The sequence below is a fragment of the Miscanthus floridulus genome, chromosome 7 (assembly GCF_019320115.1).
Source record: "Miscanthus floridulus cultivar M001 chromosome 7, ASM1932011v1, whole genome shotgun sequence".
NCBI classification, from domain to species: Eukaryota; Viridiplantae; Streptophyta; class Magnoliopsida; order Poales; family Poaceae; genus Miscanthus; species Miscanthus floridulus.
In genome coordinates, this window is record NC_089586.1 from 14,096,693 (window position 1) to 14,168,781 (window position 72,089).

At 44.3% G+C, this 72,089-nt stretch overlaps 2 protein-coding genes across 3 annotated transcripts; both read left to right on the forward strand.

Annotated features, from left to right (window-relative positions):
* The first annotated feature begins 25,741 nt into the window (after positions 1-25,741).
* On the forward strand, positions 25,742-36,129 carry LOC136466567 (ATP-dependent helicase BRM-like). 2 transcript variants are annotated; one of them, XM_066465013.1, is made up of 15 exons: positions 25,743-26,166; positions 26,774-28,021; positions 28,154-29,479; positions 29,685-29,797; positions 30,021-30,108; positions 30,210-30,296; positions 30,434-30,526; positions 30,636-30,719; positions 31,344-31,547; positions 31,746-31,988; positions 32,070-33,608; positions 33,709-33,922; positions 34,007-34,227; positions 34,785-35,033; positions 35,169-36,129. In XM_066465013.1, the coding sequence occupies exons 1-15, from the start codon at positions 26,032-26,034 to the stop codon at positions 35,829-35,831; spliced, it is 6,507 nt and encodes a 2,168-aa protein (XP_066321110.1). In that variant the 5' UTR covers positions 25,743-26,031; the 3' UTR covers positions 35,832-36,129. The 2 variants fall into 2 exon arrangements, with proteins under 2 accessions (XP_066321109.1, XP_066321110.1); XM_066465012.1 differs by having other exon boundaries at positions 25,742-26,166; positions 33,709-34,227.
* A 32,998-nt stretch (positions 36,130-69,127) lies between these two features.
* LOC136462626 (high-affinity nitrate transporter 2.1) lies at positions 69,128-70,708 on the forward strand. The gene has a single exon (XM_066461699.1). It carries the CDS (start codon positions 69,128-69,130, stop codon positions 70,706-70,708), a length of 1,581 nt encoding a protein of 526 aa, XP_066317796.1.
* Positions 70,709-72,089: the final 1,381 nt, after the last annotated feature.

Consider the following 72,089-nt stretch of genomic DNA (forward strand, 5'->3'; position numbering starts at 1 on the left):
GTAGGCTTTTCTTATGTGTTGGATGAAGAGAATCTAACTCAAGCACAAGAGAAATGCCTAGATCTCGACATCCAAGCTACTAACATCATGTATAGATCTTTGGATGATTGCATATTTGGTGAGATCATAAACATAAAGACCGCCCATGCGAGTTGGATTCATCTCAATGAAAAGTATGGGACGGTCTCCGATGATGATAATGAGCCCAAAGAGGAGGCACATGAGGATGTTGAGCATAGCCACAATTTGGTGATTGTGAAATATTGCTCCACCTCATGGTCAAGTGATGATGATGATCATACCACAAGATCACTTGACAAGATTGATGATGATGCCACAAGTGATGCCAATGATGATGCCACTCCATGCACACTTGATGGTGATGATGATGGATCATGCTCGGACTATGAGAGTGATGTATCTATAAGCTCATCCACTACATCACATTGCTTCATGTCATAAGGTGACACCAAGGTATCTAATGCAAATGTAATTGATCTTGATTCATATGAGGAGCTTCTAAATAGATATGTTTGCATGATCAAAGCTTTAGAAAAAGAGATGGCTAAAACCAAGAAATTGAAAATTGAAAACTCTTTTCTAAAGAACACATGTGAACAACAAAAGTATCTACTTTATGTTACTACTTGTTCACATGAGGAGCTAAAATTGGCTCATGAGGAACTTAGTGTTGCTCGTGATAACTTGGTACAAGACCATGCTTTTCTCACTAAAGAGCTTTCCAGTGAAAAGATTAAAACTAGTGAGAGTTCATCACATGGGTCAATTGACCAATAACATATTGTTGCTAACCCTTGTGATGTAGGTAAGAAGCATGTACCACCTCTTATGATGATTTATTAGCTATGCCATGTTCTTCACATATAGATGCTTGTTCTACTTTTATGTCTTGTGAGACTAACATTTTGAAGGAGAACATTGAGCTCAAAAGTAAAGTGAAGAATTTGAGCAACAAATTAGAGAGGTGCTACAACTCTAAAGTCACCTTTGAGCACATGATAAAGACTCAAAGAAGCTACGTGACATGAGTGGCATTGGCTTCAACAAGAGCAAGATCAAAGGCAAGAGATGGGGCAAGAGAAGATATAAAAGAGAGATAAAGAAGCAAGAACAAGAGATGTTCTATCATTTTATTTGCTTCAAGTGCTATAAAGTGGGACATCTTGTAAATGGGTGCTCCAATGAAGAAAAGTTCAAGTTGAAGAAAGAAGAAGAGAGACTAAAGCATGTCAAGTGCTTCAAGTGCCGCACATGGGGCCATCTCACCTCTATGGGCCCAACCAAACAAGTGGTGAAGCAACAAGTGAAGCCTCAACTAAAGACACAAGATGAGCAAGAAAAGACACCTCAAGAGCAAATCAAGATCAACCATGAAGATGGTGGTGACTTGATGATGAAGAAGAAAAAAACAAGAAGGAGTGGAAGAGCAAGGCATCCAATACATATTCAAGATGCCAAGATGATAAGCAAGAATGAAGATGAGAAGAAGGTGTATGCTCACATCAAGTGCTTCAAGTGTGAAGACATGGGACACTTTGCCTTGAGGTGTCCTACCAAGCTTGAGAAGAAGGCTCAAGCAACTCATGAGAGGTAAGGCAATAAGAAGCACCACATGAGCAAGGAAGAGAAGGCTCAATCAAAGAGAAAGTGCTACTCATGACGGGAAAGGGGACACATGACACATTCATGTCCCCTAGGTAACTCTCCTAAGCCTATTTCAATTGATGATGATTCTATGCTTAGGAAGGATGGCAATGGTACCTCATTGGTTGCAATTACAAAACATCTCGCTATTCATACTAAGACAATGCCCAAGTATGTTGCTTCTAACTTGAGAGGACCCAAACTTGTTTGGGTACCATCAAAACGTGGATGAATGTATGTAGGTACTATGGCATTGGAGGCTTGATTCAATAGGTTTCTTATTGTTCATCATATGTTGATTCAAGTATCGAAGCTTAATGCAATCATATCCCAATAACAAGCCAAGAATTAGTGAAGTCCAAATGCGCTACAACATACAAGTACAACATTAATATTGTGGATGATTTATTGATATATTTGATAGCTTGCAAAGATATGAGTTGAAGCTTGCTAATTGGATGATCATGAGCTAACCAAGGTATATCTCTTGTTGATCATTTCATTTGGGTGCATATGAGTTGGTTGAATTGGAAATATATGCATATGTTGCTTGCTATAAGATGATTGAATGGATGAATGCTTAGTAATCAAGTTTGGATTGATTTATGTTGGATAAATTCATAAGATGACCTTTAGTAAGTGGATTGGATGAATTTATGTCTTGTGAAAGTATTCAAACAAGTTAGTTTCAAGTTTGATTTAATTTGAAGAGGTGTAGCTCAATTGGTTGAAATCTGTCCAAAATTAAAAAACTGAGCTAGCTGAGATCAAGTCTAAGTTTGAGTGATCAAATCTATTTTTATTGGCTTGAAATTTGGTATGCATGATCTAGACTTATGGTATAGAATTATGTACAAATTTCATGAGAATTGGATAAGAGATGCTTCGATTTTGGAGTAGATCTTGTCAGCTATAGTGCAGCAGTTTTTAGCATGTAGCAGTGGTGGAAGAATTGAAATCTGGTAGTAATCTAGAAGTCAAATGAAGCTCAAATTTTTACAGATGCTAGATAACTTATTGAATCACATATCCACTAAATTTAGTGACATTTTGGTCTGTAAATTGGGAGATATGTATTTTTCTTTAAAGGGTACAGAATCTGTCAGAAAAGTGACAATTATTGGATTGATCAAGAGTCACTTTGATTGAAAGGTCCTCAAGTTGGAAACATGTTTATAAGTGATTGAGGCACCTAAGTTTGGTTTTGAGATGATCTAGAAGCATGACAAGAAAAGAGTACAAGGCCATTTGATTATGGAGTGTACTTGGCACACATTTAGTACTCAAATGGAAGATCAAGACCAAACTCAAGATGAAGATGAAGTTTAAGTTCTAATAACAATTGGAAATCATTTGATAGAAATAAAATGACTTAAACAAATAGAAAGAAAAGGACTTAAAAAAGGTTTCATGATTACTCATCAAGTTAAGTCTATCACTTGGATCAATCAAACAAAGTCAATTCAAGTGAGTATCTAGAATGGTTCTTTGGAGAGAGGTCACTTCTCCCTAGTGTAGGGGCTTGCCGCCTATGTATAGGTAAACCAAGTGTGGTACTTGGAAGGCTAATATGGAAGTGGTGATCCGATGAACATTTGAGATGCTTAGTTGAAGCAATCAAAAGGGTTGATCAAGAAAAGAAAGCAACACCCAAAAGGGAGCTAGTCATGATATTTCAAGTAGTATTTTCACATTGATGCTCTCATGCAAGCATTGATCAAGAAAAGAAGCAAGCCAATCACAACAAGATAGTGCACTTGATCATTAGTGTCTTCAATTCATATGGGTAAAGAATGTACTTCATATCGATGATTGGTCTTCACCATGCTAATAATTGGACTTCACATTGCTATTGGAGAAATGAATTGGAATCTATGTGACTATTCTCTACTCCAATATAGCAAAGGTATCATTGTAATGTGCATGATCATTTCATCCCTTACTAGTATGCGGTTAGTGCATATAGTATATGCTCATTAGGATCATGCATGGCAAATGAAAATCTTTGAAATTCATAGCCTACCACTATTGCTTAATGATTAATTGATCTAGTAGTTAGTGTATGAGTTTGTTCATGAGCTAGTGAACATAATTACTTGATTTATTTTGGATTGCTAACAAGTAACAAGTACAATATTGGCAAGATAACCCTTGAAAGAGGTGTGAAGAAGCTTGTCACTGGATCAAACCGGACTTGAAAGCTTAGACAAATCAATTTAGTTCAAGTCCACTTAGAAGCTCATGATAGCAACAAGAGTACAAGCACAAGACAACAATGCAAATGGATATCTAGTTTGGTTATTTCAAGTGGTATCTAGACTCAATTGATTTATCAAGCGGTATTCACAAGTGGTGTCTAGATCAACAAATAAATGATATCCTACAAGTGGTACTCATAAAGATAGAAAATGTTTAAGAAATGGTTTTTATTGACAAATCCATCAAGTGGTTCCATGTTAGTAAATTCTTTCACGTGGTATCACATTTCTACACGTGATATCAATCATACAAGACGGTGGTTCCACAAGAGATCCTCAACTTTAAGTGATCATCAAATGAAGAATGCATCCCTCACATACAAGAGCTCAAGTTTAGCAAATGGATGACCCATGCAATGACTTAGGGGGAGATGTCCCACCGAGTGGTATCAAGGTTAAAGATCCTATGTGTGGTACCTCAAGAGCTATACAAGTGGTGTCATTCCAACAAATGTAGTGGTGTCCATAAAAAATGCAAGATTCAAGCCTCAACCATCTACCCCAATGCAAGCCTTTGCATCAATGAGAAGCATACCTTTTATGAAAATTAATGACAAAGGGGGAGAGATTGTACAAATATATGAAAGCTTTGAGAGAGATTGAGACAAACAAGTAGAGGTTGGACATGGACATGGACAAAGAGGGAGCAACATTGAGGAATTGAGAAGGATCAAAATTCTTAGACAAGAGATGCACACAAGTAGGGGGGTCAAGCTTATGAACTTTGATTGTTTGCATTTGATATGTGCATATTCATGTGCTTACTTGCATTGTATAAGTTTTTAAATTTGATATGCATGCTTGTGTGTTGTATGCTAGTTATAGAACTTGAATGATGATTTGATAACTAGCATGCATAGATGGTAGCTAGACTTGTGTTTTTACAAGTGGTACTAGAACCTTGCTTATAATGTTGATCTCACAGGGTTTCTAGTGTTTTTGTTGTCTAGCTACTCATGATGCTAATGATGGTGTTAAAAGTGCAACTCCGATTGGTATCACGCTTCAAAGGTTATTCTATATACCTTAGCATCACTTAGTAGTGGTAACACTCCCACAAATTTCATATTTATGCATGTGTGCAAATATGAAACCAAATCATTTGAGCACACATGTAGGAGGAGTTATCACTACTGTCGGTGTTTGACCACCAATAGCCTGCCACGAGGGTCCCCGAGGCAGTATGTTTGGGCTTCAGCGTATGCAGAACTTGATGGTGAACGCAAGAGACAAACGACTTATCTTGGTTCGGACCCTCGATCGTTGATCGAGTAACAGCCCTACGTCTAGCCGGCGTTAGCCTCTACGTTGGATTGATTGTGTTGTGTCGTACAATTGTTGTTCGATTGTTTTTCCCCAGGAGCCCTGTCCTCCTTTATATAGTCAGGAGGCCAGAGTCCTAGTCGGTTTACTATGAGAGTTCCTAGTAGGATTACTAAATAGTACTACTACTAAGATTACATGGAAAGAATCCTAGTTGGACTAGATCTTCTCTCTCCCTTGCGGGGTATCCTATGGGTCCCGCATCGACAAGCCCTCGAGCACTTCATGGTTGAGCTCTGAAAGTCTCGTTTTGCTCCTTCAAGTCTTGTTGAGTAGGAACAAACGTCATCCGAGTGCTTTCTAGAGTGAAACCTTGTAGCGCTTCTTGGGACCTTTGAGTGGTGAGTGCTTTTTGAAGAAAAAGTACATCCATCTGGTTGTAGCCCTCGAGCCTCTTGCTATTTGGAACAAGGAGCTGGTGGATCTTGTCTTGAAGTTCCTCTGATTGTTCATTGAAGTTTTATAAAAAAGAACTTGAATATGGCTCGTTCTGGGTTCTTTTTGTCGTAATGTCTTGAAGTGGTCTGCGTCGAGGAAGTCTTTTGGTGACGTGCGCTTTTTCGAAGAAAAAGGGCACTCACTGAGTGTAGCCCCCGAGCCTCTTGCTATTTGGAACAAAAAGTTGGAGGGTCTTGAATCTTTATGTTGTTTGAAAATTTGTGTTCTGAAGTAGTCCCCGAGACTTGGATTATGTCATCATCCGAGTAGTTTTGCGGCATCTTTCCGAAGCAGCCCTTTAGTCTTGGATTAAACCATCATCTGAGTAGTTTCACAGCTTGCAGCCTCCGAGCGTATATCCGTGTTGTTTTGTTCAGGAAGAACTCGGATGTGAGGTCTTGGCGTATTCTTTGATAGTCTGCTGTTGTTAGATGTAGTTGTATGGTGGTGGTTGAGTGTAAATGCCTTTTGTTCATGGGTTGGACTGTGCTGGTATATTCTTCCGAATATGCTCGTCTTTGAGTACTGTTTCCTCTCGCCTGAGTCTTCTATTATTGAGGCCTGTCTTTTCACTGTGTCCTTTGTTAGGCTTATTTCGTTGGTACTCCTAGTCCATGTGTGCCGCTCCTTTGATCTATAAATACTGTCCCGGAGTGCTTGTTTTCATCCATTGGACATTCTGTTGAAACCTTCGTGGTCATGAACATGGTAGTTTGTGAAGTAGAGCAGCCCCCGGGCATATTTTGTAGTTCCTGTGTGTCTTGTCGTAGCTGGAGGAAGTCTTGTGATAGGGATTAGAGGTAGGCTAATCCCGCGACAGCATTGTACCAGGATGTACGTGGCGGTAGTTGGAGGAAGTCTTGTGATGTAGGCTTCGTTCCTTCATCTGGCAGTTCTAGGTTGATCCTCGTCGCCTGTCCTGAGACTGTCCGGTGCAGATCAACACCATATCCAACATCACATCGGTCTTGGGTAGACAGATGCCCGCCGGCCTTCTCTGCTCCATGTTGTCCTGCCGTGCTGCTGATTTCTGCCTTGGATGCACTGCATCCGTCCTTTGAAGAAAACAGTGTAGCTGATAGCGGTTTGTCCTTCCGAGTAGCAATTTGGGACACGTAGTCGTTCCAGAGACTAGCCGTGTCCGTGTTCCTCTTTGCTACTTTGCTTTTCGTGGTACCGAGTTCGTTGGGTCTTGTAAGATTTGTAATCTTCTATTTTTGAAGTCGCTTGTAATGGAACGAATCTTGTCTTCTGAGTTGTCTTTCACTTCTCTGCTGTGATCCCTATCGTTCATGAGATTACCGATTTCTTTCTTAAATAACCGGGTTCTTTTGTTCCTTGAGAGGTAGCCCTTTGTTTCTTCTTGGTTGACGGGTTGTTCTTGTAGTGATCTGATAACCCTGCCGTGGTGCTGGACGGATAAGTCTGAAATCTGCCCATTGGATTGTACCGTTGTGTGGATTTGTGCCCTCCGTCGTTTTAGCTGCGTCGGTAAATGGACCGTTGCGTTCTCACACGGTGTTTTAACGGGCCTGGTGGGCCGTTTCTAACGCTGTAAAATTTATTTATAGACCCTTCGTCCTCTTTTTCTTTACTGCCTTTCTTTTGCCTTCAAACCCTAGCTCTTAATCATCGCCATCGCCATTGCCGCCGCCGTCCTTAGCGCCGCCATCTAGCTTCATCTTCCCTAGTACCTTTTTGCTTCCGCTAGTTCATGGGTAAGAAGAAAACCGCGAGCAAGTCCCAGGCGACTTTCGTGGATGAGGAGTCATCCCTTTCTTTGATCGAGAACCAAGAGTTCGTGGCCATGAGGGCTACTCAGAAGGTTTGGCTGGCTCCAACAACAAGCGAAGATCAGCTGCGCGAGCTTGTCAGCGACGGCTTGATCCAAAGCAAAGTCATCGCTGAATGGAGAGTTCCGGGCGAGCATCGGGTTCCTGCTCCGGGTCCTGGTGAGATTGTCCTCTTCGTTTCCTTTGTCCGCGCCGGACTTTGCCTTCCTGCTTCCGTCTTTCTTCATCAGTTTCTTGGTTATTTCGGGGTTAGTCTGAACCATCTAACCCCTAATGCCATTCTCCATCTTTCTGTTTTCGTTCATCTCTGTGAAGCTTTCCTTGGAATCTCTCCTTCTCTATCTCTTTTTTGCTACTTCTTTCGTCTAAAACCTCAACCCCGCCGCGAAGAAACCAGCGTTCTTGGTGGTTGCGGGATTCAGTTTTGCCAGGGTCTTAAGAGCAAGTTCTTTGACTATGACCTGGTTGATTCTGTAAAAGATTGGCGAGCCGACTGGTTTTACACTGCCAATTTGATCCCTTCCCTTGTCGTCCACTCTGGATCTAGTCCTGTGGTGAATGACCGATGGGACAAGAAAGTTGAGTCGCCTGCTGAGATTCAAGTGATCTAGCCACTCCTTGATAGGATTAGCATGCTGAAACAGCAGGGTTTAACCGGTTTCGGTATTGTTTTGAGTTTTCTTCGTCACCGAGTCCAGCCTTTGAAAGAGCGGGAGCACCTTGGCTTCGAGTATTCTAGGGCCGAAGATCCTTCACGCATGGTCCCAGCTCTTGAGCTGACCGATGAGGAGGTACTCGAGCGTCTCCAGAAGATGCTGAAAGGAGTGAGCGTTATTCCTCCTACTATCTCCGAGTTCTTTGCCAACAACCCGCCCCCAGCTGTGAGTTGTTTATCTCTTTGTTTGGATACTTTATGTACTCTTGCTGCATCTATTTTTGCTTAGCTTTTCCTTGTCTTGCTATTTTATCGTTTTTCGTAGGAGCTTGGGCGGAACTTTGTTGACCCGATCCCTCTTGATGTTCTCCCTGCCGTGGCGGAGACTGGGGATAAACTTGCTGGAACTTCTGCAACTAGTAAGTCCCCAACCTCCACAGCGCTTCCTGGAGTTTCTTCCGGATTTGTTGATGTATATGAAGAATATGTTCCTCGTCTAGTCCCTCGCGGTCCTCGTAGTGTCCCGAAGAGGGGGCGAATGGATGGATCTTCATCTGGCCTGCCTGTCTCCAAGAAGCCTCGCAAACCAAGTACTCTCTCAGGTACTCCAGTTGTTGCTAGCATGCTCTTAGGTGAGCACATTTAATACTCTTTGTTCCTTTGTTTTCCTGTTTCTCTCTTGAACCGAGTACTTTTTATTCTTTTTTCAGCAGGTGCTCTGGTTTCCTTGGCTGAGGGAGAGGAGGATGATGAAGTACCCCTCATCAAGCGGTGGTGAGTTGTTTTCATATTCCTGTTGCATTGAATTTCTCTTCTTTGTCTTGACTTTTAGTCTTGAACTTTTTGAAGTAACCGGACGTCGGGTACGAGTTCTTCTAGGGCTCCCGTGCCGACTTCTTCTGGAGCTCCGGTGTCGAGTTCTTTGGTAGCCTCGGTACCGAGCTCTACCGCTCCTCCAGTGCAGAGTTCTTCCACGGCTCCAGCCCTGGCTTCTTCTGTGGCTCCGGTATCTGCTATCCCGCTCCCGTCGTCGGGTGGCGGGGACGTCTTCGCCGTTGTGGTCCCCCCTGCGAGGCCTTCTTTTGGCTTCGCAAAGAAGAAAGTGGCTGGGTGAGTAGATTCTGGCTTCATCCTTTTGCTTTTGTCTTCCTTCTTCTGGTTCTCATCGGTGCTTTCTTTTATCAATTTTTAGTCTTTCGTCTTCTCTCGTTTCTTCATCGACTTCTTCTCAACCTTCCATCGTGCCATTGAGTTCCGAGCCTCAGGACTCGCAACATACTGTTGGTAAAGTTGCTGTGGGGGCTTTGGAGCTACCTGGCGAAGTTGCGGACTTGGCTGCCCTGGAGGTGATTGTGGCCGTCGCGTCGGGTCCTTCTGAGGGATTGGCTTCGGCTTCCCGGGAGGTTGCTTTGGTCGTTCCTTCTTCGCCCCAGCCGGACTCTCCTTCCCCTTCTCTTGCTTCCGGCGGTCCCTCTTTTACCGGTGACGTGGTGCAACAGTTCGATGCCACCCATCGGCTATCGGAGCTGACTGCAGCCTGGGGGAGCTTGGCGTCCTCTGCGACTTCTTTCAGGGAGAAGCTTTACGTAAGTTTTTCTGAGATTCTTTTTTAGGCCATTTGTTTTGCCTTCGTCCTTACGCCTTATTTTTCTCTTTCTTTAATTGTTTAGACTTTCTCTCATGACCATACCGGCTTCTTCTTTTCGTCTGAAACCGAGAAGAAGTTGTCCTCCGAGGTAAGTTCTCTGAAGACTGACCTTGACCTCCTCCGGGCCGAGTTGGAGACTGAGCGTAAGTCGCATCAAAAAGAGGAAAAGGCTCTCCGTGCCCGGGTGGTAGAGGTAGAGAAACAGAGAGACACTGTTGCCCAAGAGTTGGAGAAACAGAAAAATGCTGCTATCCGGGAGGCTTCAAAGAACTCGGAGGCCATGAAGAGCTTGGAAGCCGTGAAGAAAGAATGTAAAGGTATTCTGGGTTCTCTTTATTTCTTTCAGTATTCAAACCTTTCTCTCCTGCTGACTTTTTGTTTGGTGTCTTGTCCAGCTCTCCGAGTTGAAGGAAAAAAGCTCTCGGAGGGCATTGATGAAATGAAGACTCTTGTTCGTACAAGTCATAACAAGGCTGAGGAGGTAATTACTCACGCTGAGGAAGAACTTGCACTTGCTAAGCTGATTAGGCGTGGAGCTGATAAAGATCTTGTGCAGGCCCAAAAAACTATTGAAGACTTGTCTGGGAAGCTAGCGACGGCTACTGAAAATTGGAACGTTTTGTGGAAATCCTTTCGTTCAGTAGCTGATGTTCTCCGGACTCCAGCGGATGACGAGCAATCTTGGGCTCAGTTCATTCCTCGGATTCCGACTCATTTCCAAGAGTTCGCGAAGAAGTGCGCTCAAGTATGTACCAAGAATGTGCTGGCCTAGGTCCGGGTCCTTGCTCCATAGGTGCCTCTGTCCAAGATAGCAGAGGAAGCTGATAGCCAAGAATACCTTGATGCCGTTGAGAGGATGGAGCCTAAGGTCGAAGGTTTAGCCAGTAGGGTTGTAGACAGTCTTAATATTGATATTTCCCTTCCTGATGACAATGCCTGATCCAATTGACCAGCCTTTTGTAATATTACACTCCTCTTCAAATGAAGATTCTTTATTTTTGTTGATGTATTCTTTGCCCGGGTGTGGTCGGAGTTACTTGACTTGCTGAGTACTTTGTCCCGTTTTCGTTTCTGCTCTGTAAACAACTCCGTGCGTTATCCTGACGAAATCCCTCGATTTGTCGAGTACTTTTCTTTTCTTCCTCTTTTGCGATCCGTCGAGTGCTTTGTCCGCGCTATGACTTGTTAGGTGTAGATCTTTGTGTTGACAACCTTTCGTCTGCGCTATGTAAAACGACTCGGCATAGAATGTTGCCTTGACAAACTTCGGCATCCGAGTGCTTTTTTGAGTGGCGCTTGTGCTTTTCTGAGGAAAAAGTATTCCTATCTGGATGTAGCCCCCGAGCCTCTTGCTTTTCGGAACGAAGAGCTAGAGGGTCTTTTTAAGCTTAATTTCGGTCGACTAGTTTTAGTTGTTAGCTTTTAGCTACCCTCATCGGCGGGCTCAAGCGTCTTTTCAGCTATTTTGCTCTCGGTCGGGATGCTCAGATATGTTTTCAGCCATTTTGCTTTTTGTTTCGGGTGTTAGCTTTTAGCTACCCTCATCGGCGGGCTCAAGCGTCTTTTCAGCTATTTTGCTCTCGGCCGGGATGCTCAGGCATGTTTTCAGCCATTTTGCTTTTTGTTTCGGGTGTTAGCTTTTAGCTACCCTCATCGGCGGGCTCAAGCGTCTTTTCAGCTATTTTGCTCTCGGCCGGGATGCTCAGGCATGTTTTCAGCCATTTTGCTTTTTGTTTCGGGTGTTAGCTTTTAGCTACCCTCATCGGCGGGCTCAAGCGTCTTTTCAGCTATTTTGCTCTCGGCCGGGATGCTCAGGCATGTTTTCAGCCATTTTGCTTTTTTGTTTCGGGTGTTAGCTTTTAGCTACCCTCATCGGCGGGCTCAAGCGTCTTTTCAGCTATTTTGCTCTCGGCCGGGATGCTCAGGCATGTTTCCAGCCATTTTGCTTTTTGTTTCGTGAAAACAACTCGTTGAAAGTCATGACAAGATATGCTGTGGATGAATATCATCTTTATTGATCATGAATATAAACTAATACATATGTTGTCGAGGAATATTTTCCTTTGTCGATTGTGAACGTTGGTCCCTTGTGGCTTGCATATCTGTTTTTTCTTGAGTTGTTTTTACGCGTAGAATCTTCTTAGCTGGCTGATGTGCCATGTATTGCTGACTTCTCTTCCATCTTCGGTTATTAACTTGTATGTGCCTGGTCCGGTGACTTTTGTGACAATGAACGGACCTTCCCATGGACTGAGTAGCTTATATCGTCCGTTAGTTTTTTGTATCCTTCTTAGCACTAAGTCTCCGACTTGTAATGATCAAGGATGGGTATTCTTGTTGTAGTGTCGTCTTAAACCTTGTAGGTATCTGGCTGATTGGAGGGTAGCGTTTACTTTGACTTCTTCTGAGCTGTCGAGTTCTAATTTTCTTGTGTGTTCTACTTCTCCTTCATCGTATTGTTCTATCTTTGGTGATGTCCAGATCAAGTCGGCAGGCAGTACGGCCTCTGACCTATAAACTAGGAAGAAGGGTGAGTACCTGTTGCTCTGCTTATTTGAGTTCGTAGCCCCCATACTACTTTAGGTAATTCTTCAATCCAATTGGACCCATAGTCCACTAGTTCTTCGTATAACCTTGGTTTTAATCCGGCTAGTATGAGTCCATTAGCCCTTTCTACTTGTCTATTGGCTTCTGGATGTGCAACAGACGCGTAGTCTATACTAAAACCACAGTCTTGTGCCCAGCTTTTGAATTCTGTAGCTGTGAAGGGGGAGCCTAGATCTATGATGATTCGATTGGGCATGCCGAAGCGGTGCATAGTGTCTTGGATGAACTCGACTGCTTTGGCTGCGCTGTATTTCACGAGTGGTTTGTATTCAATCCACTTGGTGAACTTGTCGATTGCTACAAAGATGTACTCGAAGCCGCCTTTTGCTTTCTTCAGAGGTCCTACTTGATCCAGCCCCCAGCAGGAAAAAGGCCAAGCGGGTGGGATGCAGATAAGATTGTGAGCTGGCACATGGGCTTGTCTTGCAAACATTTGGCAACCTTTGCATTTTCTGACAAGTTCTTCTGCGTCTTTCAAAGCGGTTGGCCAGTAGAATCCGGTGCGAAATACTTTGCCAACCAGTGTTCTTGAAGCGGCATGATTTCCACAGCAACCTGAGTGTATTTCGTCTAGGATCTCTTTGCCTTCTTCAAATGAGACACATTTTAGGAGTACTCCTGATGATGCTGCTCTTCTATAAAGTCTATCTCCTACTAGAACGTAGTTTTTGCTTCTGCGAACAACTTGGTTGGCTTCTGCTTTATCTGCTGGCAATTTATTTTCTTTGATATAGTCGATGAAAACTTGGCTCCATGAAGTGTTGATTACCAAGATCTGAACGCCTTTAGCCTGAATTTCAGGGGTTGTCTCACCGGGTTGTTTGATAGAGGGAACTGATAGCTCTTCTATGAATACGCCGGGTGGAACCTTTGCTCTGTCTAATCCGAGCTTGGCGAGGACATCTGCTGCAATGTTGGAATCGCGCAGGACGTGTAGAATTTCTAATCCTTGGAAATATTTTTCAAGTTTCTGAATTTTAGCACAGTAAGCACCCATGTTTTCTTTGGTGCAATCCCAATCTTTGTTGACTTGGTTGATGACTACTGCTGAATCGCCGTATACGAGTAATCTCTTTATTCCGAGGGTAATTGCCACTCGTAGCCCGTGGATGAGGGCTTCATATTCTGCTTCGTTATTTGTAGCTTGCCATAATATCTGAAGGACGTACTTGAGTTGTTTTCCTTCTGGAGAAATGAGGAGAACGCCTGCACCGGCTCCGCCTAGTTTGAGTGACCCATCAAAGTACATCTTCCAGTGGTCAAGGATTGTATCTGATAAAGGCTGTTGAATCTCTATCCACTCGGCCACAAAATCGACAAGGGCTTGAGATTTGATTGCTTTTCGCGGGGTGAAATCGATGTTAAGAGCTCCGAGTTCAACTGCCCACTTTGATATGCGTCCCGTCGCATCTCTGTTGTGTAAGATGTCTCCGAGCGGGAAGTCTGTCACCACTGTGATCTGGTGGCTTTCAAAATAGTGGCGAAGCTTGCGTGAAGTGATCAATAGGGCGTAGAGTAGTTTTTGTACATGTGGGTACCGTATTTTTGATTCAGATAATACTTCACTGATGTAGTATACGGGTCATTGTACTTTATACACGCGTCCTTCTTCTTCTCTTTCTACGACTATTGCCGTGCTGACCATAGCAGTAGTCGCCGCAATATATAGCATCATATCTTTGTCTTTCCTTGGGGGTGTGAGAATTGGTGAGGATGTGAGGTATGCCTTAAGTTTCTTGAAAGCTTCGTCGGCCTCTTTTGTCCACTCAAACTTATCTGTCTTCTTTAGTAGTTTAAAGAAAGGTAACCCCTTTTCGCCGAGTCTTGATATGAAGCGGTTGAGGGCCGCCATGCATCCTGTTAGTTTCTGCACATCTTTGATACTTCTAGGTGGGCCCATTTCTGTTATAGCTCGAATTTGCTTGGTGCTGGCTTCAATCCCACGCTGACTGACCAAAAATCTGAGTAGTTGTTCTGAGGGAACTCCGAATACACATTTATTTGGGTTCAACTTCCATCTCCATCTCTTCAAGTTTTCGAAGGTTTGCTTTAAATCTTCAATCAGAGTGTCTGGGTTCTTTGTTTTCACCACTACATCATCCACGTATGCCTCCACATTTTCATCGATTTGATCCCCAAGGCAAGTTTGGATAGCTCTTTGGTATGTGGCGCCAGCGTTCTTTAGTCCAAACGACATGGTCTTGTAACAGTAAGCACCGAACGGAGTAATGAAAGACGTCTTGCTCTGGTCTTGTTCTTTTAATGCGATCTGGTGATACCTTGAATAGCAATCGAGAAAGGATAATAGTGCAGACCCTGCTGTTGAGTCGACTATCTGGTCGATGTGTGGTAGCCCGAACGGATCTTTTAGGCAATGTTTGTTGAGATCTGTGTAGTCGATGCACATGCGCCACTCGTCCGTGTTCTTCTTCTGCACAAGGACCGGGTTTGCTAGCCAGTCTAGATGAAGGATTTCTCTAATGAATTCGGCTGCCATCGGTTTTGTGATTTCCTTTTTAATCGCTGCCTTTTTGTCGGGTGAGAATCGTCATAGCCGTTGCTTTATAGGCTTGGAGCTTTCATTAACATCAATTCTATGCTCAGCCAACTCTCTTGGGACACCTGGCATGTCGGCCGGCTTCTAAGCGAAGATATCTTTGTTGTCCCGAAGAAAGTTGGTGAGCGCGAGTTCCTATTTTGCCGAGAGGTGAGCACTGATGGTTGCTGTCTTGGAGGTATCGCTAGTGCCCAAGTCGATTTGCTTGACGTCGGCTTCTTTTGGTGGTGTGATGATGCTGGGCTTTTTAGCCGGTATTTCTAATTCTTCTTGGCTCATCTTTGCAGCAATTGTGGCTATTTCTTTTCTTCCATTGTCGGCTTGTGCTTTGGCTACAATTTGGATTGCCTGAACGTCGCAGTCAAAAGCACGCTTCAAATCACTTTGAAGAGAAAGGATACCATTGGGTCCTGGCATCTTAAGCAATAAGTACGGATAATGTGGTATTGCCATGAATTTTGCCAGTGCTGGGCATCTGAGGATTGCATGATATGACGAATCGAAGTCCGCGACCTCAAATTTGATAAACTCTGTTCGATAGTTCGAAGGAGTTCCGAAAGTAACGGGTAAAGTAATTTGTCCGAGTGGCATGGCTGCTTTGCCGGGTACTATTCCGTAAAAAGGTGTGCTTGTTGGTGTGATCATCCCGGCGAGTTGTAGTCCCATCTTCCTTAGTGTTTCTGAAAAGATGATGTTGAGTCCGGCTCCCCGTCGATTAGTACTTTGGTGATAGTCATACCAGCAATAGTTGGATCTAGAACCAGTGGATAATGGCCTGTGTTTCCCACGCTAGTCCATTGGTCTTCTCTGGTAAATTGGATAGGATACTATGACCAATTGAGATATCTTGGTGTAGCCGATTTTGCTGTCATGATAGTCCATAGTGCTAGTTTTTCTTGATGTTTGCTTCTGCAATCTGGAGCCCCTGAGAAGATCACTGCTACCGTTCCCCTGGGTTTTTGGAATCCTTTGTCCTCGTGGTTGTCTTCATCTTTTTTCTGATTGTCCTCTTTGGTGTTCTCCTTACTATCTTTTCTTGTGTATCGATCATTGAAAGTGTAGCAATTTCTGATGGTGTGCCTCCCATTAGGGTGCAATGGGCAACGTATGTTTTCAATGTCATCATATCTTCTAGGTTTGGAAAACTTCTTTGATTTGTCGGCCATTGCCACGGTATTGTCTGGTCTACGTTTTCTTTCTTGATGTCTGCTATTTCGATGATTTTGCTTGTCCGGGTTGTCCTGGTTACTTCTATCCAGGAACCTTTCTCGTGTTTTTTCTTCTGCAGTAATCATCTTTTCTACCGTTCGTCTGAACTCTTCATTGTTTCTCAGATTTTCTTTGCAGAAGTCTTGAAATTGCCACCTAGCCATGATTCCGTGAGAGAAAGCTTCAATTACTTCTCGTTCGGTGATGTCATGCACTTGAGCCCGAAGTTTGCCGAATCGTCGATAGTAATTTATGAGACTTTCACCTCCCTTTTGCTTGAGTCCTTTCAGTTCTATATGAGTGATCGGGTGTGTGATGATACCCGCGAAATTTTCACAGAAAGCTCTTTGCAAGTCCTCCCAATTTCTGATCGACCCTGGGTTCAATTTATCGAACCATTGGAGGGGCATAGTTTCTAGTGCCATGGGAAAGAACAGGGTCTTGATATCGTCGTCTCCTCCGGCTAGTTCAATTGATTGTGAATATATTCTGAGCCACTGCATTGGTTCAATTTTGCCATCATACTTGGAGTGGTTAGACGGTTTGAACTTGTGAGGTAATCGTACCGATGCAAGCCTATTCACGAAACAGGGGAATCTGTCGTGTGTTTCGGCTTCTTTGAATTCGGATTCGGCACCTCCTTCTGGCCAACTGTTGTTTTGATGGGAATAAGTCTGCGAGGCTGTCTGGGTAGGCACCCTACTCCTGGTCTTTCTTGGTTGTTCAAATTGGTGGCCTTGATTATGTTCCTTCCTACTTCCTCCGTTATGGCTTCCACCTGGCCCAAGTCTTTCGAAGGCGGACTTCCTTTGATTTTGATCTTCTTGCCTGTGGGTTGTTGATCTGGCGGGTAGTCTTGATTGGTCTCTCTCTTCATGCGTTCTTGGGATCGTCGACCGGAGTAAGTCTTGGAGCTGTTCATACTTCTCATCGGGATGTGAAGTTGCTCTGAGTTCTTCTAATGCTTCTCGAATCTTATCGTAAGGCGTATTTGCCGTGCGTCTTCCTTTGACTTCTCGTTGTGATTTTCTTCTGTCGTATTCAGCCAACTCTGACTCATATCTGATCTAGGCTTCCCTGCGCTGCCTCGCACGGTGTTGGTGCCCTTGCTTCAACTTGTTTTTTCTTTCTCTGACTTGTTTCTGACTCTCGGTTTCTCCATCGTAGCCCTGGGCAAAGGGTGATATGTTGGATTCTGATTCATCTGATGACCTAACATCGGGTGCTTCTGGGGGATTTAATGGTGACCGAGGACATCGAACCATGAGTACTTCCCGTGCGTGAGCCGTTCTGTTATTGGTGTTAGTTTTCATACTGTCGGAGTTGCTGATGACTTCAGTAGATGCCTCAATGTCGTAGATCGAGTCTCCTTCTTGGTAAGGTAGAATAGCTGTTGTTGTTGTGCCGACTAGTTGGGTTCCGCTATCTTCAGGAACGAAACCTAGCCAGTGGATGATACAGTCTTGCGATGTTATCGTTAGTACGAGACCCTCCTAGGCTCCTGTCAGTGGTATCCCAAGCATTGGATTGAAGGATCTTTCGAACTGTCCCTGATAGGATTTTGCCATGTTGTCGAGCCCAAACGGAAAAGAACTTGACTTCTTGAAAGAACTCTGAATGTAATCCGAGTTGTTTTGGGTTGTGCTCTGGAATCCTGCCGAAAAAGAACTCGGTTTCTTGAAAGGACTCGGATAAAACTTCACCTTGGACACGGAACTTGAATTCGAGTCGGATGCGCGTAGCCGTGAAATCTGATTTGAATCGGATATTATGAGCTGCGCAAATCTTCTGGTGAGCTGATCCGTCGTAGTTGTTGAAATAGGAAATTCTCCATGATGATCCGGATCTTTGAGGAGATGGCCTTGAAGCTTGCCGTAGTTGTCCGCCTCGCAGATCCATGAGCCGAAGATGAAAGTTGATCCCGTCGGGAAGATCATGTTATCGAGGTCCATCGAGCTCTCGGATGCAAAGTCGCCGAAAGCCCCTACCTGGCGCGCCAGCTGTCGGTGTTTGACCACCAATAGCCTGCCATGGGGGTCCCCAAGGCAGTATGTTCGGGCTTCAGCGTATGCAGAACTCGATGGTGAACGCAAGAGACAAACGACTTATCCTGGTTCGGACCATCGATCGTTGATCGAGTAACAGCCCTACGTCCAGCCGGCGTTAGCCTCTACGTTGGATTGATTGTGTTGTGTCGTACAATTGTTGTTCGGTTGTTTTTTCCCCTAGGAGCCCTGTCCTCCTTTATATAGTCAGGAGGCCAGAGTCCTAGTCGGTTTACTATGAGAGTTCCTAGTAGGATTACTGAATAGTACTACTACTAAGATTACATGGGAAGAATCCTAGTTGGACTAGATCTTCTCTCTCTCCCTTGCGGGGTATCCTGTGGGTCCCGCATCGACAACTACCAAGTCAGGTTTTATGATGCTTATCCAAATCTTAACATAGAGCTTAAATGTTGGATAAGTAGCATAAAATCCAAATCAAGTTAGCAATTTACACTTATGTGAAGTGCTAGCTTGAAATGAGCTTAATTTCCATATCTTTGTAGAGTTGTCACCAATTACCAAAAAGTGGAGATTGAAAGGTCTTTGTTTGGTTTTGGTAATTGAGTGACAACCTTAGGTGGTCTAATATGTGTTTGAGAGAAATACATAGGTGATTAGTCCATAAGTACATGTGTGTGAGCAACATATGCCATAGGTGAAATGGCTTGGACTTATTGCAAAGCTTACACATGTGATGATGAAGGAGCTCAATGCACATGAGACATGACATTGAGTCATGTGACTAAGGTGGAGAAGATCAAGACAAGACTTGGCTTGATGGACCGATTGCAAGCGTGAAGGGCAAGTTGGAGGCTATGGAGCGATGGACCACGTGGCGGTGAAGCTTGAGCAAGACTTGGCACCGATGGACGAAGGCAACGGTGAAGAGCAAGGAAAGCCAAGATCGATGAACCAGTACGGTCACGTGATGATATGCAGTGGATCATATCATTTGTGATTGGTTGGTGCATGTGTTGCATCAACATCGGAGGAGATGAAATGGAATGCGCAAGGCAAAGATATATTTGTAGGGCATTTTATTTCACCAGTCATAGGTGTGTAGAGAAGTTTATGACTAGGTTTAGGATATATGGGCGTACTATCAAGAGGGGCAAACTTATTTGCATATCAGTCATCTAGTGCCACTCGAGTGATCTAACTTTGCATCGTTGCTAGGATCGAGTGGCGTGACAAGTTGAGTGCTAATCCTTTGGGAAAATGTTTGTGAAAAGCTAACACACGTGCACAAGGTAGTGATCACTTGGTGGTGTTAGCACATTTGCAAAGGAGAAGAAGTTGATAAAGAACTAGAGACGAAACCAGGCTCGGGGTGCTGCCTAGGTGGCACCGCCACCCTTGTGATGGTGCACCGCCACCCTTGTGATGGTGCACCACCACCCCTTTGGCTGTGACTAGCTAGGAGGCCGAGAGCAGCGGGTTGCTCTAGGGGCACTGCCACCCCTTGTCCGATGGCACCGCCACCCCTAGGGCGGTGCCCACCTGTACATGGCCGAGGAGAGCTTGTGCTGGGGCTGGCACTGAAAGTGGTGGTGTGCACCACCACAGGCGCGCGGGTGCACCGCTGCTGGCACCGTTAGTGGTGGTGTGTACCGCCCTGTGCACGACGGTGCACCGCCGGGTGCTGTCCGGTGCCACCGCCGTGTTTTTTCCGAGAGCAGGAAAAGGAAAGGGGGCACCACCATGGGCACCGCCGTGCCATATCCGGTGCATCGCCCCTTTTATCTAGAGAGGGGGTGTTTTGGGGGTTGGCTTGGGTGGTCACCGCCACCCCTAGGGCAGTGCCACCGCCACCCCTGTCCGGTGACCGTTGGAATTCGACCGTTGGAAGGGGCACCGCTATGTCTGGTGCTAGGCACTGCCGTGTCCAGTGCCCTCGCAGAAACCAGCATCCTTGTCTTCCTGTTGGTTTGCATCCTTGTTACACTAGCTTGTATTTAGTTTCACATACATTTTACTTGTGTAGTTGCTCTTGTAATTAGTTGGCTTGTGTAGCTTACTAGTTACCTTCTTTATTGTGTAGCATAGAAGTAGCTCCCTTGCGTGACTAATTTGGTTTGAGTAACCTTGTTAGTCACATTGCTTAGTTTGTGTAGCTAAGTAATTTGCGCTCTCTAATTTGCCATTAGTTGCCTTGTTATTGAGCATTGCTAGTGAGTTTAGGAGCTTTGTGCTTTTGCTACTAGCATGTGTAGGGGCTCCCCGGTGCTTGAAGTATTAGTGTCATAGGTTTATGTGACCTTGCTTCTAGAATTGGTTAGGTGAGTTCTATCTAGCTCGGCACCTTTTGTTGCCTAATTAGGATCTTTATAAGGTGCTTGAGAACTTAGATAGAGGGGTGTAGTCTTGGCTAGACCAATAGTTTTAATTCCGCACTTGTATCGGTTAGCCGACGCGATTAAGTTTTAGAAAGGACTATTCACCCCCCCTCTAGTCCGCCATCTCGACCCTACAAGCCCCCCAAACGAAATAGAGCCGTTAGGCTCAAAGGGGGGGTGCTCTGCTCGCTGATCGGACGCACCGGTCGGGATGACCGGACGCTGTCCGCACCGAGTCTGGTCGCGTAGATGCTGCCATGCCTCCCCGTGTTTAACTGCAACCGATTGATCCCAACAGTCAACTCGTTCGCGCACGTGTGTTAAGTTAAGACTGGATGCGTCAGACGCCGATCGGACGCTCCGAGCCAGAGTCCGGGCAGGTGCTCAACCGCGCTCGCAAGCCAAAGACCAGACTTGCCTCCTGACGACCGGACGCTCCCAAATCTAGAGTCCTGTCACTTCCAGTAAGCACCCAGAGAAGAATTTTCACGCCCGGACGCATCTATTCAGGGGTGACTGGATGCGCCCTAGGGTCCGATCCTCTCTGTCTCAGTTGCCGAGCCTGGCGCGCTGCCACATCACCACGACCGGACTCGGGAATATTGTTCCCGCGGAGTCCTGTCGCGCTCGTCCACCAGGGTTCGGTCAAGACCCCCGCGCTACACCACCTTTGATCGATCAACTGGACTCCGCGCTGCGGGTCCAATCATACTTCGACGCAGGGTTCGGTCCTAAGACCGAGTGGCGCCCTTCTCTAGAGTGGTGATCGGGCTCACCAACGCCGGGTCCGGTCACACCAAACTTCTCCTTTTCAACTCCTTTCACTTCACCCTTACTTCTATATTGCCAACCACAATGTGTCTCACCAATGTGCACATGTGTTAGCATTTTTTCAAAATATTTTCATGGGTGTTAGCACTCACTAGAATCTAAATGCATATGCAATGAGTTAGAACATGTAGTGGCACTTTGATAACCGCATTTCACGACCAGTTTCACCCCTCTTAATAGTACGGCTATATATCCTAAACACACTCACACCCACTAGGTGCCTTGAGTGCCAAAACAAAATGCTCCTATCAATTATACCTTTGCCTTGAGCGATTTTGTTTTTCTCTTTCTTCTTTTTCAAGTAAAGAGCACTTGATCATCATCTGATGTCCAACACCATCACCATGGACTTCATCTTTGCTCCACACTTGACTTGGACCAACCTATCTCAATTCCACACTTGGGGCATAGGGTTAGTCTAAATGGTTTCATCAATTATCCAAAACCAAACTAGAGCTTTCATTGGGCCCACCTGCTATTATTGGTTGCGAATATGCATGGAAAAATGGGTTGTCGTCACGGCAATGGGTCTAGCCAAGGCACGACTGATTCATCGGATCGTGTCGTGGCCGCCTACGGTCTGCACCTACGGCCCAGGCAAGACACTGTAAGGCTTGGGGTGTGCCGAGCCGGCCCGTCGGCAGACCAAGGCTGTCCAGGCTCTATCGTATATTTGTTCCTGTTTTCTAAATTAATCTAGGCCATTAGAATATTAGATGGCCATAACAACAGTATAGTGTTGGCGGAATCCCAGTGAGAGATAGAGGCAGAGACTAGGCATTGTTTGGAAGTTGTCGGATTCACTTCAATCCATATGTGTTGGGTGGACTGAGGTGGAATTTAGTTCAAGTTCTATTTCAATCCACCCGACACATATGTTGATGTCAATCCGACTAATTCAAACAAGATCTAGCTTAACTAATCATGCTCTTACTTCGTACAGTCTGTGGGTGGCCTGCCGTCCAGTACAGTGTTCAAAATCCGTGATCCACTCGAAGAGACAAAAGAGGAACCACCAACACCAATATCTTTGGCCCAAAGGAAGAGCACTAGCCAATGGCCACCGCGCCCCACCATACAAGACGACCAAGAGGAGAGGAGAAAGAAAGAAAGAAACAAAATTAAAGCTACTACTAGCTAGTAGCAAACTAAAGGAGGTGGAGTGAACTGTGAAGCATTAGTATATATATACTCCTACCTGTGACGAGCATATCCATGGAAGATGCCGCCGGAGCAGATGCATCAGGCCATATCTTGGCTTCCTGCTAGCAGTAGCGCTAGCGCTCCGATCCCCATGTCTATCTCTGTCTCGTCCCCAAAATCTCCCAGCTATAAATTGAGCGCGCAGGATCAGTAGCTAGGCGGCATGATGAATGGGTCCCTGAGTTCTTGTCGTATATACATGGAGGTAGCCGCCGCCGCCGCCGCCGTGGTGTTCCCATGGCGATCCGCTTGGTCATCAGGATTGTCTAGAGCTCAAGCAGCAGCAGCAGGACCAGTGCTCTGGATCCACATCGTTGCCGTCGCCGTCGCCGTCAATGCATCGACCACGCCGGGCAGACCGAGGGAGCTGCTGTGGCGTCGCCGGCGCCACGCGTGATGCTGTCTTCCTGCTCCGCTCTTCGATTCTTCCCCGGAACCGGAACCGAAGCTAGCGAGCAGTGCGAGGTCGGCGAGCGAGGGCGGGAGCAGGCGGTGTCTGATCCTCTCGACTCCTCCATTATCTGCAGGGCAAGTTGAATCCTTTGGCATGTACTACTGATGATGTAGACGATCGATCGATGATATCTAACTCTTCCATCCTCCGATTCCTGAATCCTGATCCAACTACACACTGTGTGTTCTGGCTTCTGGACAGAGGGCAGAAGATGCACGGGTGCATTTTAGACGACGACATAAATCTTTGTAAAACTTCTCGGTGCCCTGACCGTTCATCAAGTGTTACTAGTCTGAATTAGTACTACATCCTTTACTTTACCGGTAAAGTATGAATTATATATCCAGCTTACAGAATCCAGCGATTTTCATATTCAGGTTCGGTCACGTAGGACGTGTTTGCTTCTCATCCTGAAGAATGCCCCTGGTCAAGTACGGAGTACTCCCTGGGCGCAGCTCTGCATCTCCTCCGTCAATCGCCTGTTTGTTTGATTTATAAGCCATACTTTTTCGATCAACAAACAATCAAGGTGTTCGGCTGGTACACTCTGCCACTGTAGTGTGGCTGATTTTGGATAATTTAATAGTGTTCTATATGAGAGAATAAACCGAAACAAGCCAAAATAAAACGTACTTTTAGCCCCACATGACAGCGGTCACCATGCATCGTAACAAGTACTCCTGTCGATCTGTCTAGTCTGAAACTCTCTGAATCCTCCTGCTCGTGACCTGTCGGTTTACGGCCTATGGGAGCAGCTCGGCTCGTTTTCAGTGCCCAAGTTTAGGCCAAGCAGCAGTTAATGCACTGCATGATGAGATGAGGCCGGCGGAGCCCGGAGAGAGACGGTTATAACCGACAAAACGAACTGGCACAAGAACCGCGCCCATCCGTTGCCCTTGGCCGTCAGAACAGAACAGAACAGACGGTTACTCCCGCCCGCCAGAATCTTTGACCTGCCATGCACAGCACTCCTACAGCTAGCGGTTGCATGCAGCAGTCCGGCCGTCAGAATCTTTGATGGCGTTTGGCTGGTGGCCTCAACAGTGAATTTTGGATGGTTCTGGATAATTCAATAGTATTCTGTGAGAGAGAATAAACTGAAACAAACCAAAACAATCCGCTAGTACACCAGCCGAGCGCAGTGTTTCTTTTCAGGGAGGACACGTACACCATCCTATCACAAGAGGTGTCAAACCATATCAGGAAGCTGCTCAAAGACAAATCCAAATCTGGTAAGAAACTGAAAAACTTCCCTAGTACACTAATTTGACTTTTTTTTTTAGTTCTTCCCCTAAAGTTTAGTCTCTATCACATTATTAAATATAGACTTTAAAAAATAAACTAATTGCACAGATTACGACTTTCGGGTTTCATCTCCATTAGAATGGCTAGATTTAAAGGCTTTGTTGTTGTTGTTGTTGTTGTTGCACAGATTGCGACTACTTTGCGAGACGAATTTTTTTAAGTCTGATCAGTCCATGATTTGACAATATGGTGCTACAGTGACATGCACTAACGATGGATTAATTAGGCTTAATAAATTCGTTTCGCGGATTACCGAGGACTTCTATAATTTGTATCCGAACACTCCGATGTGACACCCTCATGTGACATCCGACATGACACCCCCAAACTTTAGCCTCTAGATTTAAACACCACCCGTTCTACTTTTGCATTTGTGCATCCTCGCTAGTAGTGGCGTTGCGGCTACACCAGTTTTTGTTGTTCCATCGTTAGAAAAACATTCCAACTATGAAATTAAATAAAAATAGCATCCTTGCCCTCCAACAGTTGTACTTAATTGCCTTTCTGACTTTGTAACCTCCACTGGGTCCAAACACACACACACAATGTTATTGCAATAATGTTGCTTATTGCTTATTACCATAATCATACAATCAATTAAAAATAAGGATGTACCCGTAGATGGAAATATATTCAATATCCTTTGATGCACCAGGACACTACTGTCCATAGAGGATCAAGAGGTTTACTGCAAACTCATCTCTCTCTCTCATTTTTACTCCCACCGTGTATTCAGCACCGCAATGTGTGTGAGGGCGCGTTTAGATGCAAATTTTTTTGGGTTTTGGCTACTGTAGCACTTTCGTTTGTATTTGACAATTAGTGTCTAATTATGGACTAATTAGGTTTGAAAGTTTCGTCTCGCGATTTCTCACCCAACTGTGCAATTAGTTTTTTTCGTCTACATTTAGTACTCCATGCATGTGCCGCAAGATTCGATGTGATGTATACTGCGCAAAATTTTTTGGAACTAAACAGGCCCTGAGCTGTGCCTTGGTATTGTAGGCTCAAGCCAAGTACAGTAACAAATAAATAAACAAATAGGCAATGGTAACAAATGCAAATTTGGTACAACTTCTCAACCATTGAGGGAGCACACTGTCCAGGTCAATATCATGTTGCCCAAGTAAGAAATTCAGCACAAAAATCGTATCATACATAGTCATTAGTCACTTTTTTTAGGCATACGGAGTGGTAGTCCATTAGTCACCTGACAGCACAATTCCAAATGTACTCCTACACAAAATTCCAATTCCGAGCCATTCCAACAATGTCCACAGAAGATCACAGCCACTGAACCAACGCGTAAATTCACGAAACCATGAGGGTTTCCATGCAAATGACCCTCTAGCGTCTCCATTCTCCGTGTCTCTTCTTTTAACATTAAAACCCATCACCTCCTACTAATTTACGATTCTCACCTCGCTCTCGTTCCCCTTCCCCTTCCCCGTCTTCTTCTTCCCAAAAAAACCCGACGAGGACATAAAAGAGAGCGAGGCACGGAAACCTCCATTCCCAAAGACGGATTAGGGCTTGACCACCCACGCCCGGAGCCCGCCGCAGCCCGTCTCCGGCGGCGATCCGGCGCCGCGCGGCCCGGCCGACCTAGATCTGCAGCGGACGCATGAGGGAGCCCCGAATCGGCGAGATCTAGAAGCTCCCTGACCCCTTCCTCCCGCAGGGACCCCCGGGCCTGCCGCCATGCAGCCCAGCGGGGGGCCCTCTGGGAGCTCCCGGGGCTCGCCGGCGTCGTCGCCGCACCCGGACCAGCAGCAGCAGCCGCCGACCCCGGCGTCCGCGCAGCAGCAGGCGCAGCAGCTAGGGTTTAGAGGCCAGGTAGGCCTTCCCTTGTCTGTCCCACACCGTGGCTCTGGGTTCTGCCGTTCTGGATTCGAATTTATTTTGGTGGTGGTGGTGTGTTTTTTTTCCTTCACTTGGGGCCAACGCGATTGGTGGGAAACCGTGCGCGCCTTGGGATTCGCGAAAAAGGCGGCGTGTTTACGTGGACTTCCGCTAACGGTAGTCTTCTCCCTCCAGTGGAGGGACGGAGGGAGGAGTGTCAGTGCCTTTGGTTGTCTTGTCTTTGCTCCCCTGCTGTTCTTCGCCTGGTCGGAATTTCATTAATTTAGTATCGCACATGTGTTGTGTGTGGTGCGCGAGATTTCGTCTTGCCCCGGTTTCAATTCGGCGTTGTTGTCTGACCCTGATAGGGTCTCAATTTGGTTTTTCGTTTTTCTCAAGAGTGATTTGGATTTGGATAAGCTCTGTTCTTTAGGATGGCCGATGCGGATTTTTGCTTTGCTTTTAGAAAATCCGACCCCTTCAATCGTTTCGTTTTATCGGCTTGCAGTCGATATGCCACTCTAGTGTGGGTTTTGTTGTTTCTGGTTCTGGTGATGGTGAGGTTCTAGACTTCTGATGAACGGATCACCTTCTGCTGCAGGGAATGATGCATCACCATGAACAGCAGCAAGCCTTCCCATCTGGTGCGCCCCATGCCATGATGGGGCCAGGGGGCGTGAGCTTCCCTCAGTCGTCCGGTCCAGTGTCACCGTTCCAGGGTCAGAGGAACCTGCCAATGTCAGGTGGACCGCAGGGCATGGTTGGAGGTCAGGTGCACAACCAGGTTGCAATGCAGCAACAGTTCCTGAAGCTTGCGATGCAGCAGCAGCAGCAGAAGGCGGCCCAGGGGATGCTCCTCCAGCAGCAGCAGGCCAAGATGAATATGGCGGGTTCATCCTCAAGAGACCAAGATATGCTTAACAACCCTGCCAAGATGCAGGAGCTTATGGCCCTTCAACAGGCCCAGGCCCAGGCCCAGATGTATAAGCGGCAGTGTGAGCAGAAAGAGCAGGGGCAGTCAAGCAGTAGTGAGCAAAGAAGTGGTGATATGAGGCCTCCTATGCCTCCTCAAGGAGTCCCTGGACAGCAGTTGCCGCCAATGGGTATGATCAGGCCCATGCAGCCAATGCAAGGCCAGGTGGGCATGGGCAGCGCCGGTGGCGGCCTGATAACACCAGCGCAGTTTCAAGCCATCCAAGCCTGGGCAAAAGAGCGCAACTTTGACCTGTCCAATCCTGCAAACATGAGTGCAATTTCTCAACTCCTGCCGATCTGGCAGAACAGCAGGATGGCAGCCATGCAGAAGCAGAACGAGGCAAACATGGCTGCGCAGCAGCAAGCAATGCCCTCTCAGGTGAACAGTGATACCCCAGGGCATGGTAATGCTCCAAGCCAGGGTGCCCTACTGAAGCCCCGGCAACCCCTTCTTCCGAGCTCAGTTTCTGGTGGGGAAGAGGCTAAGGTGGTGAATTCGAGCAACTTGCAGTTGCAACAGCAGTTATCTGTGCACAACAGGGATGGTTCAAATGAAAGGGCTGTGAGGTCACCTATGACAGGGGGCAATGGTGCACAAACGATGCATATCCCCCAAAGTTCTGGACATGTGAGTAAGGTTCCTGAGCAATCCAATCCAAAAAATGTGCGTGCAAATTCAGACGCAATGCAGATGCAGCATGTCAGACAGATGCAACAGCTTAACCAGGCTGCTGCCCCCACATCTACCCCTGGTGAAGCAGGAGGATCACAGGTCTCAACTCCAAGTGCTCGGCCACAAACAGGGCAAACGGGTTTCACCAAAAATCAACTTCATGTACTCAAGGCTCAGATATTAGCTTTCCGGCGTTTAAAGGTATAAGAAAGACAAACCTTAAAGTCTTTTTGTTTTCTTTCAAGAGACTAAATCCGTAATTTTAGGTTCAAGCTGATCAATCTAATGTTGATGTGTCCTTTTTCCTCCTTTGGTTGCATATCTTGGTATCAGCGTGGTGATCGACTCCCGCCTGAAGTTCTTGAATTAATTGTATCTGGTCGCCCTCCTGATTCACAAGGAGGACCGCAGCAAGTTTCAGGACCCCAGGCAACAAATAATCGTGAAAAGCCTGGTGTAAGCAATGCTGATGAACATGGAAGGCAGATGGAGAGTGGTGACAAAGCTCCCGAAAAACCTGCATTGTTGAAGGGACCCTGTTTACCAAAGGTGGAGGTTTCTGCTTCAGAAGGCAAAGCTAGTCCTGCCAGTGGTCCTGGTCCCATGCAAGTGATGAAAGCTTCACCGAAAGAGCCTCTTAAAATTGGACCAGTTTCTGTACCAGAGCATAGTGACACTACTGTGATTAAATCTGAGCAGGATCTGGAACGGAGTATCCAGAGAACACCTGGGAGAAGTGATTACAATGCTGAGAGGGGTAAATCTGTACCAGCAGAAAGTGGTTCAGCGGATGCTGAGCAGGCAAAAAGGACTGGCTCCACAAGCAGCGCCCCAGCTCCAAGAGATGTTCCCAGAAAATACCATGGCCCATTATTCGATTTCCCGTCGTTCACTAGGAGACACGATTCGATGGGACCTGCAAATTACAACAGCAATCTGTCACTAGGTTATGATGTGAAAGATTTATTAGCTCAGGAGGGGATGATAGTTCTTGGTAAGAAACGTGAGGATAACTTAAAAAAGATAAGCGGTTTGCTTGCAATTAATCTAGAGAGGAAAAGAATCCGACCTGATCTTGTCTTGAGGCTACAGATTGAAGAAAAGAAACTCAAACTCCTAGAGCATCAGGCTCGTCTAAGGGATGAAGTTGAGCATGAACAACAAGAAATTATGGCAATGCCAGATAGGATATACAGAAAATTTGTCAGACATTGCGAACGCCAACGTGTTGAGCTTGTAAGGCAAGTTCAGCAGACGCAGAGAGCTTCAAGAGAGAAGCAGCTGAAATCCATTTTCCAGTGGCGCAAGAAGCTTTTGGAGGCACATTGGGCCATTCGTGATGCTCGAATAACTCGTAATCGAGGGGTGGCCAAGTACCATGAAAGGATGTTGAGAGAATTCTCAAAGAAGAAAGATGATGATCGGAACAAAAGAATGGAGGCATTGAAAAACAATGATGTGGAAAGATACCGTCAAATATTGTTGGAACAGCAGACTAGTGTTCCTGGGGATGCAGCTCAAAGATACAATGTCCTATCTTCTTTCTTGACTCAGACTGAAGAGTACCTTTATAAACTAGGAGGAAAAATAACTGCTGCCAAGAGTCAGCAACAAGTAGAAGAGGCAGCAAATGCTGCTGCTGCAGCTGCACGGGCACAGGTATTTTGACACTCTTTGCTTGGGACGAGTGAAACTGGCATGTCCCGAGCCCTCTTCCTTTTTGGGTTCATAGCATTGGACACCGAAGGTTTCTGTATATTGTAGCTCAAATATTCATTGTTTTACATTACGAGTTCATTGTTGCTGCATGTAACCAAGTTTCTTCTTTCTAGTCCTGTATATGAACATGCTGCTTGTTTAACAGGGCCTGTCTGAGGAAGAAGTGAAGGCTGCTGCACAATGTGCTGGTCAGGAGGTTATGATAAGGAACACATTCTCTGAGATGAATGCGCCAAGGGATAATACATCTGTTAACAAGTAAGAAAGTGTCTAAATTGGAAATGTAGTTGTATTGGAATTTTTTCCTTTGTCGCTATTTTGTTTACTTTAGAGTTCAGATATGCACCTGGAGTAAATTTTAGTTGCCTTTTTGAAGTCATTTTTTTTTTCATTTGACATTTGAGGTAGGGTTTGTCAGATCAACAGAGGTTTCGAATAATGCTCCTCACCCTTAATAAGGTAAAATCTTGCATACTTTCAGGTACTATAGTTTAGCCCATGCTGTAAGTGAGAGAGTTACGAAGCAGCCGTCACTGTTGCGAGCAGGAACTTTAAGGGACTACCAACTGGTAGGATATCTGCTTTTAACTGAAGTAATATATGTATTCATTTTCAATGTAGTTTTGTCCTGTCATAGGAGATCTTACAATTCATTTTGTTGGTTATGCAGGTGGGCCTACAGTGGATGCTTTCTTTGTACAATAATAAGTTGAATGGCATTTTGGCTGATGAGATGGGTCTTGGCAAGACTGTACAGGTCATCCCTTGCTTATTCTTGTTTGCTTGCTGCACTCCTGTTATTCACGATATTTTTCTTATCATAAATGCTTCCTCTTTTCATTCGATCCAATGGCTAGGAACTTATTTGTATGTCTATTCTATTTGTTATAATAGGTCATGGCATTGATTGCGTACATGATGGAATTTAAAGGGAATTATGGCCCTCATCTCATAATAGTGCCAAATGCTGTCTTGGTCAATTGGAAGGTGCATCTTCTGTGTCCTTCATGCATTGATTTTTTTTTAGTTTTCCTTTTTTTTTTTGGGTAAGATATTTGTTACCGAAACTCATATTTTTTGCTGACTCTTGGTTCAGAGCGAACTGCTAAATTGGTTACCATCTGCATCTTGCATCTTTTATGTTGGTGCAAAGGACCGAAGGCAGAAGTTGTTCTCTCAAGTAAGCTGCTTTTTCTTTGGGTATTTTTTCATATGTTAGGCCTTATGATTTCTTATTTTAGCAATAAAAATTTCCTGATACATTTGTTGTGAATAAACACAAACATTCCTGATTACTCAAGACCAGCCATCCTAATCTGAAAATATTCTATAAGGGGAAGGCTTATAACCATGCACTCTCTGATTTTGAAGGAAGAACCACCTGCTTATAATTAGTACCGGTAACTTTATTTTGCATGCAATGCCTGTCTTTTGTTGGATTTGTTTTCATGCCAACTGTATGTCCTAAATAAAAAAATAAAAAATGCATCAACAAACACGCTCTAAAACTGTTTGGAATAAATTAAATTGTGCTGTACACAGTGCTATTTTGATTTTCTGGATCAGTCTACATAATTTCCTGTACAGGTACATGTTTTGTGCAGCATAGGGTAGTGTTTTCTTAGTTGAATGGCTGCTCTTATCATAGATCCCTGTTTGGCTGTTTATCTCTTGACTGAAATTAATGTTTACCACATTTTTGTTATTTTGCATGGCTAAGCTATCTGGTAGCATACCTGTTGATGTTCTTCATTTAGTTCTTGTAGACATTTTTCTTATATTTTTTTATTGACTTGTCTTGCAGGAGGTTATGGCCATGAAATTTAACGTTCTTGTAACAACATATGAATTTGTTATGTTTGATCGTTCCAAGCTTTCAAGGGTTGATTGGAAGTACATTATAATTGACGAGGCACAGCGGATGAAGGACAGAGACTCCGTCCTGGCGCGTGATCTTGATCGCTATCGCTGCCAGCGGCGCCTCCTTCTCACTGGTACTCCTCTACAGGTAAACTAAATAAGTGTATATTGCTACTGTTGCCAGTATTGCTTTACTGTCTTGAAGCAGCCTTTTCTTTTTCTGTGGTGCCAGGATCCCTTGTCTCTCTCTTTTCTTTTTTGACAGTATAGCCAATTTATCATGTCAGGATTGCACCCTTTTTGTCATATAGTGTAGTTATTTGATGCTTTTGGAAATTGATTACAGAATGATCTCAAGGAGCTTTGGTCCCTCTTGAATTTGTTGCTTCCAGAAGTATTTGACAGTAGCAAGGCATTTTCAGATTGGTTCTCTAAGCCTTTTCAGAGGGATGGTCCTACACATAGTGAAGAAGATGATTGGCTTGAGACAGAGAAGAAAGTAATAATAATTCACAGGCTGCATCAGATTTTGGAACCTTTCATGCTACGTAGGCGTGTGGAAGATGTTGAAGGATCACTTCCACGGAAGGTGCTATCCTTTTTTCCCTTATCTCATTGGTTAATTTGTTTGGTAACTTCATAACATTATTAATCCGGCATGTTGTTGTAGGATTCCATTGTTTTGAGATGCAGAATGTCTGCCGTACAAGGAGCTATATATGATTGGATCAAGTCTACTGGTACCATTAGAGTTGATCCTGAAGATGAGAAAAGGCGTGCACAACGGAATCCCATGTACCAGGTCAAGACTTACAAGAATCTCAACAACAAGTGCATGGAGCTAAGGAAAGTTTGTAATCATCCTCTGCTGACATATCCATTCTTAAATCATGGGAAAGATTTTATGATCAGATCTTGTGGGAAGTTGTGGAATCTTGATAGAATTTTAATTAAGCTTCACAAGGCAGGTCATCGCGTACTCCTTTTTAGCACCATGACAAAGCTTCTTGACATCATGGAGGACTATTTGCAGTGGAGACGACTTGTTTATAGGCGAATTGATGGAACAACAAGCTTGGAAGATCGAGAGTCAGCAATTGTTGACTTCAACAGGCCTGGTTCTGATTGTTTTATATTCTTGCTTAGTATTCGTGCTGCTGGTAGGGGTCTGAATCTTCAGAGTGCAGATACTGTTGTAATATATGATCCTGATCCAAATCCACAAAATGAGAATCAAGCAGTTGCTAGGGCCCATCGTATAGGGCAGACTAGGGAGGTAAAGGTTATTTACATGGAAGCTGTTGTTGATAACATATCAAGTTATCAGAAAGAGGATGAATTGAGAAATGGAGGGAGTGCAGATTTGGAGGATGATCTTGCTGGAAAAGACAGATACATGGGATCAATTGAAAGTCTCATCCGCAACAATATCCAACAATACAAAATTGATATGGCAGATGAGGTCATTAATGCTGGTCGTTTTGATCAAAGAACAACCCATGAGGAAAGGCGGATGACTCTGGAGACACTCCTGCATGATGAAGAGAGATATCAAGATTCTGTTCATGATGTTCCTTCATTACAGGAAGTAAACCGTATGATTGCTAGGACTGAAAGTGAAGTCGAGCTTTTTGATCAGATGGATGAAGACTTTGATTGGACAGGTGATATGACGAAGCATCATCAGGTTCCAAAGTGGCTTCGTGTTAACTCCACTGAAGTAGATGCTGTGGTGGCGAGTCTGTCCAAAAAGCCGTCAAGAAATATGTCATCTGGGGGCATTGCTTTAGACACTAATGATACACTTGAGAAAAGAAGGGGGCGGCCAAAGGGTACTGGCAAGTACTCCATCTACAGGGAGATCGATGATGAAGATCTTGAAGAATCTGATGAAGATTCTGAGGAGAGGAATACTGCATCCCTACCTGAAGAAGGGGAAGTAGGGGAATTCGAAGATGAAGAGGACAATGATGATTCGATACCTGATAACAAGGATGAATCAGAGGAAGAAGAGCCTGTGAATGATGATGTATATGAATTTACTGAAGGACTAAGAAGCAGAAAAGCTAATAGGATGGAAGAAGCAGGTTCAACAGGCTCTTCTTCTGGAAGCAGGAGATTACCACCACCTGTACCTTCCTCATCTTCTAAAAAATTGCGGTCTCTATCTGCAATAGATGCCCGCCCTGGCTCTTTGTCAAAGAGAACTGTATGTGTTGACACATTGTTGTTATTTATCTGTTTTGTTTTTTTGCTTGAATTTCTGTGTCAGTTGACTATATCATCAGCATTTAACTGGTGATTTGCAGCCGGATGACCTAGAGGAAGGTGAGATTGCAATGTCTGGGGACTCACATATGGACCTCCAGCAGTCAGGGAGCTGGAATCATGAACGTGATGACGGTGAGGATGAACAGGTACTGCAACCAAAAATAAAACGCAAGCGAAGTATTCGTCTTCGTCCAAAACCTAATGCAGAAAAGCAGGAAGATAGATCTGGAGAAGGGGTCTTCCCTCAGCATGGTACTCATCTTGCATTTCAAGGAGATGGTCATTATGATTCACAATTTAAGTCTAACCTAGATGCCCGTGCTTTTACTTGTCCAGCTGCCAGGCAGCAAGATGCAGTTCATCCTATAGTGAAACAGAAGCGCAACATGCCATCTAGGAAGGTTTCACCAGCTTCTAGGTCGGGGAAATTGACTTACTTGTCTGGGTCTGGTGAGGGATCTGCTGAACGCTCCAAGGAAAATTGGAACAGTAAGGCCATTGATTCCGCCACCCCTGAGTTCCGTGGCACAAAGATGTCTGACAGTATGCAAAGAAAGGTAGGCACACAAACTTATGCTCTTTGTGCCCTAATTTATTTAGTGTGACTCATAATATTTACTTCGCTTCAAAAACAAAAAGATTTGAGTGGGAAATCTGGAGCAATTCTTTGTAGAATTGAAACCCTTTATCATCTGAAAGCACAATTATCGCAAAAAAATTAGTTTCAGTCACTACTTATGCCATATATTGTCAATATCTTGATTGTATTTATTGCAAGTTAAGTTTTTCACATTATGTTGTGGCTCGTTATATTCCTTTGGCATGCCATATTTTTTTTTTATCAATGTTGTCTTCTCTGGAGAAGGGCAGGCCTGGTGCAGTGGTGAGAGCTGTCTCACTGAGTCACCAGGTCGCGGGTTCGAAGCAGCCTCTCCGCAGATTTTGCGGGGGGAAGGCTTGCCTCGGTTTTTCCCTTCCCCAGACCCCATTCATGTGGGAGCCTCCGGCACTGGGTTTGCCCTTTGCCCCCTAATGTTGTCTTCTCTGGTATTCTTTTGTTCCTTTGGCTTGTCATATGGCTGAACTAAGGCTCTCTTGACTTGAATACCTGCAGTGCAAAAATGTGATAAGCAAGCTTTGGAGGAGGATTGACAAAGAAGGTCATCAAATCATACCTAATATATCTTCTTGGTGGTGGAGGAATGAAAATTCCTCATTCAGAGGTCCGGCTGGTAGCACCCTGGACCTACAAAAAATTGAACAGCGAGTTGATGGATTCGAGTATGGCGCTGTAACTGAGTTCATAGCGGACATGCAACAGATGTTGAAAAGTGTGGTTCAGCACTTCAGCTATAGGCATGAGGTAGCCCTACATCAAACATTGTATCTCTGTTACATCTATTTTGTATTACCATCTATGCTTCTACCTGTTATGGAACTCGAGGCTGGTGTGTTAGCCTTAGAATATTAATCTATTCCATCTGACTAAATGATGCAGGTCCGGATAGAGGCTGAGACCCTCCATAACTTATTTTTCAACATAATGAAGATTGCCTTCCCAGATTCAGACTTCAACGAAGCTAAGAACGCGATGTCATTTTCAAATCCTGGAGGAGCTGCAAATGGTGCTGCTGCCCCATCGTCAAAGCACACCGCATCAGTCCATAAGCGCAGAGCCAGTGCCAGTGAAGCAGAGCAGCATGGCTCGGGACATAGCAGGCATAATCAATCCAGCGAGGTCCCCAGCCGGCCCCACAGTTCCAGATCAGAGAGAGATCCCAGACATTCTGGATCCAGCAGCAGGGATCAGCTCCAGGATGGTGCTGGGTTGTTGCACCCCAGCGATATGTTCATCGTTAAGAAGAAAAGGCAAGATCGGGCAAGGAGCAGCGTTGGGTCCCCCTCTAGTTCAGGCCGAGCTGGACCTCTCTCGCCAGCCAACCCTGGGCGGCCGGGCCCAGTCCCCTCACCCAGAGGTGCCAGGACGCCGTTCCAAAGGGATCCACACCCATCTCAGCAGTCGATGCATTCTGCTGGATGGGGCGCGCATTCGGATCAAGGAGGAAGTTCGTCTGCACCCGGCATTGGAGACATCCAGTGGGCAAAGCCTGCCAAGAGACTGAGGACTGACACCGGCAAGAGGCGGCCGAGCCTAATGTGAGGATTCTTTGCATTGCGGTGTACATTCTCTGGCAACCTTGATTTGCCTGGCCTGTGAAATGTGCGCTGCACTGGTGGGGGCTTATATTCGTGTCATTTTGGCACAACTGAGTTCGTTCTTGCATATGAAGAAATGAGGGAGGGGTAGGGTTATTGTTCTTGTATGTTATTAGCTTCATAAATGTGTAAAGGGGAACTCTTATGTTGGTAGGTGGTGCAAACAACTAGGAAATGAATCCACGTAGCAATGAAGGCATTGGCGCAGCCGACCTTGATAATAATTAGTTTATTTGTTCCCACATGTTTATCGTTCTAGCAGTCTGGGTGTGTGCATTTGAGTGAATCGTGTGCTTGTTTACATTGTGACCATCGTGCTCTGGGATTTCAGTGTCCTGTTAACGGCCATGGCGTCAAGTTTTACATCATTCTGTGGTGCCGGCACTTGCCGATTAGTGGTCGGGTGACTGAAGAAAAGGCATGGTGTGCATCAGTTGCCGGACTGGCATCACGATGCATTCCAATCATCCAATGTGCGAGCGCAAAAGTGGCAGAGTGTTCAGTCGACGGCCCCAAGTGTTCAGTCGCCGACGGGGTTACAGTGCTGGTACAGCCACACGACATTTGGAGCACTGATGGATAGGATGTACTCCCTCTATCTTAAAAAGAATGTACATCTCATCTCGCATTTTAGTAGTTAAAAATTTTGTCCCAAAAGAACTTATATCTCATATTTTGAGGATTCTGGCTTGTTCGTTTCGCTGAAATTTGGTTTATGCTGATGCTTATACTGAAATGTTGTGAGAGGAAAACACCATTGGTTCACTTAAAATTTTTTTGTTAGATTTGTAAAAATAATATCACCAAAAAGAGAGTATATCTCACCGTTAAAAATAGTATCAAAACTGATTCAGTGGTAGAATACATAGTTTTATAGTAGGTGGTAAGGTGGGGGCGACGGCAGGCGATCGACCGAATCGAATTATCGTACACGGGGCCGACTTTTTTCCTTGATCCATTCCAAATTTCAGTTATTAATAATAAAACCAATATGTAGCTCATGCATCCATCCATCTTTTGCAGCGATGCAACGGCCAGAAACGAAATGATATAGTACTAGTAGCTATTAATAACCAAAAGTCGCAGCCGACGAGTGCACACGCTTTGCATAAACTCGACGACACAATTTGCAAACTCTATCAGCGCTTCAAATCAAATACATACATATGCATGCATGTCGACGACGACGACGACGCGTCGATGACGACCGACGACATCAGAGGATGCACAATAAATAATTGCATACGCATATGTACATGCAGTAGGGCGGCTCCAATGCAAGTTTTTGCTTCTTGTGTTCACTGCGTGTGAACAATCGGCCGGAGGGACAACAAATCGACCTATATATATTCTCCAACTTGCATTTTTGTGTTTGCTTTGCTTGTGAAAAATCGATCGGGAGCGACAACGCACCAAGGGGGTGGGGTCAATTAAACGAATGCACAAGTCGTTTATTTGCAGCTCTGCTGGCTCTTGCAGTTTTTTACAGCCAGACGTGATGGTAATCGTGCTCCATGCTGACGACGACCACGACGACGACCATCAGCACTATGAAGCTCCAGCGTTCGGTCTAACGATGATAGCGACACAAACACCGGAGGGCCGGGGACGACCCACGCACAGGAAGGAAAACCACTGAAAGTTTTAAAACTTCATGTTGAGTTTTGAGTAAAGATTGAAAATCGGTACGAATCTCATCCGGCCGGTTAAAAACGAAATTACCGATGTGGATATTTACCGGGGATCACCGGTAGGATCGAAAATCGTGAAATTCCAAACCATGCATGCATGGCTTGCTATCGCTAGCTGCCGACTTCCGTAGTTACGTGACTCTTTTAACTTATCAGGGTTGTCAAACGCCGTTTTATAAGACCATCTCCAAGAGCCTTTACTACATGATTATATATATGATCAATATTGTCGAAGTGCATGCACTACTACATGATTATATAGTGCTACTTCTCAATGATGATCCTTTCCTTGATTCTTGGTTCGATCGTCTACAAATTAACAAGCTGTCGTTGCTTTCAAGGCCATTTGACGATTCAACCAATTAATTAAAGATGTAATGCATGTTTCATAATTATCCTGTTTAGCAGTTGTGTGTTGTTATGTATGATATGATACATCTATCGAAACTAGTTCATCCAAGTTTCATAAAACCTTCTTTGTCTAATGAAATTTTGCAAATAAACTTGGGCCTTGTTTAGTTCCTCCCTCTAAAGTTTAATCCCTATCACATCGTATATTTGGACACGTGTATGGAGTATTAAATATAGACTAAAAATAACTAATTGCATAGATTATGACTAATTTACGAGACGGTTTTTTAGAGATAAATGCACTGTAGGTCATCAACTTTTTATGCTGTGTCATTCAGGTCCATTAACTCTGAAAGTGCAGGTTTGAGTACATGAACTTTTTAAGCTGTGCCATTTAGGTCCAAATCTGTCCGTTTGGGGATTAGATCCTACGTGGCAATGCATGACAATAGCCACCGTGTCCATAGGTCATGTGAGCAGCACGTGAGGGCCCTTTGCCAATCGTTTTTTTGCCGATAGCCCCCTATGCTTTCCATTCCCTCACTCTTCACCCCTTCCTCTCCCTTCCCTTCGAAGCCATCGTCTTTAGATGATGCCGGGGCGCTGGGTGGGACGATGGAGGTGGCAGGTGGTACCAACGACGACGTAGCCGGTGGAGGCGGTGAAGATTGTGCGGGGTGGTGGTGCCGAGCGCTGACTGTCGGACGACGCCGGGGCGCTGGGTGGGACGACGGAGGCGGCGGGTGGTACCAACGACGACGTAGCCGGTGGAGGCAGTGAAGAACTCTAAAATCGGTTGTTTCTTCCTCAAATCCCTGATGTTCCCTCAAGATTCCAGGTCCTCCGCTGCAGATCTGGGTAAACTAGGTGATATTCCATAGATTAGGTGCATAGAATGCCACAAGTGGCAGGTGGTTCGGCGTATTTCGAAGCAACCCTGGAGCAACGGTGAGGTTTTCTACTGTTGCCCGGCCCACAAGGTGAGATTCAAACTGTTTTGATTCGACTAGATGTTTACATTGCAGTTTGCAGTGAAGATTGATCCTTTCCTCTTGCTTGTAGCGCAAAGGCTTGGGCTGTCCCTTTTTCAAATGGGAGAAGGAGTATATCGAACATGTTGATTCTTTGAAGAAGGAGGGCATGGGATTTTCTCAGCATCTGATGCCGCTGGAGCAAGCAAGTGCCTCCAATGCCTGGCAAGTTGTGGAATCCAAAGAGCAGGAAGCAGCCATAGGGATGAAGAAGGAAAGAGGCATTGTTGTTGATGCTGATATTGTGAAACATTTAGAAACCTTGGTTAGAACTGGTGACAACTTAGTTAGGTTGATGCAACTCACTTGTTTGATGGCTCTATGTATTACCTTGTTGTTGTTCTTGATCCTGGTTGTAATCACCATTAAGGTCTGAATGTGTACGGATGAATGACTAAGTTATGAAGTTCTATGCAATTTGAAGGTGTATTGTCTAAAATGTGAATGTGAGTTTGCAATTTTTCTCTCATCTTGAAAAATGAAAGAAATCCAAACTGATTTCAACAAGCATAGAGTGTACACAGAAAATTAACCGATAATCCAAAGATGCTTTGATATCATTCCAGTGAGCTGGAGCATTGTTTTGCAACCAAAGCATACATATAGTTTTGCTGGTATAGCATACCAAAATCCATATACATAAGATAGGAAATCTTTAGTTTGTTTCCTAATGTTTGCAGCTGAAACATTCACACAGTTTTGTAATGTTTTGAGCTAAAACATTCACATACTTATACCTAACCAAAAGGTCATCTTTCTGCTGTACAAAAGGCAGAAAAAATGAACATGCACTTAGAGTTTTTGCATGATTTACATTTTCACACACATCATTACTTGTCCTCTTCAACCAACAACACCATCAGGATTGTTCATTACAGCAGAAACCTTCTTGTGGGAGGTTTTCTTCTTGCCAGCCGCAGTCTTCTTTGTAGCAGTTGTTTTCTTCACAGCAGTGGACCTTGATCTCCCAGCCTGTGTTGCAGTAGTGGGTGGAACTGGCCTAACTGCTGGTTGGTTAGACAATATGAAGCTTGAAAATGGAAGTGGTTCTTTTTCCAATAATCTACACTGTGATGACTGAGAATGGAGATGATTAGTTTGAATGAGATGTTGGGTGATCTAGAGGAATTAAATGACAGTGACACTAACCTCTGCTTGCATCTGGGACGACGGAGGCGGTGGGTGGTACCAACGACGATGTAGCCGGTGGAGGTGGTGAAGATTGTGTGGGGTGGTGGTGCCGAGCGCTGACTGCCATGCAGATCGCGGCCGGTCGGTACGATGGTGGCCTCTTTGCGACCACTGGGGGCACGGGCGCCACAGTATGGTGAGTTCTTCTATGTCATGAACTCTGAAATCAGTTGGTTTAGGAGGTATTTCTTGCGTCGATTAGCTCGCTTGTTGCAAAAAATATCTTCTTTTGTCGGCTAGGGTTTCATGTATTGGTCATTTATGCTGTAGATTTTGGGGTTTTCTTCTGTAGGCACTGATGATGAAGAATTCTCAGTGGAAATTTATCACGGGGGTGCTTTGTTTCTTAAGGGTTAAACAAAGCCTATCTAGGTGGAAGAGTTAGTTGGTTTGACCACGTAGAAGTTGCTAAATGGTCTCCTCTTTTCATAGAGCAACTTGTTTTTAAGTTACACTACCCAAAGAATCCAAACATGAAGGTGTTCTGGCTGCTACCTGGGAAGAATCTTTCAAATGGGTTGAGATTAATTTGGTATGACACAGACACAATGGTAATGTCCTCATTAGTTCACAAATTTAAGAATTTTGTGCTGTATTTGGACCATGATGACAACCTTTCTGGTTTATAATGGGATGACAATGTTGCAAACTCATTGAACTCACCTCCCAAGGTTTTCAGTCCTATGAAGACTATGCATATGGACAATGCAGATAGTGGGAGGGTTGATGATAACAGTGGAGAGGACCCTGATTTTGGTGATGGCAGAGATGATGACAGTGCTGGTGATAATAGTGAAGAGGACCCTGATTTTATTGATTCTGACTACAAACTGGATGTAGATGATGATGACCTTTTCAGTATGCAGATGATGAAGAAGGAAGCAAGAAGAAAGATAAGGGCAAGAAAGCTTTCAATGTTGTATCAAATATTGAAGATGACATGTCAACAGAAGATGATGAGCTGCAGTTGCCTGAATCAAATGATGAAGGTGGAGAAAGCCTAAGGTTTCAGACTTTTAGAGAGCAGGATATGCATAACCCAATATTTAAGTTGGGTCAATTGTTTGCAACCCCTGAGATTCTAAGGAAAGCAATTACAGAATACAGTTTGAAGCACAGGGTTGAAATTAAATTGCCAAGGAATGAGAAGAAGAGGATTGAAGCACACTATGCAGAAGGTTGTCCTTGGAACTTGTATGCTTCAGTGGATAGCAGATCCCCTGGTATGGTTATTAAGCAATTCAATGGACAACACACATGCCAGAAAAAGTGGGTTTTGAAGAGGTGCACATCAAGATGGCTTGCTGACAAGTATCTAGAAACATTTAGGGCAGATCAGAAGACGAGCCTCACAAATTTTGCTAGGTTAGTACAGAGGGACTGGAACATAACTCCAGCAAGGTCCAAGCTTGCTAGAGCTAAAAGATTAGCTGTGAAGAAAGTTATGGGAGATGATGTGGAGCAATACAAGTTACTTTGGGACTATGGTCATGAACTTAGAAGAAGTAACCCAGGCAACAACTTCTTTCTGAACCTGGATGGCAATGTATTTAGCACATTGTACATGTCATTGGATGCATGTAAAAGAGGTTTCTTGACTGCATGTAGGCCTATCATATGCTTGGATGGATGCCACATTAAGACTAAGTATGGTGGACAAATACTGACAGCTATGGGCATTGATTCAAATGGATGTATCTTCCCAATTGCCATTGGAATAGTGGAAGTGGAATCACTAGTGACATGGAAGTGGTTTTTGGAGACACTAAAAAATGACCTTAGCATAGATAACACATATCCTTGGACCATCATGACAGATAAACAAAAGGTGAAAACAACACTATATCCTTTGTTGTAGTTGTTTGCTAGGTGAAAACACCATTTTCATATGTTTGTACTTTTGTTTTCAGGGTTTCAACAGGTCTTCCCTGACTCTAAACATAGGTTCTGTGTCAGACACCTATATTCCAACTTCCAACACCACTTCAAAGGTGAAAATCTCAAGAACCAGCTTTGGTGTTGTGCAAGGTCAAGTTCAATACCCTAGTTCAATAGGTACATGGAGAAAATGAAGACCCTGGATCATAAGGCCTATGAGTGGTTGCAGAAGATGCCTTTCAGCACCTGGGTCAGAGCTTACTTCAGCACTTTTCCAAAGTGTGACCTGTTGCTGAACAACAGCAGTGAAGTGTTCAACAGTTATATCTTAGAGGCAAGGGAGATGCCAATTCTTAGTATGCTAGAGCAGATCAAGGGATAGCTAATGTCCAAGTTCTACAAAAAGCAAAGGGAGGTGGGAGAAGAGTGGTAGGGACCCATCTATCCTAAGATAAAGAAGATAATTAATAGGAACACAGAATGGGCCAATACATGTTATGCAATGCCTGTTGGACTGGGCATATTCTAGGTACAAGATAGGGACTATAGTTTCATAGTGGACATCAAAATGAAGACTTATGATTGCAGAAGGTGGGACCTCACTAGAATCCCTTGCTCTCATGCAATTTCATGCTTGAGGCATGAAAGGATCACACTAGAGTCAGTTGTACCTGAGTGTTACTCTTCCAATAGCTATCTCAGTGCTTATGGCCACAATGTGTGGCCATGTAAAGACAAGAGCACATGGCAAAAAGTTGGAGGCAATGTAATTCTACCACCAGTATATGTGAAGAAAGTTGGAAGGCCTCCTAAATCAAGGAAGAAGCAGCCATATGAGGTACAAGGTAGTCATGGACCAAGGTTGACAAAGCATGGAATTAAAATGACATGTAGATACTATGGAGACAAAGGACATAATAGGGCTACATGTAGCAGGAGAAAGGCTGGACTTCCACCCAAGACACCTGCATAGAGGAGCCAAACTTCTATGCCAGTTGAAACTGAAGAGGTTTTTGAGGAAGCTGCAACTGAAGTTTATAGTGACATGGAAATGATGCCAGTTCAAACTGCTATGCCAGTGATTAGTCAGGTAACTGCTCATGTGACAACACATTGTACTAGTATGTCTTATCTAAGTTGTCAATTATATGTTACAGGTTTCCATGTTTGAAGAAACTGACATGCCAATGATGTCCCAGTTATCAAGTACCATGATGTCCCAGATGCAAGCAGAGGTTAGTGTCACTGTCATTTAATTCCTCTAGATCACCCAGCATCTCATTCAAACTAATCATCTCCATTCTCAGTCATCACAGTGTAGATTACTGGAAAAAGAACCACTTCCATTTTCAAGCTTCATATTGTCTAACCAACCAGCAGTTAGGCCAGTTCCACCCACTACTGCAACACAGGCTGGGAGATCAAGGTCCACTGCTGTGAAGAAAACAACTGCTACAAAGAAGACTGCGGCTGGCAAGAAGAAAACCTCCCACAAGAAGGTTTCTGCTGTAATGAACAATCCTGATGGTGTTGTTGGTTGAAGAGGACAAGTAATGATGTGTGTGAAAATGTAAATCATGCAAAAACTCTAAGTGCATGTTCATTTTTTCTGCCTTTTGTACAGCAGAAAGATGACCTTTTGGTTAGGTATAAGTATGTGAATGTTTTAGCTCAAAACATTACAAAACTGTGTGAATGTTTCAGCTGCAAACATTAGGAAACAAACTAAAGATTTCCTATCTTATGTATATGGATTTTGGTATGCTATACCAGCAAAACTATATGTATGCTTTGGTTGCAAAATAATGCTCCAACTCACTGGAATGATATCAAAGCATCTTTGGATTATCGGTTAATTTTCTGTGTACACTCTATGCTTGTTGAAATCAGTTTGGATTTCTTTCATTTTTCAAGATGAGAGAAAAATTGCAAACTCACATTCACATTTTAGACAATACACCTTCAAATTGCATAGAACTTCATAACTTAGTCATTCATCCGTACACATTCAGACCTTAATGGTGATTACAACCAGGATCAAGAACAACAACAAGGTAATACATAGAGCCATCAAACAAGTCAGTTGCATCAACCTAACTAAGTTGTCACCAGTTCTAACCAAGGTTTCTAAATGTTTCACAATATCAGCATCAACAACAATGCCTCTTTCCTTCTTCATCCCTACGGCTGCTTCCTGCTCTTTGGATTCCACAACTTGCCAGGCATTGGAGGCACTTGCTTGCTCCAGTGGCATCAGATGCTGAGAAAATCCCATGCCCTCCTTCTTCAAAGAATCAACATGTTCGATATACTCCTTCTCCCATTTGAAAAAGGGACAGCCCAAGCCTTTGCGCTACAAGCAAGAGGAAAGGATCAATCTTCACTGCAAACTGCAATGTAAACATCTAGTCAAATAAAAACAGTTTGAATCTCACCTTGTGGGCCGGGCAACAGTAGAAAACCTCACCGTTGCTCTAGGGTTGCTTCGAAATACGCCGAACCACCTACCACTTGTGGCATTCTATGCACCTAATCTATGGAATATCACCTAGTTTACCCAGATCTACAGCGGAGGACCTGGAATCTTGAGGGAACATCAGGGATTTGAGGAAGAAACAACCAATTTTAGAGTTCTTCACTGCCTCCACCGGCTACGTCATCGTTGGTACCACCCGCCGCCTCCGTCGTCCCACCCAGCGCCCCGGCGTCGTCCGACAGTCAGCGCTCGGCACCACCACCCCGCACAATCTTCACCGCCTCCACCGGCTACGTCGTTGTTGGTACCACCTGCCACCTCCATCGTCCCACCCAGCGCCCTGGCATCATCTAAAGACGATGGCTTCGAAGGGAAGGGAGAGGAAGGGGTGAAGAGTGAGGGAATAGAAAGCATAGGGGGCTATCGGCAAAAAAAACGATTGGCAAAGGGCCCTCACATGCTGCTCACATGACCTATGGACACGGTGGCTACTGTCATGCATTGCCACGTAGGATCTAATCCCCAAACGGACAGATTTGGACCTAAATGGCACAACTTAAAAAGTTCATGTACTCAAACCTGCACTTTCAGAGTTAATGAACCTGAATGACACAACACAAAAAGTTGATGGACCTACAGTGCATTTATCTCAAATTTTTAAGCCTAATTAGGCCATGATTTGACAATGTGGTGCTACAGTACACACATATGCTCATGACAAATTAATTAGGCTTAATAAATTCGTCTCGTGGATTACTGAGGACTTATGTATTTTGTTTTATTATTACTATCTGAACACTCCCATGTGACATCTCCATGTGACACTCATAAACTTTAGCCTCTGGATGTAAACACCACCTTGGTTGATGGACATGTTTGTATATATGTACTTTATCTTTACTTGTTACAAGTTGGCAGTGTACACTGTACAGTCAGACCTTCGTATTGCCAATACATTGCCGACAGGGCCCACCGTTGTCGACTGTAAAATTTGTAAATTCTTTGCTGATATATATCCCATTCTCCCTACGAAAGACAAACAAATGATGTCCAAGTTCCTACAAATACTCACTAGTGACTGGATTATCTTTTGTGTCTTGAAAAAAAATGATTGAAAGTTTCAAAAAAATGATTGAAATTGTAAATTTAGGTTCCTAAACTTTTTAAATACCCCAATCCTAGTCTAAATTAAAGCATCCATATAACAGCAAAAATTGGTTGACACATATGGCGTTCCAGCGTGTAACCTCTATATGTGGATCCATAACCTATAATTATACCGTCAGTCCCTACTACTATGACATGATTCTCGTAGAAGAGTACCTAGCTACATGATGACTCAGAATGACAACAATTCATTCTAGGTAGCTTGTATGGATCGACACTGTCTCACACTACGTAAAAAATGGTTTGTAGCAACGGGGTAAATTTTTTGTAGGGGCGGCTGGTGATGGAGCCGCCCCTACAGTGGCGTGCCCAGAAGCCCAGAGACCAGCCACCCCTAGAAATGGAACAGCAGGGGCGGCTGATCATACGAGCCGCCCCTACAAATGGGTCGGATTTGTAGGGGCGACTCACTCACCAGCCGCCCCTGGTATTTCTATTTGTAGGGGCGGCTGGTGATTGAGCCGCCCCTACAAATGCCCATGTATAAATACATCTGATTTGTAGGGGTGGCTCAATCAGCAGCTGCCCCTACAAATGACCCACATATAAAGCAAACTGCAGCATCTTCTTCCTCCTCGGGTCACTCACTCCAACCTGTGAAAGAAAGGTGGGGAGACCTTGGGCACCTTCCAAAAATTGCTCTACTAAGGGGGAAATGTTTTGGTCTTAAATCATTTGGTGGAGAGGTTGTAGACGATAAGAAAATGCTATTCCACACTTTTTATTGAAGTTTTAATGGTTGGTTAGTGAGTAATTAGAGTTTTACTTTTCTCTCTCTACTATGGTGATTGAGCTACTTATGAAGCAAATTAGACCCAAGTTTTGAATATACTAGAGTAAATTAGGGAGGGGAACAAGATCATACCCTTATTTGGTCCATGTTTCTTGATTTTAGTGAACAATTAGTTAGTTTTATGGATGTTTCATGTGCATGTAGATCTAGATCTAGGGTTTAGTTTTTTATTAATTTCGGTTTGGTAAATTTGTGTTTGATGAAATTGGACTAGGGTTTGCATGAAAGATATTGGGTAAAATATAATTATTGCTAATTGTTGTCTTTGAAATTGTTTATTGTAATCAACAAATATGTATTTTAATTATTTATGGATAAGTGGGTCATTAATATTCTTTCTTCTACCATGGTGTGTTTGTATGCTTCATGTAATTATATTTGATTTATATTCATATATATCTAAAGTATATACAATTATTCTCGAGTAATTATTAATTTGATTCATTTTTATATATATCTGAATAAGTAGTCCTTTAATGTTTGTTTTGTTGTTGTTGTAAAAGATAGAGTACATGAACTCTTGCATGTATGGTTCGTTAAGGTTCAAGGCAGGTTTCCGTGAAGAGATGGATAAATTTATTAAAGCCACAAAGAAGCATGCAATGACATTGATAGAGAATAAGGATACAATTATTTGTCCCTATAAAGATTGCAAGAACCGTATGGCATGGACAGATGTGACTATCATCATATCACATTTGATTATGCGAGGATTTGTTGAGGACTACACAGTGTGGATTCATTATGGTGAAACAGATATTGTTAACAACGAGGATGAGGAGGAATATGACGACAAAACCCTAGAATCCATGTCCCAATATTCAGCAGAGCTTGATGCACGAATGGATTCGGAGTTTGACAATTAACAAGGTGGTGATGCTGGTGGTTGGGATGGTAACGACGAAGGTGGTGCCAATAATGATGGTGGAGCACGTGTTGGGGATGAAGATGATTTGGAGGACATGATTCAAGCCCTTGGGCCAGAGATTTTACTAAATAGCTCGAAAGGTCTAGAAAATTTCGAAATGGTAACAAAAGCATCGAAGGAGACTATGCATGGTGTTGAAAAGGGCCATCCGACACATTGGACATTGCTACATTTGGTGCTTGAGCTACTCATCCTGAAGGCTAAGTACGGCTAGTCAGACTATAGTTTCAATGATCTATTGCATCGCCTATCATGGGTGCTGCCACAACCAAACTCAGTTCCCGCCAACACATACCAAGTGAATAAGGTCATAAGTCCATTGACAATGGGGGTTGAAAAAATCCATGCATGCCCCAACCACTGTATACTTTTTCGTGGCGAAATGTTCAAGTTACTGGATAAATGTCCCTGGTGTGGGGCCAGCCGGTACATGAACAATGACCTTTACGGTGGGGACGAAGCCTCCACGGGGAAAAAGAGGAATAAGAAGGGTACAAAAAAGGTGGTACAAGAATCCCAGCCCCCAGAGGGCACTCCTTTAGGCAACGATGCAAAGCAGGGAAGAATTCTTGCCTTGGTAATGTGGTACCTGCCAGTGACCGACCGCTTGAGACGTATCTTCCTAAACCCTAAAGAAGCCGCACTCATGACATGGTGGGATGATGAGCGCAAGGTGGATGATGATAAGATTGCACACCCGGCTGATTGTAGTCAGTGGCAAAGGTTCGATGAGAAGCACAAAGAATTCAACGATGACCCAAGGAATGTACGTTTTGGCTTGAGCACCGATGGAATGAATCCCTTCAATGAGAGGATGAGCGACCACAGCACTTGGCCAGTGATCTTGACCATGTACAACATCCCAACATGGTTGTGTCAGAAGAGAAAGTACCTTCTCCTCACTATTCTTATTTCTGGCCCTAAACAACCAGGCATTGATATAGACGTGTTCCTCGAGCCTTTGATGCAAGAAATGGAGAGGCTATGAAGGCATGGGGAGCCGATGTACGATGCGTTCCAAAAGGAGGACTTCATATGTAGAGCAATAATATTTGTTACTACCAATGATTACCCCACGCTGTTTGCTTTGTCTGGACAGATCAAAGGGAAGACGGGATGCTTGGTTTGCTTGGATGGTACTACATGGGTGTACCTGGATGCATCCAAGAAGATAGTTTACCTAAGGAACCGACACTTCTTAAAGACAAGTCACAAGTACCGCAACAAATTGTTCTTTAGATTTTATGACAACACCTCAGAGATTGAACCCCCTCTGGAGAGACGTCATAACGGAGAACATGGGTACAGAATGGTGAAAAACATACGCATCATCTATGGAAAGAAGAATCTGGATGGGACGAACAGAGATAGAAGCACACCTCCTGTTGAAGGCGTACCTTTCAAGAAACAATCGATCTTCTTTCAGTATCTGCCTTATTGGCCAGACTTGGTGGTCCCCCATGCCATTGATGCTATGCACATGCAGAAAAATGTCTTTGAGAGTCTCATTGCTACCTTGATGGACATAGGCAAGTCAAAGGATAGTCTGAAAGCACGGAAAGACATGATGCATCTAAACGTGATGCCACAGCTTCACCTGGTACCTGAGGCTAATGGAAAATACACTCTGCCCACGGTGTGCTTCAACCTAACACCAGATGAGAAGAGAGCTATATGCACTTTCCTGAGGGGGGTCAAAGTCCCGACTGGGTTTTCAGCAAATGTGAAGAAGCTAGTGTCGATGGACTTGTCAATAACACACTACAAGGCTCACGATTGTAGTGTGATGTTGACAGTGTTTCTACCTATTGCAATCAGGGCTATAAAGCCAGAGTTCTTGAAAATGGCCATCACCCGCATGTGCTACTTCTTTTCGAAGATCTCATAGAAGATGATTGGCAAACAAGAGCTGAGTGACCTACATAAATTTGTGGTGGAGACACAAAACCAACTAGAGATGTGTTTACCTCCTGCTTTTTTTATATAATGTCACATCTCATGATTCACATGGTTCATCAGATATAGGCGCTGGGCCCTTGTTACTTGCATGAAATGTGGTCCTACGAGCGGTTCATGTTGGTTCTAAGTCGATACGTGCATAATCGAGCATACCCAGAGGGCTCCATGATAGAGGGTTATAATACTGAAAAACTCGTCGAGTGCTGTCAAGAGTACCTAAAAGTATAGAAAGGGATTGGTAAACCCAATTCTTGTCACAAGGGTAGGCTGGCTGGGAAGGGCACTAGTGGTAGAAAAGTGTTCATCGACCATGATTACAAAGAGGTGAGTCGGGCACATTAAGTGTCTTGTAGAGTACACAATTGATGCAACCGTACATTGATGAACACTTGGCTATCATTATGGCGGAGAGAAGTGGCCGTTCGGATGATTGGGTCATGAAACAACACAAGCAACGACTAACTACATGGTTAAAGGACCAAAATATATCGTCTAGAGAAGCCATAGACTCTATTACCATCAGTAGGTTGGTGGAGGGGCCATCGAGACAAGTGACATCTTGGAATGCTTATGACATCAATGGGTATACGTACTATACCCACGCAAAGGATAGTAAATATATGAACCAAAACAACGACGTTCGAATAGAGGCTCTCGATGGATTGGGGTGAAAGATCTAATACTTCGGCATCATTGAAGAGATATGGGAACTTGACTATGGAAGGGATATAACGGTGGCCCTATTTCGATGCCGCTGGATCAAACAACACCAACTGAACAAGATCGGATTGAGAGTCCTGGACCTCGAGAATCTAGGCTACCAAGATGACCCTTGGGTGCTCGCTTCATGTGTTGCACAAGTTTTCTATATGTCTGACCCACAAAGTAACCTCCCCTCCGAAGAAGAAGATAAATCACGTGGTTGCCTCCGGGAAACAACACATTATTGGAGTTGATGGCGTGGACGATGTTGAAGCTTACAATAACTACGATGAGATGCCGCTATTCATAGACTTTCCTAAGAAGATCAGTGTTGTGGAAAAGAACCTACCCAAAGACATATAGCCATGGAAATAAAAAGGTGTCAAGGGGAAAGTTGTTACAGCGGGCTAGCTAGTTGTTGAACGTGGAGTGTTTGTGTAAGTGTGTGTTTGTAAGACTTAATTTATGCATGCATGTGAGACTATATATTTATGTATATGTGTAATACTATATATTTTTGTATGTGTGTGAGACTACATTTATGCATATATGTGAGACTATCCTTTGCAACATCCAGATGAATCTATTTCAACATCCACTCTATTACTACTAAAACTTTATGAAATCACTTAACACTTTATGAAATGAAGAAATGGCCAAAATAAAATTAGGAGATCTTGACGAGTTATACAACTTTTATATTCATCACCTTTACAGTTGAAATTATTTAGTGGTTGAAAATAAGGTTTGAAGCTGTCATTTTCTGAAATTCAAAATTTGAATTGTTCAAAATTAGTGACAAAGATAGATGACTAGACTAAAATGATAGAGCATGATTTTAGAAAATTTTAGGAAAAAACCATCACATTTAGTGTTAGTATGAGGGAGAAAAACTAGTTACAAGTTTCAGCCATAGATTAAAAAGAGAAATCACACTTGTTCATCATTGATCATCATGAACAGTTGTTATTTTTCTTTTTAATCTCTAGGTAAAATTTGTAACTAGTCTTTTTCTCTCATACTAACTCCAAATATGATGATTTTTTTTCTAAAATTTTCTAAAATCATGCCCTATCAAGTTAGTGTGTTGATTTGGTCATTCTTTTCATTTGACAAAGTTTGAGCACTTCAAATTTTAAAATAAAAAAAAATAACAAGTTTAAACGAGATTTTCAACCATTAAATGATTTCAGCTGAAAAAGCGATGAATACCAAAGTTGTATAACTCATCAAGATCTACACCTTTTATTTTGATCATTTCTTCATCTCACAAAGTGATAGTAAACATTGTTCACAAATTAACATGTTTCTCGTATAGTGCATGAAACTATGAGTCATATGTGAATTTGTGAACAATGTTTACTAATACTTTGTCACATGAAGAAGTGACCAAAATAAAAGTTGTAGATAGTGATGAGTTCAACAACTTTTATGTCCATGACTTTTATTGTTGAAATCATTTAAGGTTTTAAAATCTTGTTTGAAGTTGTCATTTATTGAAATTCAAAATTTCAACTATTCAAATTTGGTCACATGAAAATATGATTAAAATAAAAGTTGTACATATTGATGAGTTCTACAACTTTGGTATTCATGAGTTTTTCATCTAAACTCATTTACTCTTTCAAAATATTGTTTTAAGTTGAAATTATTTGAATTTCAAATTTTGAATCGTTCAAACAAAGTCACATAACAGGATGACCAAAATAAAAGTTGTTTATGTTGATGAGTTATACAACTTTTATGTTTACAACATTTTCATTTTATTTCATTTAATGTCATAAAATTGTAGTCGAAGTTTTAAAATTCAAATTTTTATTTTTTGTTTTTTTGGTTTTCTATATTGTTTTGACTACAATTGTTTTTATATATATTTCTGCATATATAGAATAATGCAAAATATCATATTTGTGCATATATACAATTGTTTTTATATTACTATGTGTTTTTGAGATATAAAAAATACAAAATTAATAATTTAATAAAATAGAAAATATTTGTAGGGGTGGCTGGATTAGGAATCGCCCCTACAAATGCATTTGTAAGGGCGGCTGGATCAGAAACCGCCTCTAGAAATTGTCCTGAGTATAAATACAAGGGCACACGGATAAAAATGTGTTGGGCGCTCTCTTCTTCCTCCCGACGCCGTTAGGCTGCCCACTTTTTCCCCGGCACCCCACCGCCGCCGCCTCCCGGACCTCTCCCGACGCCCACACCCCCTCTCCGCACCCCGGACCTCTCCCGACGCTCGTGCCCCCTCTCCGCACCCGCGCGCCCCATCTCCACGGTGGCTAGGGTTTTAGAGCCCCCGACCGCCGCCTCCTCCCCATCTCCGTGCCGTCCACATCCACGACCCGGTCCTCCGCCCAGGGACTCCATCTGCGCCGCCTCAATGCGCCGCCATGCCGGTTCCGCGGCGGAGGAGCCCAAAGACTCCATCTGTGCTGCCTCCGTGCACCGCCCAACCGAGCCGCCTCCGGGTGCCCAATTGATATGCCAGGACCACTCCTCCTCTGTCGGCCGCTCAACCGTGCGTCCTCTGGCCGTCCAACGCCAGCGCACCGCCTGCACGGTTGCCCCTCTGTAACACCTCGGGTGTTTAAAATACTAAAACCTGACATGTCATCATATGCATGGCAAAGCATTTGGCATTTGGTGAAAACTTTGAGATGCATACACTAAAACGAGTTTATATTCATGTGGTATGTGTTGAATTGTATTGTTTGACTTAAATTCAAAGTTTGTTTGGATTTTTGAATTTTTCGAGAAAACCCCGCTTTTCAGTATTTAAATCCTACCCTGAAAATCCATTTCAAAATCTAAACATAATTTGGGGTTGATCCCAAAAGCAAAAGTGTAGAGCTTGGCAAGTTATACAAAGTTTGTTTTTGGAGTTTTTCAAGTTGTTTAGAAAAATTTTGAGTAATTCAAAAAGGCGTAATTCGTTAAATTTCCCTATTCAAATTCAAAAGTTCATTTCAAAATCTAGACTGAATTAGGAGATGGTTATAGAAGCAAAGTTGTAGAACTTTTGATTTTGAACAACTTTTGTTTTTGGAGATTTTTGAGTTGTTATGAAAATTTGAGAGTAATTTGTGAATTTTGGCGAATGGCATTTCTGTAATTTGAGTGAACAGTGTCCACCGCCGAAGCTACATTGCCGGCGAGCTTCGGTTGGCTTCCAGTCGCGTGCGTGGCCGTCTGGGCGTCGTGCTGGCGCGGTGAAGGCCACAGCGTAGCTTCCTTGAGCTTCTGAGCTGTGTTATTTGGACTGAGGCGCCGTCGTCGTCGTTCTTTCCTCTCCTCTGTTTTCTCCCGTCGCCACCGCCATACTCCGTCGAGCTCTCACCGTCGACCTAGCGCCATTGCCGTCTCGACAAAGCGTGCTCCAGCTCCGCCGTATCCTTGCGCATCCAGCCAACCCACCAATTCAGCTAGTCTAAGTCGGGAACTCGAGTTGCATCGTCTTCTTCCTCGCGGCCGGCAACTCCTCTGCCGAGCACGATTCGCCGCGGCTAGAGCTCCACGGTGCATCTTCGTCCCTGGTTTTGGCTGATTCTGTTTCGTCTCGATGCTGTAGTACTTAATCCATAGCTGGTTGATCATTTTGATCACTGCAGTTGCCGGTACACCATCGCCGACGACGTTTTGCTCCGCCGTGATCACCGTGATCGTCGTCACGACTCTCCGTTGCTTCTCCGACCTCGCTCCTTGCTTCAACGCGTTCGGGGTGAGCCACTGGTGCTTCCTGGATCCCTTGTTTGAGCTCTACTGGTCGCACACCGCCGGCGTAGCGCTGCCGTGCCACCGCGTCCGCCATGGTCGACGACGAGCTAGTATAGGGCCGTAATCAGTGCTGATAGGGACGTCAATCGATGCGCCTAGACTTGGTGATCATTTTGGTACGTTGGTCGTCGCCGGTGATCTCACCGTCGGCGAGAAATTGCCGGTCAGAGCCATCGCTGCCGTGGTCAACGTCGGAGGTTAGGGATGACAGGTGGGGTTGGGTGTCAGTGACTCAACGTTCAAATGGATTTTTTCTATTTTTCAGAATTAAATGAATAGTGCTGTAATTTGTTATTTTTGTGTAGAATTATTTAGAGCTCCAAAAATTATGAAAATTTTTGTGTGAATTCTCTATGATGTATATTATATGACAAAAATTTGAAATATTGATTTTCAGTATTTTTGGGGTATGATAAAAATTGCTCAATTAATTAATAAATGACTTTCCATGATTTTTGTAGGCTTATTTACTTGTCCAAAAATTATGAAATTTGTTTTGACACTTAGTTATCATGTAATGAACATTTACTAAAATTTTGAGCTCAATTAGAATAAGTTGATTTATTTCATAATTTTAATTAAATAATTAATTCATAAAAGCAAATAGTAACCTTTAGTGATTTAGGTTTTGTTTGTAATTTTGGATTGAGTGATGACCTTGGGTCATTTGTTGATAAGGATCCTTGGCAGTTGATGTATGTGTTACGAAAAAGATTTAGTTTGTTTGACTTGCAACTGTACCGCGAAGGAAAGTTGTATTCAAATTGTTAATTTTTGTATCCATCATCGAGCATCATATTTTGTATTCCGCATCGTGTTAAACATGGCATTGTTATTACGTGTAGTGAACGAAGGTGAACACGTGGTAGTTAATCAAGCTATTGAGGAGGTTAATCCGTCTGTTGAGGTCGGATCGAATACTTGTGTGACGTCGCAGGAACCAGACTTTTCCATCAACGAAGGCAAGCCCCGGATGCATACAACCCTACCTTGTGTTTTACAAATTAATTTCGCTTTTGCTTTCCGTTACTGCATTAAGTGATTAGGAGTTAAGTAAGAGCCTAATTAGTGCATTACCATCCTTGTTATTCTATATTTACCATATTACCAGTTTTAAACTCGTATATGCCTAGTTTTGCTTAGCTATGCGTAGAACGATGAAAGTCGGGTGATTACCTGTCACCTGCAAGTTTTAAATGGAACATTGGTTACTTAGGTTATCATGTGATATGGAAATGTGGAGTAATAAATCTAGACCGGGCGGACTCGGTGTGTGTGAGCCACAAGACATGGAGGTCTTGTGAGCGGGTTCTTTCCGCCTGTGTCGATTAAGGCACGTCCGTTGTTGAATTGCATGAGGTGAGAATTTGTAGTAATAACCACATACTCCGGTAAGCCTGAACTTGGCGATTCTGTTACGAGAATGGCTACTCGTGCACTGGGAGTGGAGAGATGGCGGGAATAGCGTGTACCCACGTGGCTATGGGCTGGATTGGTGGAGTACTGTATTCTCGGGTGGCGCGGACCCGTTCTTGTTTTAGAGGATCCGAGGGTAGGTTGGTATATGTAGGTCAGGGACCTGCATATGTCGTGTGGTCTGGAATTCCCAGCTGGGTTTATAATCGGTTCGAATCGTCGTTGCTCCTCGGTTATGGAGACTCAACTCACTGTTCATCATCGTAGTACTAATAACTGGAACTCAAATAAGGCTTGTGAATGTGTTGGATATGAAGTTTCATGATCTCATCATGGATCGTGTCAGCTTTGTATATGATTTTATGAAGCTTTCTATATAAAGACTTTTGTTAAAGAGCTTTTACGCAAAAGAACTTTGATTATTGCTAAAACCATACCTTGAATCCCTGAGCCTGCATTCCTGAGTTATCAGTTCTTATTTTGGTTAAGTCTTGTTGAGTACTTTTGTACTCAGGGTTCGTTGACCCCTTGTTGCAGGTGAGCCTCATGAGCAGATCTGTTTTGGATCGTGCTGCATGACAGTTGTACCTTGTGATGACGATGAGAAGTAAATGTGTGGTCCTTGGGCAGGGCAATCTCCTTGTGTGTTGTGTATTATATTATAATGCCACTCCACTATTTCGTTTTGTAATAAACATCGAACCTAGTTGCGAGGTTTGAAACTACTGTTTTGTAAATTATGTTATTGTAAGACTTCCGCTGTTTTTTTACTCTGGTATTGATATTTGAATAAATGTTATAATACTACAATGACTATGTAACGTGATCCTGCTCGGAAACCGTGGATGATTCGGGGTTCCCCGAGGACACCCGACAGTCTTTTTAAGTTAATGGAAACATATGCATAAATGTCAAAGGTCGTCGGACAGTGACAGGTGCATGTGGGCCCTATAACTTAGGAGGTTCTGCCACACCCTCCGCGCCAGCTCCCCCCTCCACGTTGGCACGCTGGTAGACGGACGCCTCTGGCTACTTCTGTGTCGGCCGCACCGCCACCAAGCTCGCCCCTACGAAAACAGTAACCTATTCCACCCATCGTTTATGCATCCTTATTAAGGCAGATCTGGTGGTTCGATTGCATAGGGAGGATAATGATTAGTGGATTTGCTTGATTGGCAACATAGTCCATTTATTCTCCATTATCAGTATTGTGAAATTGCTTGACAGATGGCTGGTCACTTGTTTTTAGTGATTCCAATGGTAATTAGATCATACCAGACCTAGATAGAATGTAATATGAGATGATGTTGCAGACTGAGTCATCTGATTCTTGCAGTCTAATTCTAGGAGTTTTAGGTAGTGGCATGTGAATATTATCAATACTTCTGCTTCAGTTAACATATGCAACTTATGGGCACTCACATAGCAGGTTATTTTTCTATTCTTGTTCTCAAGACACCAGCAGTATTGTGAAATTGCTTGACAGATGGCTGGTCACTTGTTTTTTTAGTGATTCCAATGGTAATTAGATCATACCAGATGTCTTACAACCATTGATAGAATGTGATTGTGATCTGCAACCATTGATAATTGACATTGTTTCCCATCTCCTTGGTTGGCTTCACATAATCAAACTGAACAAAGTCCACCACGGATAGTTTCATTTATCAGTTGTGTAGACTCCTGGAGAGGTCAGTTAAAACAGAAAAGGTTATTTAGACATTCATAACTATCTTGTTCTTTTATTCAATTCCAGACTGTTTTATTTAGATATTACAGTAGCTTGTTGCGTCCCATATTATGCCCTATTCTATTTTTTCTGAGTGACTTACTTTTAACTTAGCATGCCTAATATGAACTTACCCATATGTATGACTGATAAGAGGACATATAAATACTTACCCATATAGAAGTTGCCATATATATGTCAATAAAAGATATATCATTATCAGTGGTACAGTTGTGAAGCATTTATCTAAAAATGTATCTCTTATCTCATTCATTCAAGTTACACTGTGCATACATTTTTCTTGCTTCTGCTTTCTGCTTATTGCCATTGATCATGCTTGTTGGTTCCTTTTGGAAATGCATTGTCACTGTGCCTTTAACCTTAAGATCTTTGCACCCCTTTTGCGGTCTTCTAACTCTCATGTACCTGTTTACTGTCTTCACAATTGCATTATCATTTCGTGTACCCAATACATTCAGAGAAAGCTTGGTGTGTGTGTGTATATATATATAGCTGCTACTCTACTCTACTGAACTATTGCTACTCTACTTGCTACTGAACTACTACTACTCTACTTGCTACTGCTAGCTACTCCTACTCCTACTAGCTAGCTGCTACTCTACTCTCTTCCCTAGCTGCTGGCTGCTACTCTACTCACTTCCCTATACTACTAAGTGGCTGCTACTAAGTGGCTCCGTCGACATAGATTTTTTGTCCCGTGCCAAGGACACACGTAGCAAGTCGGAAGAGTCAGCTCGATGGAGCTATAGATCCGCCTACCTTCAGCGCAGCGGTGGTTGATCCTACGCACTCCTCCCGAGACGTGCCAGTCAATTTGACCCTATAATTGACAAGGAGAGAAAGATCATCAGTAATTAAGGGCAGAACTTGCCGGTGTTGCCAGACAGTCCCGAATGTGCGGCTTTGAGAGCCGATATGAAAGGAGATCGACTAAACAGTCGATTCTAGCATATTCATGAGAATAAATCAGTTAAAGCTCATTGGGTTGTATAAGAAGAACCGGTTATCATTCAAGATAAATGTCATTATTTGAGCAAATATTAATCAATGGCAATAGGATATCAACAATGATTGGTTTATGCTGAGCCAATGATTATAAGCAACCGAACTCCTTTTGTATAAAGAAACAATTCAACATCACTTAACCATTTAATAGAGATAAATCTAATGAACATGTTAGATCTCATCTATCGCTATGACTAGTGGGGCATGAGGCAGAATCATGCAGGCCGTAGAAATAACAATAGACTCGATGACCCTAACTCATTACTAATATCAGTGGGGCATGAGGCAGAATCATGCAGGACGTAATACAATAATAAGATCATGGGGCTAACATATCTTTCAACCTATCTTTACTTTAATAGTCTCGTGATGCGAACTGTTCGTGAAAGCACTTGATATCAGCTAAAACAGCCGATTCAGGCATAACGCATAGTTAAAGTCATGCCTTATCAGGAATAGATCTATCAAATAACGATCCCCACTTCATGGTGCTAACAGTGGGGTGTGATGCAGAATCACACAGGCCGTGATAACGGGCCATGGAACAGTTTTCGCCAGCCAATAAATCTACTCAAGACGCAACATGCTCTAACTGCACGCTATGCACGATCGAGATTGACGTAAAACGGCCGATAAAATGTAACTCATCGTTTAAGGTATAGATCAGATCAGTTTCAGATTAACAAACGATGGGCTAAGCAAGATATAAGGCTGATCTCAATCAATCCCAATCGGGCAGAGTGATATTGCTGTAATTTAGATAAACAATGAAAGCAATAAGCAATATCGGTAACTTAATGAATCTACCAAAGGCTGCCATCCTAAGGTAGAACCAATAACTTGACCTTGATCTTGTTCATGCAGTGGGGGTTGACCGGATCGATGCAGCCATACTTGAATTAGGTAAGAATCGATAACTAACTTATACCAGAGTCGCAGTGGAGGTCGACCAGATTGATGCAGCCGTACAAACAGAGATATAAGCCATGATGGTACTTACAACAAGCAGTGAAGGTCGACCGGATCGATGCAGCTGTACTTGCTGAAGAACTCGCCGAGATCTACTCTACTCCTACTCCTAAGGGGTGGCCGGAGCCAAAAAAGTAAATAACTTGTATATTGGATTGATTGTTGTTTGATACAATAGACGGGGGTTTATATTTATACCCTAGGCTGATAAGAGTCCTAAACGCACATGACTAGATAACAAAAAGAAATATCAAGATACATGGACTCTAATTTCCCTTATGCAGAATCCTTGCTGATAAAGCTTCCTTATTTGATACGTGTCCTTGTTTCTTTTATCCTGATATGCACCTGGACATCATGTCTCTATCAAATTTATTAAATAATATTTCTTGGCTGGCTCATAAATATCCCTTAATTAGGAAACTTTCTTGCTTTTGACATCATCGGCCGAGCTCTTCCTTTCTAGGATAAGCTTACCAAATTTTGGTGTAAACAGGCTCACTTTTACTACTCTATCTATGACTACTACTGTATCTAAGTGGCTGCTGCTCTTAACTACTGGCTGCTACACTTCTCTACTCCTCTACTCTACTCCTCTACTATTACTCCTCCTCTACTCTAATCCATTATTTACCACATCTAAGTTACCAGATTTTGATTTGCAGGGGTCTTCCAACCATGTGGCAGCAGTCAACTCCTATCCTCTATGTTTGGGAAGCAGCAGCTGCTTTTTTTACACCTTTTCCTCTCTATGTTTGTTAAGCAGCTGTTGCTTTTTTTTTGCCAAATCTCCCCTATCCTCTCCTCTCCTTTGTTTTGCCGATGATGAAATTGTGTAAGTCCATACATTATATGGAATATGAGCTGATGATCAAGAACTTGTGAGGAACTTGACATCATTAGCAGCCGCCCCTACATTACCTTCTCCTCTCTTCTCTGTTACGATGCCTTGATGCTCCAAGTTCAAGATCAGATGATGATTGACATGTTTCTGAGGCCTCTACTACTGCTACTACTCATTTTTTATATATTGTTGTTTTATAGACTACTTTGGTTTATAGACCCTTTTGATTTCTTATACCTTCTCGCGTACCTAAAGCACACTTTCTTGCATCTTTTAGAACAAAGCGCGAAATAATGTCGCGGATACCAGGCAGTGCAGCCCGATGCCCCAAGCATGATGAGCAGCCAACCTATGAGGAGCAAGCACTAGAGGACCAGCTTACTCAGGAGCAGTTTGATAACGAGGTAGAAAAGGATCTAGAAGTGATGCTTACTCAGGAGCAGTGTGGCAAGGAGGAAGGGGGAGCAGAAGGAAGAGCAGGAGAGGCTACTGAAGGCGAAGAAGTTGATGATGATGATGATGATAAGGACTCAGAAGAGGGATATGTAAGTCCCAAGGATCCTTTCCCACATGAAGCCAGAAGGAGGCCAACGGAGGAAGATTTGGGCAAGGATTTTGACTCGAACGAGGAGGTAGGGAAAAAGCCTTAGCTTGTAAATTTTGCTAAAGCTTTGGCTGTGTTACCTTTGCTAACACTTTGACCTGTCGTATATACAAGTCCCTCCTGAAACTTAGAAAAGACGACGTCGATGTCCGTGACATCTCGCTGGACAAGATGGACTAGAGGAAAGGAGAGCAGAGACAATAGCCACAGAGACGAATCACGATGCCTCTGCTCCACAACCTCAAGACACAACCACGACTACCAAGCCTAAGAGGAAATGAGGGGATAGAAAAGGAAATCTATATCCAGATAAGGCATGCTATGTAATAACGGAGGTCGGGCCAGCAGGGGAGATCCTTGAGCTAAAGGAATTAAGAGGACGATTCCGTAATGCGATTGTGGCCCTAGTAAGAGATAAATTGAACCCAGCAATCTCTAAATAGAAAGAGGTACTAGAGAACAAAAAGAATGAACTATAGGATAGGCAGCTGAAGCTCAATTTTAGATTTTCGGAGGGCAACCACGAACTGGTAAAAAAATGCTTTCAGGATGATGGAAGAGTCATTCCGACATTAGAGGTCGGAGCTCAACACGAAGTATATCCAAAAGGGGTTAACTCTCTTCAACGAGTTCAGCAAAATAACTCCTAGTGGCTCAAAAGACTTCACCGAAGGCATTGGAGCTCAGTGCCCGTAACACCGAGCTGACGAAGAGGAACAAACACCACCATCATCTAGGCCCCGGTGGCTACTATGCCAAGGAAGAGCAGTTTAGGAAGATGGATGAAGAGGCCGCAACTGCTGGGAATATCGATGTGATGGGTACGCTCAAGGAATTGGATATATGCGAGGAGTACAGAATCATCCAGCAGTAATCTTAAGTTTGATAAGCCAGAGACCCAAGACACAGTATCAAGGATACTGAAATATGCTTAAGACAAGGAGAAGGGCTTATTCAATCCTTCCAGAGAGAGGGATGAGCTTAGCCTTGGCTTGGGAAACAAGGAGCACACAGGCCGCACCAGGGGGCTAGGGAAAAGGACAACCTGGAAGCAAGGATTCAAAGAGGACAGGCACATGTACAAGAAACATGGCAGAGACTAGGCGACTAATCTTGAGCTCCAAGTGAAGGCTCTAGTTGCGAAGGTGCTGGAGGAGCAAGGACTGCCTATGGAGCCACGGATATTAGTGACACCGCTGGGAGAACTGACATTAGTTGGCAGCCCTCCAAAAGTTCCTAGCAGCCAAGGTTCCACTGCAGCCACAACCCCCGTTGATCGCATACGGGAACCAACTAGTTGCACCTTGGTGTTTCTCAGCGGCTGGTAGAATACTGTGATGGAGGTGGCAACGGGTGTGGCACATCCTCCCGGTGGCTTACACCACAATAATAAGATACCGCCGGACTACACTAGGGTCGAGGTGCATACCGTTAAGCCTGAGTTCATATAGTGGAGGATAGACTACGCAACTCCCGAGGGGCTGGTGTTACTCGGAGACATTATTGGGTAGTTCATCCTCTGGCACAAACGGGACATTATATTGACTGCTTCTTCACCGCATCCCCCTCTCCAAAATTTGAAGCGAGTTGTTGAGGTCGGGGAGATATTTTCACCGTCTCATGACTACCACATTCCTGAGGTGCCACATTCTTCCCCGCCTCTTAGCGAGCATGTGCCTGATGAGATGCCACAACCTTCTCTAGCTCATACCGAGCAAGTGCATGATGATATGCCACAGTCTTCTCAACAAGCATAGCCGATACATGAACAACGAGTGCCTCCTGAAGAAGGTGATGCACAAGAAGATGAGGACGTGCCTGAATGGGAACTTTGAAAGAAGCATCCAATCACCATAAGGCCAGTTTATGTTCCGATGAAAGACACCTTGTCGATGTCCAAGTGGTATTCCCATGACCAGTTCAAGCCTGAGAACCAAGTTAAAAAAAGTCCCATCACGGGGTTCTGAGGAGGCCGTCACTAGCAAACTCCACCAAATTGCAAAGCAGTATCCAAATGTTGATGCCATCAAATGGTCAAAGGATTGCCCGAAAACATATGAAAGAGGCGAGCCCTTCCTACCAAACCGGGACATCTAGCGCCTACCACTTGGAATGAGAAGGTTCCATGATTGCTACTTGCGTGTTCTCCCAACGAGCATAGACCTCATACAAGCATGCTTCCCCACCGGCACATTTGGAAGCCCAGCCAGGAAAATTGTCTTTGACTTCAATGACATGCAGACATGCTTTCACCTGGGAGAAATGGAGATGAATCTAATTCGCACGTGGTGCCTGTAAGTCCTTATCCTCCTGATATGATATGAATGCAATCTTTGAATTTTGTTGTAACTAACCCACGCCGTGATTTGTAGAATGCAAGTTCACATTGTCAAACAAATGTCAAGTGTGAAAACCGGGTATATAGACCCTCAAGCTATAGCCCAAACAAATTTTAATTACCCTAAACACTGGAAACTGGATGCCAAAGAGCTAGCTGCTACAAAGACTCTTCGGGAGAAAGAGCACATCCGTACGGTGAAACTAAGGGAAGAGTCCCTTAAGGTTGCGGCATACATTGCCCTGGCTTTCAAAATTCTCTAACAACACTCTACTATATGGCTACCATACAACTTCGAGTAAGTTCAACTCTATACTTAAAGCTTTGTTCGATATATTTTATTCGATGCAAAAGAGCTTATCTAGTTCTATGATTAAATCCATGCAGCAACCACTGGATTTGTATAGCCGTCGATGTCGAGAGGAGCATGGCATGGGTCTTTGATTCAATAGATAGGGACCCGGTGACATACAAAGACTTCATATCGATTCTCAAGATGTATACATATCGACAATCCTCATTACCTTATATGTTTGTATACATACTTGTAACGTTCACTTTTGGATACTAACAAGTTGTATTTGCTAAAATAATTCGAACAAGGCATTTAGGTTCTATGTCACTAACCATCACGGAAGGCATGATCCAGCAAGGAAGGAAAAATTAGCTATAAAAACACTATGTGCAGTAAGTGTAACTTACTTCTTCAGTACTCCATTACATGGATGTCAAAAGCATTACTGAACATTTTCATATGCAAAACACACAGTGCCACAAGCAGAAGCCTGGGAGTGTACATTGTGAATACTATATATGTTCTATGATGAGTAACACCGGTGCCTACAGGAGACACCCCTTAAGGGTAAGTTTGAATCTCTTCACCCGTAGTATAAAAACTTTGCACATGATATGAAATACTAAACCGAAACTTGTTCTCTTGTAGTGGAAAGAAGAGAAAGAAATGAAAAGAGATCCAAGGATGACCGACTCTTAGAGCTCATCGGCGACCTTTGCAACTTCATATTGGACTAGATTGTACAAGTCAAAGACGCCTATCATGACCGAGAGTCTGACTTAGGTACAAATCCTTAGTACCAACATCTTCGTGAGACTGAAAGACTAGCTCTAGGACGTTGATAACAATGTGTATGGAATTTGACAATGGTTTTACCTTGTGAATTATGTCTATTTAATGATGGATTGTATATATTCTTGTGAATTGGACTTGTAATTGTAGTTTATATAATACTCTTGTGCTTGTAGTCTAAGGGGTTCGGAACACTTGTCCCGGAGCGTTCGGCAATGCGAACGCGGTTTCGGAACGTTGGTCGCGTGGCGTTCGGCAACGCGAACGCGGTTCGGAACGTTGGTTGCGGGGTGTTCGGCAACGCGAACGCTGGATGGAATACGTGGAAACAAACAATGTTCCGGTCGAATTTGAATTGTAAATTTGATTTTTTTACGAAAAAACGTACTGTAGGGGCGGTTCTAGATTGAACCGCCCCTACAAACACGTATTATACGGGTGACTAGTACTACAGCCGCCCCTACAAATCGATTTGTAGGGGCGACCTGAGAACCACCCCTACAAATGCATGATTTGTAAAGATGGTTTGGTAAGGACGGCTGACCAAACCGTCCCTACAAAGGGTTACGAGCCGCCCCTAAAAAAACATTTCTATAGTAGTGTCTGGCTGCTCCCTGTATATAGTTGACAATCCTGTATTAGCTCATTTTAGACGGTGCGCATGGATGGAAGTTGTTCTTGGTGTCCAACTGTCCATGCAACAGACACGCTGAAGAACCTCATGGCCCCATCATTAGGCAACGGTGAAAGGGTGTCTTTTGGCTTTTGGATGGAGGCAGCCGCAATTTCTGATCCTTTGGCTTTTGTCATCGTTATTAGGCATCAGCATCAGCTGCTGTATTCCTAGAAGCTGGGAGCTCAATCAAAATCATATATCACTCAACTCCTGTGACAGCAAAGTTGACGCCAACTTCTTTATTCTCGAACTTTTGGGAAAAAAAAGTCTACTTAACCCCTCTAATTGTTGCCGGCTGTCTACTTCACGACGCCTGGTAATAAGCTAGCTAAGTAAACGCGTACACTGCGCGGCATCCTCTCATTAACTCTGACATAGGATAACACGCCAACAAATTTATCTAAGCAACGCTTGAGATAAGATATCACAAGCATATCAAAGTCTTGTGTTGAATTTATTGGATGGTTATTAAATCTATTCATTAGCATGGATGAATGCATAATTCACTAGTATAGCAGAGCTCACTACTAACGGTTCCAAAGCTATTTCTACAGGCGTTTGTCAGTACCGCCAGTGGCAAAGGCCAGTAATTAAAAATCGCGAACTTCACAGCCGCTACTAGAAATGATTTACAATGGCTGTTTTCTTAAGAAAACTGCTCCGTCGAATTCAGGGAGGCCCTCACCTGCTCCGTCGAATTCACAAGTCACGGCATTTTTCACGCACTTCGCGGCCCACAGGATTTGAACCCACAACCTCCCCCTCGCGTGGTACTCCTCTAACCACTGCACCTCACACTCACTTGTGTTTATAATGGATTTTCTTTCTCCTCAATTTATCCTCAATCGAGTTTAAATTGATTGTTTGAGACCCTAAATGAATTCAAATAAAAAAGTTGTCACTACAAACTTGCATAACTTTTTGAGATCTACAACTTTTATTTTTGTTGTTTCTCCATTTGAGGTCGTTTGAAAATTTTAAATTTCAAATTTGAGAAATTCATACGTAGTTTTCCATGATAAAATAATTTCAAATGAAAATGTTATCAACTACAAAGTTCTACAAATCATCGAGATCTACAACTTTTATTTTGGTCATCTTTTCATGTGACTTGGTTTGAATAATTCAAATTTTAAATTTCAAAAAATAAGAAATTCAAACAAGATTTTGAAATAGCAAATGATTTTGGCTGCAAAAGTCATCAACAACAAAGTTGTAGAACTCATCAAGGTCTATAACTTTTATTTTGGTCATTTCTTCATCTGATAAAATGATAGTCTACATTGTTCATAAATTCATAAATCTCTCACATAGTTTATGAAACTATATACGAGATATGTCATTTGTGAACAATGTTTACTGTCACTTTGTCGGATGAAGAAATGATCAAAATAAAAGTTGTAGATCTTTATGAGTTCTACAACTTTTATGTTCATGACTTCTTTAGCTGAAATCATTTGATATTTTAAAATAATGTTTGAAGTTGTCTTTTTGAAACTAAAATTTTGAAACGTTCACGTGAAAATATGACCAAAATATTAGATGTAGGAACATAATAATTGATAGAGCATGATTTTACAAAATTTTAGAAAAAAAACAATTAATTTGAAGATAGTATGAGGGAGAAAGACTAGTTACAAGTTTTAGCCGAAAATTAAAAAGAGAGATAAGAGTTCTCCAACCATTTAAAAATTGAATTTTAAATAGCATTTTAAAACATCAAATGATTTCAAATGGAAATGTTGCAAACAACAAAGTTTTATAACTTTTCGAGATCTACAACTTTTATTTTGGTAATTTCTCCATCTGAGGTCGCTAAAAAAATCAAATTTTAGTACTTATTTTTTAATATCTGGCGTCTATTTGCAGTGACACTATAAATACATTTTTATTGGCTGTTTTCTTAACGCTACCACCAGTAGAAATCATGTATTTTTACTGATGGTAAACTTAAGAAAACAGCCAGTAAAAATAAATTTACATTGGCGATTTATGATCTAGACCCACAATTTTATTTTCAGTGGCGTTTCTGAACCACCAATGGAAAAAAAGGGTGGCGCAAGAGAAAGCACCAGTGATTGCAGCTAGCTGGAGGAGCACCGATTTCACCTTAGCTTGTTACTACAAAAAGATAATTTTAACACATACACACGGTAACTAATTATGGAAACTGACAACTGATATAGACACATATAATTGCAGGAAAAAATCTATATGACTCCCTGATATTTGGCATACGGTCTACTTCACACCCTAAACTACAAAATCATCTATTCCACACCTTAAACATTTCCAAACCATGTATGTAACCCCTTGGGGGTGGTTTTAGACCTTGGTTTTGCTGATGTGGCCACATACATGGACACCTTGGCCCTTTGGCCCAGTTGTCAGTCCCTCTACGCCACAAATGCGGTTGCTGATTTGACCGCGCGCGACAGCAGTTCCAGCCACGCGCAGGAGGCCCTGCGGCGGTGGATGGTCGCGCTCGGCTGGCCTTTGCGGAGTGTCGCTGTCTAGTGGCGGCGACGGAGGTGGCTCGCCCTACGCGCGTGGGTGGTGGCGGCGGCGGCGGCTACCTGCTGGAGCCTGGAGCAGCATGCTGGCGCGGCCGTGCTGTGCAGCGCGGGTGACGTCACGACAGCGTGGTGCAGGGAGACGGGGCATGCGCGCGGCTCCGGAGGCCCATCAGCGACAACTCTGGCAACGACGCATCCAGCAACGAAGTTCCTCTAGTTCGCGGTCTTCAACATCGACACCCTGGACCTTGTCGACCTAAACAGCAGCGACACCGTCACTGTACACCTCCCCGTCCGCTCAACCGACATGGCCACAATCCTTTGCCTCGTAAGGCAGCTTGGCGCGAAGGTGCTGTCTCCATCGACCATGGCTACGACCACACGAAGCTGCCCTTCACCGCGCACCTGTAGCAGGTGTTCTAGTCCTGCGTGTCCCTGCTCGATTCCGCCGATGCCATGGACACGGACGCCGAGGCGGTCGTCATGATCGAACGGTTCTTGGTCGGCTCGGTCATGGACAAGACGTTGCTGCCGTGGCGGACTGTGTCCGCGTTGGCGGGATTCGTGCCGGTGCAGTCCAGCACGTTTGCCGCTTGCATCCCTGTGCACCTCCTGCTACTGCTCGCGGAGCCAGGGGCGGATCCAGGGCCCGGGCTGCCCGGGCTGCAGCCCAGGGCGAGTCCATGTAGCTCTTTAACATATGTGGTGTTTAGCCTAAAAAAAACTATGATCTTAATTAAACAAAAGGAGGCCTAGGAAACAAGATCAGACTGTTTTGAACGTGAATCAGCAGCTCAGCCCGGGGCGCAGCCCCGTTCTGGATCCGCCCCTGCGCGGAGCCCCAGTAATATCGTTTCATAGCCTGAGGACCAAGGATCATGTCTTGTGCGATTAGGTGAATCCAATCATTGAAGATGTCGTTCGTGTCTAAGGTGCTGCAGGACTGCCGCAAAAAGAAAGCAGCCTTGCGCGGGATGCGGGCTGCCGCATGTGCATGCAAAAGCTCGCGAGGCACGGCGGCGATGCTGAACTGCTGATGAAGCCGAAGATGAAGCAAAGCCCGCGAAGGCGCCTTTGCTTACCATGCCGCCGCCACCGAATGGGCACGCGCCTACTTGACACCGGCGACGAAGGAGGGGAAACAGGTGTCCGCAGATCTCGTCCTCCTGGCGGCGCGGTGTTGGCATTGGCAGGTCAGGACTCCAGGCCCATGAGGCGCGCGATGACGACTGAGGCAGTCCCATTGGCTGGGAGAATACATGGTTTTATAGTATAGGGGCGAAGTAGACACCATGCCAAGGGTTATATAGACTTTTTCCTATAATTACATTATACAGATATAGATATAGATATAGATACAGTATGTATGAACAATGAAACTTGTTGGGCATAGCAGCTAGCTAGCCAGTTTAAGTTTTTGCCGATCGTCGTCTTGAGTTGACCAGCAGTATGTATGGGCATTTTTACTTTATTTCGCTTTGTCTGCTGCTGCTGGATTCTGGACGCCGCATCACCAAAAAGTCTAGCTACCAATAACAAGATTCTGATCCTTGGGTGATCCCATTCCCACGGGATGAGGCCAAGCCCACCAAGGTCATATTCCTCTTCCGGTGATGCGGCGCCGAGGAATCCATTTCTGCTAATTATCTATGCCAGATAACGACTTCCCATCTCCTTGATTTGCCTGTTCCAGTTCCAACTTTCAACGTGTTTCCTCTTCCAGCAATCCAGCTAGCTATCTATTAGCTCCAATCTTAGATTAACGCTGCACTGATGACTCCGTCAGATACAATAATTGCCTTGTTAATTCAGCTTAGCTGAGCTTGAAGCTTGATATGACCCTTCATGTCCATGACCCGGCACGGCAGCTTAATCTTTCTCTCTTTTTCGTTTTTCCTTTTCCCAGGCCAGGCTCGAGAGTGATCGAGATGCCCAAAATGTCAACCACCCCAGCTCACTATAAATACGTACCCCATCGATGCCATTGCCGGACCATCCTAAACCTCAAGCACAAGCAGCTAGCTAGTTCGTTCCAGTCTCCTGCGCGCTCTAGCTCTACTAGCACTAGCAATGGCGTCGGGCATGGAGGCCGCTGGAGCGCCGGGGAGCTCTCTGCACGGGATGACGGGTCGGGAGCCAGCGTTCGCCTTCTCCACGGCGGCGCCCGAGCATGACGACGACGCGGCGGCGAACAAGTTCGACCTGCCGGTGGACTCGGAGCACAAGGCGAAGAGCATCCGTCTCTTCTCCTTCGCGAACCCGCACATGCGCACCTTCCACCTCTCCTGGATCTCCTTCTTCACCTGCTTCGTCTCCACCTTCGCCGCGGCTCCCCTGGTCCCCATCATCCGCGACAACCTCAACCTCACCAAGGCCGACATCGGCAACGCCGGGGTGGCCTCCGTGTCGGGCTCCATCTTCTCCCGTCTCGCCATGGGAGCCGTGTGCGACCTGCTGGGCCCGCGCTACGGCTGCGCCTTCCTCATCATGCTGTCGGCGCCCACCGTGTTCTGCATGTCGCTCATCGACGACGCCGCGGGCTACATCGTCGTCCGGTTCCTCATCGGCTTCTCGCTGGCGACGTTCGTCTCCTGCCAGTACTGGATGAGCACCATGTTCAGCAGCAAGATCATCGGCACCATCAACGGGATGGCCGCAGGGTGGGGCAACATGGGCGGCGGCGCCACGCAGCTCATCATGCCGCTGGTGTACGACGTCATCCGCAAGTGTGGCGCCACGCCCTTCACGGCGTGGCGGCTCGCCTACTTCGTCCCCGGGCTCATGCACGTCGTCATGGGCGTGCTGGTTCTCACGCTCGGGCAGGACCTCCCCGACGGCAACCTCAGAACGCTGCAGAAGAAGGGCAACGTCAACAAGGACAAGTTCTCCAAGGTCATGTGGCACGCGGTGACAAACTACCGGACCTGGATCTTCGTCCTCCTCTACGGCTACTGCATGGGCGTCGAGCTCACTACCGACAACGTCATCGCCGAGTACATGTACGACCGCTTCGACCTCGACCTCCGCGTCGCCGGCACCATCGCCGCCTGCTTCGGCATGGCCAACATCGTCGCACGCCCCATGGGCGGCATCCTCTCCGACATGGGCGCGCGCTACTGGGGCATGCGCGCCCGCCTCTGGAACATCTGGATCCTCCAGACCGCCGGCGGCGCCTTCTGCCTCTGGCTGGGGCGCGCCAGCACGCTCCCCGTCTCCGTCGTCGCCATGGTGCTCTTCTCCTTCTGTGCGCAAGCTGCCTGCGGCGCCATCTTCGGCGTCATCCCCTTCGTCTCCCGTCGTTCCCTCGGCATCATCTCCGGCATGACCGGCGCCGGCGGCAACTTCGGCGCGGGGCTCACGCAGCTGCTCTTCTTCACCTCCTCCACCTACTCCACCGCCAGGGGGCTGGAGTACATGGGCATCATGATCATGGCGTGCACGCTGCCGGTGGTGTTCGTGCACTTCCCGCAGTGGGGGTCCATGTTCTTCCCGGCCAGCGCCACCGCCGATGAGGAGATCTACTACGGCTCCGAGTGGAACGACGACGAGAAGAGCAAGGGACTCCATAGCGCCAGCCTCAAGTTCGCCGAGAACAGCCGCTCAGAGCGCGGCAAGCGCAACGTCATCGTCCAGGCCGCCGCCGCCACGCCGGAGCACGTATAAGTTTAAGATCGATCCATGTTCACTTCCTGTTACCTGTTTGTATGTATATTCCTAGCTTGTTATTACTGTGCGCGCATAGCTGTTTTAAATTTACATTCTGGGCCTTGTATCGCGACACTCGTTTCCACCTCAATTGGCATGTGTTGAGATGAATACAAGTGTGGCGAGATAAACCCCAAGTGTGGTGAGGCACAAGTATGTACTGGTGAGTACAAGCTAAAATTACATTTTTGTTGTGTATAATAGTGTGTATTGTTGCTGGTTATAAGCACAAAATTTATGTTGACATGTTTTTGCAAGCACATTGCCATTCCTTCGGTGTCACAAATATTTTGTGATGTGTAATGCATGTATTGGACTTGGCACACTATCCCAAAACCATTGTCGGTTCGAACCGGCTTTCACTACCGAATTTCAAACCGGCAATGGATAATCGACAATATGGATTTTGGCTTTTCACCGGTCAGTGATGTCTATTTTCACACAAAAAACATTGTGCCCTGCATGGCTGCCCCTGCACCCATTACCGTCGCGCTCACACTAGGGTGAGGCGTGGGGAGGAGGAGAGCGGAGGGGAGAATTTCTGGAGAGAGATGGTCGCGCCAGTCGTTGGGACCAAGGAGAGGAGGAGAACAGAATAGCTTCACATCACAATAAAGCACTAGTTTGAATTCCATATCTCCAATAACATGATCCTTGGTTGGATATTTGATTTTTTTATCAATCTTGTGATCAACAAGTTTTCCTCTTGATCACTTCCCTTGAATTGCTAAGCTCTTGATCAACTCTCTTCCTTTTTATTAGGAATGCTATCTATGTGGCCAAAATAACCAATCTTTGGAATTCCATATGATTCAGGATTACCTCTTGATCATATAACTTTTTCCTCCTCTTCATGTGATCTTCTTTTCTTGCCAAAATGTGTCCAAGTAAGCTTATCCACAATATCTTTCAAGACCATAAAGTGCTCGACCACATTTCTTGATCTTCCAATCTTGATCAAAATATCCACAAGAAGTGATGCACGGTGGAGGATCCCAATCCTCCGCAAACATGGCGGCCAAGGGGGGCCGTGGCGGTGCCAACACCAACTCCCATGGCCGTGGCGGCTTCGGGCGTGGATGTGGTGGACGTGGCGGTGCACGCCCGCAGGGCGGTGCCTCTGCTGGTGCCATCTACCAGCTATGCGGGAAGGAGGGTCATACGGTCCTCCGCTGCTTCAAGCGTTTTGATGCATCGTTCACTGGTCCACCGCAGAAGAGTGCGACATCTGCAACTTTGTCGTACGATGTCGACAGCAACTGGTATATGGATACCGGAGCCACCGACCATATTACCGGAGAACTCGAGAAGTTGATAGTCCGGGACAAGTACACCGGCA

What these genes read in the sequence shown, in the direction of transcription:
- LOC136462626 (XM_066461699.1), top strand. Translation starts at nt 69,128, where the DNA reads ATGGAGGCCGCTGGAGCGCCGGGGAGCTCTCTGCACGGGATGACGGGT.
- LOC136466567 (XM_066465012.1), top strand. Translation starts at nt 26,032, where the DNA reads ATGCAGCCCAGCGGGGGGCCCTCTGGGAGCTCCCGGGGCTCGCCGGCG. An exon ending in CTGCAGCTGCACGGGCACAG is followed by an intron (nt 29,480 to 29,684) that starts GTATTTTGACAC and finishes CTTGTTTAACAG; the next exon opens with GGCCTGTCTGAGGAAGAAGT. An exon ending in CTTTAAGGGACTACCAACTG is followed by an intron (nt 30,109 to 30,209) that starts GTAGGATATCTG and finishes TTGGTTATGCAG; the next exon opens with GTGGGCCTACAGTGGATGCT.